This window comes from Solanum verrucosum, unplaced genomic scaffold, assembly GCF_900185275.1.
Source record: "Solanum verrucosum unplaced genomic scaffold, falcon-dt-bn FXZP01000026.1, whole genome shotgun sequence".
NCBI lineage: Eukaryota > Viridiplantae > Streptophyta > Magnoliopsida > Solanales > Solanaceae > Solanum > Solanum verrucosum.
Genome location: NW_026020285.1, coordinates 1,248,560 through 1,309,541, shown reverse-complemented (window position 1 = coordinate 1,309,541; position 60,982 = coordinate 1,248,560). Strand labels below are relative to the sequence as shown.

General features: G+C 34.7%; 1 non-coding gene and 1 pseudogene across 1 annotated transcript; both read right to left on the bottom strand.

Annotated features, from left to right (window-relative positions):
* Positions 1-3,273: 3,273 nt before the first annotated feature.
* On the bottom strand, positions 3,274-5,923 carry LOC125834281 (uncharacterized; annotated as a pseudogene).
* A 31,079-nt stretch (positions 5,924-37,002) lies between these two features.
* On the bottom strand, positions 37,003-37,085 carry TRNAL-UAA (transfer RNA leucine (anticodon UAA)). The gene has a single exon. It is a non-coding gene; the product is annotated as a tRNA-Leu (tRNA).
* Positions 37,086-60,982: the final 23,897 nt, after the last annotated feature.

Below are 60,982 nucleotides of genomic sequence, written 5' to 3'. Positions count from 1 at the left end.
CAGGCACCCTGATCCACGGAAGAGATCCACAGACCGTAGATCAGTCTACGGACCGTAGGTCTCCTCCGTGGATGACTTCTGGAGCATCTGTCAAAAAAAAAAATTGGACATAGTTTGGGTCGTTACCAACTCTACATGAGTTCTTTTGCTGCATATGGTTAGTTTTGGCACTAATGACGTTCCTGTAGGTACGATGGCACCCAAGAAGATGGTCACCTACTCAAAACGGGGCAAGTCCAAATCGGTTGCCCCTAGCTTCCGGTTAATTGATGAGGACACCGAGAACGACTCTGACCCCGCATATGTGCCTCTAAACCCTAGGGCCCCTCGCGCAGCACCCAGGAGCACCCCCCGGAAGGTGATCCCCGACGTAGTCACTGTCTCCCAGTCTGATGAGGAGCACACACTGATCGGGTCACCAACTGGGGCTGCTTCCAGTTCAGAGGGTCCTATGTCCGGCTCCGAGTCTACCCATGCATCAGGCTCCCAATCATCACAATCAGAGTCTGTCCATGCTACAGGGTCCAACGCCAAATCGTCCACAGGGTCGGGAGAGAATGACCAAGCAGCCTCGTCTGATGAGGCAACTAGTTCAGAGGCCATTCCTGCACCAAGGAATGATGAACCCGCTCCGGTAGCAGGGGAGCTGAATAGGTGGTGTGTCGAGGGTCAATGGCAGATCTATCGGGATGCAAAGATGGTGAATGCAAAGATGGTGAATGAATAGGTGGTGTGTCGAGGGTCAATGGCAGATCTATCGCTCAATCTCTCTGGCGAGCTAAGTCGGGTTCGCCTAAAGGGTTGGCTTAAAATTCTTAGCAAGTTGGCAATGAGAGGTCACTTTTGGTGATTTGCCGATAGCTTTCGGCGAGCCAGAGCTAACCCGTCAAAAGTTCCAGTTCAGCAAGGGTTCAGAGGTACAGACAAAGGGCAAAACAAAAGACGATCGGCGAATCGCCGAGTGCTTTTGGCGACATCAAGCTTCTCGCTGAAAGTTATAGTAGCCAACAACACATACAACCTGAAATTAAAGGCGAGATGGGGACATTAGGCGAATCGCCGAGTGGTTCAGCGAACTCGACCTAGCTCGCCATATGGCCCAACGTGCCTATTTTCAACCCAACTTCTCGAATTTGACCCCGCAACCCCTGAAAACAAAATCAAAACATGCACAAGTTAAATTAAGTTAAGACCCATAGCACCTATCCTCCCGAGATACTCAGATTTCTCCCACTTCTGCCAAACTAGAAAAAATGCAAGCAGAACCACAAAAAATTTAAATCAGTTCAACGCACAAGCATACGGGATTTGAAATTAAAATAGGCATTTGCACAATCAGATCTTATCAAAGAGGCTCAACACACGACAATACAATCATATTATTTGCATACGAGAACAAATAAAAATAAGTTCGGGGCTCATAAGACTAACCTTATTTGCCGATTAAAATGATATTTGAAGTGCTAGGTGGTAATGTAATCCAACTCCAATCACAAATCAACGACCAAAATACTTGGAATGTAAAAGTATTGAAAATACTTACTAGGTGTGAATTTGCGAAGTTTGAAATCGAGGAAAAATGAAGAGTTCGAAACTTTAAAACCTTTGGCTATTAATAGCCATCCAGTTAGTGTCCATTCGACGACATTAGTCGCAACCGCTGATCCACTCGGCGAGGCACCGAGTGGTCAGTTACCTCGCCGAGTTTTACAGGACCTTCAGTCAAAGAGAAGGTCCAAACGGCGGTTTACATCAGGATCGCCGACCTAGTTGGCGATTCACCATTAATTTCCTGTGCTCGCCGATTGTTGCAGACTCTAATGGCGGTCTGGATTGGCGTCGCCGACCTCTTCGGAGATTTGCTGACTGGACTTATGATCGCCAACCTGCACTTTTCGATCACTATCCATACCTCAACCTGCAAAATTGAAACACCATTATTTCTAAAACAAAATTAAAGCATAGGTTGCCTCCTAAACAATGCCTTAGTTAACGTCGTGGAACGATGCAAGTCACCACTTAAACCTCATTATTGGGGTTGAACCTAGTGCAACTAGGTGACCCCGATTGTTCATTTAGGTGGGGTTGAGGAAATACATGACCCAAGAGAGTTTCAATTAGCTGGATAGATCTAGAGTGAGAACTGCTCATCTGATTTAGCACTTCTACATTTTCCTTCATCTCCTCTAACATTCTATCATGCTCATTGAGTTTTTGGAGAATGATTAATAGTGTATCATTAATACACCTACTCTCTTTTTTCGTAGACTTTCTCTGCTCTTGAGGGGTATGTATTTGCCCTCTTTTTCTTTCGAAACTTCTAGTTCCTCGACTTTTTGTGCCAAGGTATCCATCTGACTCAACAAAATGACCAAGTGTTGGTTCTTCTCAGCCTCCTTGTTGGTGTTGGCCACAAGATCAAGGAGTTTAGTTGCAGTCTCATAAGAGTATCTTCTAAAATCACCAGGGACAAATTGATCGATTGATCCTTTGTTTCTGGAATTAAGGCTCCTATAGAAGCACTCCAGTAGAACTAGATCGGCAATCTCATGAGTTGGGCATTGTATCAATAGTGTTTTAAACCTCAGCCACGACTCATGAAAAAGTTCTCATTCTAGCTGCTTGAAGGTCAGGATGCTATCCTTGAACCTTATCACTTCTACCGGGAGGTGCAACATTGGTTCACCATCTCCACCATGTATACTCATTATTCTGTCTCAACACACAAACAAGCAAGACAAAACTTAAAATTAAGTAAATAAACTATGACTAAGCGGCGAATCAGATCCTTCACTCCTTACGAACTCGATAACTGAAGACCTCGAAGGTACAAAGTGATGTTTGGCATGTTGTTTGCTTAAGACTGAAGTTAAATTGCTTAGATACGTGTTAACATGTATCTCTTAGGTTAGCTAGTGGGATTATTTTGTTAGATCTCGAATTCAATTATAAAGATATTTATCGTTTATCATAGTAATTGACTTCATTAGTCAGAAATTTTGCTTAAAGTCACCATTTCAATTTTATTTGTGTAACTCTTTCTTGAACTGGAAATTAAATTATATAGAAGTATTACAAAAAAAGGATGGTTTAGTTCAAGTTAAGATCAATAAGAATAAAAAGGTTATTTTTAAGTTGCATTCAGTTTTAAAAAGGAAAAACACAATCATTTACATACCACCAGAACATAATCAACTTTAAAGTCATAAAAGAAGAACTAAATCTAAATTCATGTCCGTAATGTCATTGGTGACATTGGTTTTCTGTAACATCTTATTTAAGGGACAATTTTCTTTTGAGCTCGCAGATCACTTCTTACTCTCTTGTTATTTTTAGAAAGCGCTTCTTGTAATTTTGACACTGGGATGTGCTGCTTTCCCATTTTCTCGATGATGAGTGGTCTTATACCTTCTCTAGAATGCTTACCAATTTCTTCTGATATGAATGCAGAACTCCTCAGTTGTTCTTGAGGTACCCTTGTCTGATTAAGTTGATCGGTCTACCATATACAAAAAATGAATAAATAAGCCAGCTAGTAAGATCAAATACATAAAACATAAGTAGACAACAAGATAGATAATTACAGTTTGTTCTGTCACAAATGAGGAACTGAATTGCCTTAATGCAACATTCTCAATAATAGTGCTTGAAACCTATAATAGAATCACATTTTAGTACTATTACTGTTGATGAGTAGAACTAATTTATGAGATTACTTACTTCTGTTGCATTACTAGGTGTAGAAGAGCCTTCTTTTTCGACTTGCTGATGAATTTGTAAGCTTCAGATTGGTTTTTTCCCATAAGAACTGGCATTTTCTACTATTATGTCCTATGTTTCCACATGATCCGCACTTCTTTTTTCTGCCTTTTCTTGATGCTTTTAATAAGGTAAGCTTTCTAGAATCTGATTCTTTTTGCATTGTCTCATCAATTCCTCTCTTCCTCAGTTTTTTGGGTCTACCTGGTTGTGCCTTATATATAGGGGGAAATGGTGGTTCTATCCCTGTCTTAGGCCATTGATCAAAGTTGACAATTGGCAATATAGATGGGTTATAACTCTTCATGTAATTCTCAACTGTATAGCATTCATGAACATACATTTCAGGCTCATCCTTTTTAACCCATATAGCTGCAATAGCATGACTACAAGGTATTTCTGTTAATTCTCATCTCGTACAAGAACATATTTTCTCCTTAAGATCAACAATGAATAGTCTACGATGAATGTCTTCAATTTGATAGTGAAATTGATCATATTTAGTGGCAATACATTCAACAGCTTTAACCTTATTTTTCTCTAGCTTCAATATGATATTTGGACAAATTCTCAGACAATTCTTCATCATTTTATATGTGTTCTTTTAAAGTCTGGACATCATGTAGATCCTAATTGATTCAATCATTGTCCAACTATGCTTGTCTCTTACATGTAGAAGTACACTACTAAATGACTCACACAGATTATTAATAACATATCACACTTTGGAAATGAAGAGGAAAAAGCCCTTGATCAGTGAATATGGGGCTTATCAGTGAACCATTAAGGGGCTTTTGAATCTAATTTTCCCATTTCTTCCATATGCTTAAAGAATTTAGCTTCTGTAGTTGCCCTGGCAATTTTCCATAGGACATCTTTCAATGCTTGTCCTTTAAAACCTTCTGTCTTGAAATTGTTGTGCAGATGTCTAACACAAAATTTGTGTGCAACATGTTGCATTATATCATCAAATATTGAAATTAAACCTTTTTGCTTATCATAAATGAAAGTCCAAGCAAAAGGATTTTGTGAAATGCCTAGATCCTCGTCAAGAAGTCTAAGAAACCAACTCCATATTTTCTTTAGTTCACCTTCCATTATTGCGAATGCAATAGGATACATGTTGTCGTTTCCATCAATGCCTACTGCTGTCAATAGTTGCCACCCCTGTTGGTTCCCTTTCAAATGGCATCCATCTATTCCTATTATCGGTCGACAACCGGCTAAAAACCCATATTTACAAGATACAAAACACACATAGAGTCTAAAAAATCTCTTTCTACCATTGACCATTGTCTTTGAATTTTTGTCCCAACTTTAAAATACATGTAGTCCCTGGATTACTCTTCCTCAGCTCAGCACAATAATTCCACAACATCTCAAATTGCTCTTCTTTAGTCCCTGTAATTAGATATAATGTCTTACTCTTTGCCATATAAGCTTGATTTCGTGAAATGGTACAATTATGAGACCTCATCACATAAGCTTGAAATTCTTTCACTCCCCAATTTGGATTAATTCTAAACTCTTCCACATACTTCTTAGCTAAAAATCCAGAGTCAATAGTCTTGTTATCTCTTTGATTGTCACAGCAATGGTCAGGACCTATTATCTTAATTATGAAAGACTCATCTTGATTAGCCTTTGATGCGAATATGAATCATTTGCAGCTTCACACCTTACAAGTTGCCCTAGACCTTGTACTTTCATTCTTTTTAAATCTGATATCCTTTTTTTGGATCACAACATGCACCTCAACTGCCCATTTGAATTCTTTGCTATTACTGAAAACCATATGAAGTGCAAACTTAAATTTTGAATCCTCCAAATCCCTAGTTGGATTGAAAACAATGGATCTTTTACGATTTTCATCGTCAGAATCTACATGTAAACTCACCAATTCCTCATTTGATGTAGCCAAGTCATCTTCTTGAGTGCCACTGAGAAACATAGCCAACATATTTGAGGTAACTCAATGATCAACATTCTTTCCTTTGGCTTGATTATCTCTACTTTTTCTAGTAACACCAACCCACTCTACGGTAGAGTTGATGGATTTATCAAAATTCATGTCAGCTTCTTCTAAGGAATAATCAAAATCATGAAATGATTCACATTCTTCAGTTGTCGAATCACTCTCATCATTTTTCTCAATTTCATCCATATCTACCAAGCCTTCTTCATCATGTAGTACTGGGCCACCCTCGTAATCAACCACATCATGGTATCATTGATCCTCATTTGTGTGCTCGACAAATATCTCCACCTCTTTATTCTCAGGAATTTCATAAAAAAATGTTATATATATCTAAATCAGTTGATAAAAGTCTTATACATATCTCAAAATAAGGTCCAAACGTAAACCAAAATTTCACTTTTCTATCATTGACTTTCAACTTTTTCTTACACTGCCTCATCTGAATGATATAATTTTCTTCTCCCTTGAAATAGTCATAATAAGCTATTTGTCCACTAACATAGTCCATCTATGGTTCAAACACCCATCGACCGTTATAGTGTAGTTTAATGGTGTACATATCTAGATTTCCACCTTCATCTGCCATGAGAAAAACAAAAGTAGAAGGTATTAGGATTGTTATAATAAATAGAACCAACAAAAAATATGAATTATCATACAAATCCAAATTAGTTTTGAATTTGAATTATGTTGGTTTCAGTTCTTGAAGAATTGAGTTATATGTATGAGATTTTAGGACTATCCAGTTTAATTATCTGCACATCCCTGAGTCTTCACTTTTACCTATTGTTAAAAAAAATGCTTATGTCATTTTAACAAGTAGACCCAACATGAGAACATATCTATTTTGTAATTAAAATATTTACTCAGTCTCCATAATACTTAATTGCATGCATTGGTTTTTAATGCAACTTTAATATTTTCTAAATATCAATACAATTCCATAATATACACACACGGATACACATTATTTTAAATGATGCACCAAATTATATAGTTAGTATTGATGTCTTAATTCTTATATAATCAAAGATTTTGATTATTTTTTTCATAGTGCGGTATTAAAAATCTAGTCTAATTAAATTCAACAGAGTACTCACATATCGGCGTGAATTGTAGCCCACTCTTGTAACGCAGTTTCATTGTCGAAAAGATTGATATTTTCCTCTTGAACAGGTATAATGAATTGCTTATGTGCCCTAGAAGAAGTTGACAAGTAAAGAAAAACTATCCTAGAAGAAGTTGACAAGTAAAGAGAAATTATCCATCCACCAACAAACACAAAAGTTACTCATCCATGAAATAGACGATTAATTTGCATATCAATGAGAGAAGCAGGGCTGGGATATTGTTATAAATGGGGGATGATTCTATGGAAGATTGTAAATATGTTCGTATGTTTAGGTTTTTTTAATTTTATAAAAGTGTTCCTTATTGTAATACCGTAATTACCCCTGACAGTAATGGTAGATCTATTTATATTTTTAACTGCCGTTAGTAAAAGGACTGAAATAATTCTCTCTGCTTAATTAAAGGTTAAATGGGGAAAGTCGAATATCACAGGGACTAAAATCATAATAAGACCATAACACAGGGACAAAAATAATTATTTTCCCATTAATTAGAGTTACACCTTATAATATGTTGTGAATGCATGAGTTTAACATTTGAAAGGTAAGGCCCATATATTACTTTTGACTGATTTTTTTCCTTTTATAGCACGGCCCAAAAAACTACATTTGGGCTTAAATGAGTGATATTCTAGTCTGATCAGTTAGATTTTAGGACAAATTACTTAACTACACTCCTTTACTTACCTTAATATCTATTTATCCCTACTTATTTCAAAATTTTCAAAAATGCCTTATTTCACTATGTATCCCGCATGTATCCTGTGCACAACGCTATGTATCCCGCTATGTGGAATGTATCAAACACTATGTATCCCATGTACAACGCTATGTATCCCGCATGTATCCCGTGCACAACGCTATGTGTCCCGCTATGTGGAATGTATCAAACCTAATGTATCCCGTACACAACGCTATGTATCCCGCTATGTGGAATGTATCAAACCTAATGTATCCCGTGCACAATGCTATGTATCCCGCAAACATCATTTTTAAGGGATTTTTGGTAAATAGAAAACTAGAAGGGATAGGATGTTATTTAGTACTTATAATATGTGGTTCCTATAATTTATACTAGATTTTAATAGTGTTATTTTAAAAATTAGAATATAACCCAAATTTAATTATACAAAACTTTGTTGAAATATTTTGTTTTCATTTGATATTCATTATAAAACGTCATAATAAAAAAAATTAAATACTCAAAACATTATATAATAAATTAAAATCCATTTGATACATCTTCAACTACAATATAAAAAAAATTAAAGCAATATATCTGTAACTATTAATTCTTCACATTTTATCCAAATTGTCTTAGCTATGAAAAAACAAAATAAAAAAAGAGAATGACTCACCATGGTTCACGTTATAAGTGCATCGTTACAAACAAAAATAGACATGAAACTCAACACTTGTTAAAACATATTTTGTAACGTAAACAATCAGTTACACTAAAATTTTAAAAAAAAGTAAGGTCACCCATGTGAAAGAAAGAAAAAGAAGAAAAGCTTAAAAGGAAAGAAGGACAAATTAAAGACTGTTCACGTGTTATGTGTTATTATTGCAAGTGAAAATAATATAAATATTCATTTAAATAAAATATATAATAAAAGCACTTATTAAAACATTATTGCAACTTAAAGGTCTGTTGAAAATAAAAACACTTATATGGAAGAAAGAAAACAAAAAAAAGCATAAAAATGACAAACCAAGATTATTCATATTTTATGCGTTAACTTTTATTACAAATAAAAATACAAACATGCAATAAAACACACACAAAAAAGGAAACATTTGTTAAAACATTTTTTTGTAACGTAAAAATTTGTTACTCAAAAGTTTTAAAAAAGTTAAATAAAGTCACACCCGTGGAAGAAAAATAATTTAAGAAGAGCTAAAAAAGATAAAATAATATACATTTATATATACGTATTTAAGCATGAATATTGTATTCTTAAATAGACTCGATTATGCTAACACTAATACACCGTATTTTATGAGAACACATATCTATGTTTTTCTTTTATTTCAATTAGTTTCAGTTTTTTTTTTAACAAACTTTATTCCTAAGTCCACCTTAAATAATTTGATTTTTAAAAAAATGAAATATCACAATATATCAACAGTTTCACAAGGAAGGTAAATATTTTGAAACAAATTACGACTAATAATTAAACTATAAAGGGATAAGCTTGCTCTAGACAAAACGTTTATATTATAATTTAATTTCGACAAAAAGTGTCAAAATAAAGCATATAAATATAATATTTAAAAGAGAGGTAAGTTCTATGAATACAAATATGGAAGGATGTTTATGACATTATTGTGTAATCTAGTCATTATTAAATTAATAAAAAAGAATCTTTGACTATTTTATATATAAATGTATTTGAAAAATTCATAATCAATGATTGATTACTAATAATTAAAGAGTTGCAAAATTAAAAATATAATTGACAATAATTATGTTTATTTATTTTATTTAATTCATTATTTATTTATCAATTTTCTGAAATAAATTATAAATCAAAAGTAAACTATCATTTTTTTGAATTTTCCTGTTTCGAGTTGATTCTTTTTATGATTTAAAAAAAAAGTAAAGATAAAGTTACTTACATTAAAAAGAAAAAAAGTAAAATTGTTATAAGTAAAATAATTTATGCAAGTAGAGAAATACTTGTAACAGTTAAATATTAATAAATATGACAGTTTTATTTATTTATTTATTTTTCTAAAATAAATCATAAGTCAAAAATAAAATAAAATGTTTGAATACTTATTTTTTGAGTTGAACCTTTTTATGATTTTTTACAAAATGAAGTTAAAGTTACTTAATTAATTAATTTATTTTTTAAAAAAAAAGAACTAACAAAATACTAAGGATTGTTATTAGTAAATATAATTTATGAAAACAAAGAAAAACATGTAATAGATAAATGCTTGATAAAATGAATACTAAAACTAATGAATACTAACGGATATGACAATTTCATCTATTTATTTATTTTAGTCATGAATCAAAACTAAAACATCATATTTTGAGTTGATTCTTGTTATGATTTTTTAAAAGAATGAATTTAAAGCTACTTAATTTTAAAAAAAGGAAAAAAAGGGAATATAAGAAATGTAATTATGCAAATAAGGAAATACTTATAGCCGGTGAATATTAACATATATGACAATTTCATTTGTTTATTTATTTTCTAAAAATGGCATACATCCAAAGTAAAATATCATATTGAGTTTATCATTTTTATAATTTTAAAAAATGAAGTTAAATTTCATTTGTCTATTTGTTTTCTAAACAAAGTTATAAATCAAAAGTAAAGTATTATTTTTTGAATATTTAAATTTTGAGTTGATCCTTTTTATGATTTTTTTAAAAAAATAATGAAGTTAGAGTTACTTAAATTTAAAAATAAAAATAATAAATATTAAGAAGTTATATTTTATATCATGATAATAAATTTATGCTCTTAAATTTATTCGTTATTATCTCTAATTCTCGGCTAACCTTTTGGTATTTAAATATAAGTTTTTCTTTACATATTATCAGTATTAGAGTCGTATATGTTTACAAACCAATTTTTTTTGTGTTCTCTCTTTGGTTCTCGCTCAACTTGCATTTTTCGATGGGCATCACATGGTAAATCACCATTCAGCTTCTTATAAATAATATTAGGATGGGTCGACTCATCCTTAGAATTCAAAAAAAGAAAAGAAAGACGGAACAAAGACATTTTATTTTCGTGACACATCTACTCGACTTGTAAGTTCTCTGCCAAGAGTTGAAATCTTATTCTAACTTAAGATTCAAGGTTCTTGAGTGCAAGAGAATCATGAATTGAGAGTTTTTTCGACTCTTTGATCTTAGAAAAGGACGGTGATTTTCTTTTCCAGCGATTTCGATAAGTATCATTGATACAAATTCATTTTATTAATTGATTGATTGATATTTTTAGCTAGAGTTAAAATACCATTCTAACCTAAGATTCTTGTGGTTCTTGAGTGCAGGAGAAACAAGAACCGAAGGTTTTTTGTCAATTCGTTGATCTTAAAAATGGACAATGATTTTCTTTCCCGATGATTTTAGTAAGTATTAGGGGTACATATCCATTTTATTAATTAATTGATTGATATTTTTAGCCGAAATTGAAATCTCATTCTAACTTAAGATTCTTGTGATTTTTCAATGTAGGAGAATAAAAAACGAATGGTTTCTGCCCACTCTTTGATCTTAGAAATGGATAACAATTTCTCATCGGTGAAAAGACTAGTGGTTGATACAATAGGGGAAGAGATGAAGGAGGAGAGGGTGGAGATGGATACAAAGAATCCACAAGAAGCAGAGATGGATAAAAAGAATCTGCAAAAGGCAGAGATAGATATGAATTTCTCATTCTCAAGGAAGGTTAATAATGACCTAGTTGTTTAAAGTGAACATGCATGTTACCATGCAAGGACTCACGCCAACCAGATTCTGGCCTTTTCTTTGCACTAGGACTGTTTTCATAGCATTGGTTCAGAGGAAAACTAATGAAGGAAATGTCCGAGAGAACCTTGGCTGAGAAGATGGGGGAGGAGGCAGAGAGAACCACGGTCGAGATGGTGGGGGAAGAGATGAAAGAGGAGGGGACGCAAGTGGATACCAAGAATCCATAAATGACAGAGGTGGATATCGATTTCTCATCAACGGAGGGCACAATGGGGGAATAGACAAAGAAGGATAGGGCGGAGGTGGATATTGATTTCTCGTTGGCGAAGGGCATGGTGACAGAGAAGGTGGATGAAGAGATAAAGGAGGAGGGGGCGAATGTGGATACAAATAATCCGGCGAAGGGGGAACACTCTGGTAATCATTCACCCCATAACTCCAATCGTGCCTAAATTAGGCCGACGGTGGTGAATGATAGATCATCATATACGTACCAAAGTGTTCCTCGTCTACCACCTCGATCAGATTATTTGAATACACATCCGCAATCTTCTCCTTTTTCTCCACTCCATCTTCTCCACCATTGTGTCCTTCGCCGATGAGAAATCAATATCCACCTTTGTCCCCTCCTTCATCATCTCTTCCCCCACCTTGCCCTCTGCCGATGAGAAATTGATATCCACCTTTGCCTTCTGCGGATTCTTGGCATCCACTTGCGTCTCCTCCTTCTTCATTTTGTTCCCCACCATCTCAGCCATGGTTTTCTTTGTCTCCTCCCCCACCTTCTTAGCCAAGGTTCCCTTCGACACCTTCTTCATTAGTTTCCCCTCTGAACCAACGCTATAAAAACAATATTTGTGCAAAGAAAAGACCAAAATTTGGCTGGCGTGATTCCTTGTATGGTAATCCAGATGTTCGCTGTAAATAACCAAGTCATTCTTTTCCTCTATTGCCAATGAAAAATTTCAATGCTCTTTCATTGATAGTTGAGAATCATGAGGAAGAGATAATTAGAAAATCAAAGGCATAAGCAGCGATAAAGGAAATAACATAATAGGATTTTGAAGAAAACTAAAAGAATATCTTCTCGTATGAAGAGTCATGGGTCAATTACCACATCACATATATCTGACAGAAAAATTGCCCCTTTGCTAAGTCGTGACATGTTGAAGAAGTCGTCATCATTTCTTTGTGGAGGTTGAAGAAGTGGTGACATGAAAGAAAACCAGTTTAATTCTATATTTATTTCCAACCAAGTGGTTGTTCGATAATTATATGTTACAATTGTTTCATGTTGGATTAGTTATCTATTATCTGCTCTGCTAGAGATTTGAATTTTCAACCATACTAGTTAGTCAAAATTAATATTTTGTTTAGAATACTTCTACAATATTAAAGATCGCCATATGCTTTGTTATTTTGTTTTATAATGATTCTGCTCGTTTAATCCATAACGTTAACTAACATTATGAGTTTTTTCTCCTAAACATATATAATACAATGATTAATTAATATAACGATGATCTGATATATATATATATATATATATATATATATATATATATAATTATTCCTTCCATGTAATTATAAATATTCATGTAATGGAGTTTTAAATGTTACAAGTGAAACTTTAGAATATTATCCTATGAACTTTTAGTCGTAAAATTCAAAATCCATAATATAACTATTTCTTAAAATATACAAAGCTGAAAAGTGACTAGATATCCCAACCTGAAATTTCTTAATTATACTAAGCTAAAAAGTGACTAGATGTCTCAACATGGAATCCATGAGTTTGACATTTGAAAAGTAAGGCTCGTGTATTTCTTTTGATTGTCTCTTCCAGCACGAAGCGTTTGGATTTTTTTATTATTATTAAAATTTGGACTCATGGTCCATTTATTCATGTCCATAATCCGAAAGAGTTCAAACTTCAAATAATAGCCAAAAAGAAAAAAACAGGTACTATTGTGTACGCCAAATCAACCCAAAATGATTATATTTAGGGTGCTAACAAGACAAATGCCTACATTGTAAGATTTCCTAATTCTAATTTCACTTTCTCTTAGAGCTTGTTTGGCATTGTTGTTGGGAGGCCAAGAGTGCTTTTTTTTTTTTTATATATATATATATATAGAAAAAAACACTTATTTTGAGAAATTAAGTGTTTGACAAATTCTCAAAATTGCCTTTAAATAGAAGCATGAGCAGATTTTTGATGTTGCGAAGAAGCTAAAAATTTCTACTTTAAAAAAAAAAGCAGAAGCAGAAATAGAAAAATAAATTTTTAAGACTAAATTATCCCTTATATATACATATTTATCAATATATCCCTTATTAATTAATTAACATATCTAATAAGTTTGGTTGATTTTTATTCAAGAATTTTATTTTTTATTTTTATATAATAGTTTTCTTATTTTATTTATGTTTTATATTATTATTTATATATTATTGTATATATTACTTCAAGCGAGTAGAACTCCCGAAATTGATCTTAGCGTGAAGGGTATTTTCTGAGCGTCGTTGGTTAGAGGTGTTGTGAAATGGGGATCTTAGAACTATTAAAATAGCTCACTGGTTCCACGCAAGCCGTTGAGGCGGGATTTTTGCCGCCAAGGTGGGGCCACTACAGCGAGGTGAAGACCGTTGTGGTGGGTTCGACGCAACTTAAGCTCGTAAATAAACCCCTAAACGACTTTATTATGCACTTTTCAATTTTTAGACCTAAGGAACGAACCTTAGGCGAATCTTGACAGTTTTCCACCATTCTTGAGGCTAAAGGTAAGCTTTTCACTCCCCGAATCCATTTTTTGATCCGTAGAACGTAATAGAATGGGTGAATATCGACGGGGAAGGGTTTTGATATGGAATTTATGGTGGAAACAACCCTACTTTGGATACTTGGGATCATGAGTTTGATCTAGGTTTCATAGAATTGTTAGTAATACGGGTGATTAACGATTGTTTATTGATTCCCGTGTTATTATGATTGTTTGTAGACCAAGAATAAGAGGAATGAATCTGGAAAGGAAAGGATCAAGTTTTTTAGGTTTCAAGCTTGTTTCGAGGTAGGTGATGGTTGTGATTCTATGATTGTGTGGTGTATGTTTGTTTTTGCTTCATTATGATACATGTATATATAGGAATGTTATACTATTGATCACACTTGTTGTAAATGACATAGATGAATGATGATTGCCATGAAATCATGACTTAAATGTATGGTCTTGAAGATATACTTGTGATTGTAATTGTGGTGTGTTGAATGGATCGGTTGACACGTTCTGACATAACTAACTTGGATTTGTTGCCATGTTTCGACATAAATATGGGATCGGTTGCCATGTTTCGGCATAAACATTGGATCGGGTACCACGTTCCGGTATGCTAACTATTTGGGTTTGGATTTCATGAGAGGACCAATGATTTGATATAAATGTGAAGTTATTCGTTGTTTGTAAATATGTTAATATTGTATATGTTCGATAGATGCATGTGGTTATATTGTTGTAATGGCGTATGTATGTTGCACTTAGTGGGATAGCCGCGTGATCCTACCAGTACACTGTGGTTGTGTACTGATACTGCACTTGCTCTTACCTTGTTGAGTACATGGTATCTTCAAGCGGCTATTGACATACCTCGCTTAGAAGATCAGTGATCGTCATTTGAATTCAAGGGTGAGCCAATTCTTCCGGGCTGCCATGAGCTCTCCTTTCTTCTATGTCCACATTTCGGACTTAGACATTTCTATTAGTTATTAGTACATCAATTTGGGGTTGTATCCCTTCTTGCTTAGACTTAGTTCATTGTTAGATGTTGTGGTACATTGACTTTCATGTTCTAGGCATTACTTCCGCAATGTTAGTTTATTATTGTTAGATTTTTGTTAGAGTTTATGGGAACTCTATTTCTTCCTAAGTATTTTTCCAGCTTTCGTATACTTAATGCCTTAGTTTTTAGATTAGTTGTTTGGTTTGGATTGTAGTAATGGTTCTCCCACCGGAGGGTTAGTGTGGGTGACAATCATGATGGTCGGGGTCGTGACAAAATTGGTATCAGAGCGTAGGTTTGTTGATCTCGATGTACAAAAACGAGTCTAGTAGAGTCTCACGAAACGGTATGCCTTTACTTTTCTTTGAGAGGCTATAGGACTTTAGGAAATTTCTCTACTTTCCTTTGTCTCCTTTCGTGCTATTACTTGATTCCAATTGGTATCTGGCATTTCAAATTGGTATCTAACCTCCTTCACTCTTCTATCTGCAGATGATTAACACTAGATATAATGGCGCCAGACCCATAGCACCCGTCAATGCTCCAGCTGAGGAATCTGCAGCGAGAGGTCGCGATCGAGGCAGGGGTAGAGGAAGAGCTAGGGGTAGAGGTCGAGGAAGGGTAGCGCTTTCTAGAGATGAGGTACTGGTCGGGAAAGCTCCCCAAAATGAGGCCCCTCCTGTCCATCATGAGGAGATAGAAGAGGATATTGAGGTTGAGAATGTTGAGGAGGTTGGACAAAAGGAAGAGGTGCAGGCTGAGACTACCGGTGTTCCTCCCATAGACCTAGTGTTAGCTCAACAGATCATGTCATTCCTGAAAGGGTTGGTTGGTCCTGAAGTGCTTCCTTCTGCTCAAGCAACTCAAGCTCCTACTAATCTCCTTATTGCTAGCACTGTGCCCAAGACGGGTGGAACGGGAGGTAATGATGCTTTCTTTCGTCCTTTGTTGGGTTCTGTTATGACTGATAATGAGCATGAAATGTTGACTAAGTTTTGAAGCTAAAGCCTCCTGTGTTTCTTGGTTCTGAGAATGAAGATGCTTATGAGTTTATCTTAGACTGCTATGAGAGGCTTTATAAGTTGGGAATTGTCCATCAACATGGGGTTGAGTTCGTGACTTTTCAACTTTAAGGTGAGGCTAAGCAGTGGTGGAGAGCTTACATAGAATGCAGATCTTCAACTTTACCTCCACTTACTTGGACCCAATTTCATGCTCTATTCTTGGAGAAATATGTGCCTAGGACTTTGATAGATCGCAAGAAGGATGAGTTCTTGGCTTTGGAACAATGTGGTATGTCTGTGGCTGCTTATGAGGCCAAGTTTCATGCCTTGTCCAGATATGCTACACAATTGGTGACTACTGAGGACAAAATGATCTGTTTATTTATTAGAGGACTAAATTCTGAGTTGCAAGTATTATATGTTCATATGACCTCTGCAGGAAGAAGCTTTAATGAGGTGACAGGCTATGTTAAGAAAGTGAAGGGGGTAAGGCGAGACGGTCAGACTAAGGCATTGGCAAAAAGGGCCAAGAATTCAGGCAACTTTCAAGCTTATTATTCCAGAGGTTCAGGGAGGCCAACGTTTGCAGCCAAGTCAATTCAGTCCGCCATGCCCGCCTCTACAGGTAATTATTCGGGAACTCCACCTCATAATTTGATATATGATAGCCAGGGAGTCGCACCTTCAGCGGGCAGCAGACCATCTTTTGATCGTATGTGTTACAACTGTGAACCTATGCATATGAGGAGATATTGTCCCCACCCACGTGTGTTGGATTCCACGCAGCAGCCATCTAGAGCAGTGGTACCCGCGGGGAATGGCAATAATGGTAGAGGACGTCCAAAAGGTAGACGAGGAGGTAGTTAGCAAGGTTGTGGAGGTAAATAAAATAGTAATGCAGGCAGGCATAATGTGCAACCTGGCAGGAAAGTGGCTCGTCAAGATGATAAAGCTCAGTGTTATGCTTTTCCGAGAAAGAATGAGGCAGAGACGTCTGACACGGTGATCACATGTACTATTCTTCTTTGTGAACGGATGACTAAAGTGTTATTTGATCTGGGTTCTACTTATTCATATATATCCGTGAGATTTGCCTCAGAATTTGATATTGTTTGTGATATACTTGATGCCCCCATCCATGTTTCTATCCCAGTTGGAGAGTCTGTCATAGTCAATCATGTCTATCGTGCTTGTCCTATTTTGTTTATGGGTTTTCAGACTTGGGATGATTTGGTGATTTTGGATATGACTGACTTTGACATAATCTTAGGCATGACTTAGTTTCCCCCATATTATGATGTGCTTAATTGTAATACTAAGGTTGTAACTCTAGAAATTCTGGGAAGGGAAAAACTAAAGAGGGAAAGGGTGTACAAGTCTAAGCAAGCTAAGATTATATCCTTCATTCGGGCTAGTAAACTAGTAGAGCAGGGCTGTTTGGCTTATTTGACTCAAATTAGAGATGTTGAGGTTGAGACTCCATCTATTGAGTCTATTCATGTGGTGTCAGAATTTATAGAAGTTTCTCCTAATGATTTGTCTGGTATGCCTCCAGATAGCGATATAGACTTCTGCATTGATTTAGAACCTGGTACTCGTCCCATTTCCATCCCTCCATATCGCATGGCTCCAGCAAAATTAAGGGAGCTTCAGGCTCAAATCCAAGAGCTTCTTGATAAGGGATTTGTTCGCCTTAGTGCTTCCCCATGGGGTGCCCCAGTTTTGTTTGTTCAGAAAAAGAATGGTAGTATGAGCATGTGTATAGATTACCGGCCATTGAATGGGTCATTATTCGAAACAAGTATCATTTGCATCAAATAGATGATCTTTTTGACCAATTGCTAGGTGCATCAGTTTTCTCTAAGATTGATTTAAGGTCTGACTACCACCAGTTGAAAATTATGCCTGAGGATGTGCTCAGGACGGCGTTTAGAACTTGCTATGGGCACTGTGAATTCCTAGTTATGTCATTTGGTTTGACCAATGTGCCTGCAGCTTTCATGAGTTTGATGAATGGGGTGTTCAAACCATTCCTTGATCCGTTTGTTATAATCTTTATTGATTATATTTTGGTCTATTCAAAAAGTGAGGAAGAGCATGTCGACCATCTTCGTATTGTTTTGGGTGTCTTTGGGAAACAAAAGTTGTATGCTAAATTTTCTAAGTGTGAATTTTGGTTGAATTCGGTGGAATGTTTGGGACATGTAGTTTCAAAAGAAGGGGTAATGGTGGATCCCCAAAGGATTGAAGTGGTTTAGAATTGGGTTCGACCTAGCTCCATGACGGAAGTTAGGAGTTTTGTGGGGCTCGCTGATGAGTCCACGATTTGGACTATTTTAGAGATTTATTTTGATAGATTTAGTGTCCTCAAATGCATATTTTGTCTCAATAACTGATAAAAATCCTTGAGTTTCAAGTATTTAAAGTGAGAGACAAAACATGGACACTATTAGGCAAAAAGAAACAAGACAGCTGAAAAGATGAAGAAAAGACGGCTTGAGGATCGTCTAAACCATTAGGTGAGTAGCCGAATGGCTATGATCTCGCCTAATGTTCCAGTGTACCAATCCTTGAAGGAGAAAATCAAGTCGGCAATAGAAAGGAGCAGTTGGCGTGTCGCCGAACAGTTTCACGATGCATTGCCTTATCGCCCAAAGTTACAGAACCTCAAATTTGCTGAATACCAAGGCAAAAAGACGATGAACCTGACCCAAGGGCAGATCACCGAGTGGATTGGCGATCCCGACGAACTGCGCCGAGTGATCCTTCGCATCACACTTTTTGACAACTATAAATACCTATTTAAATTTTTAGTTTAGTATCAAGTCTTACAATGCAGAAACCAATTTTTAGAATTTTTAGTTTTTAGAACTTAGAGTTTTGGAGACTTTGTTCCTGAGGTTTGAAGATTTGAAGGTTTCCATTTCCAAGAAATTGGAAATGGGTATTAAAGATTCTTCATCTTTGACGTGTGTAAAGGCAATATTTATCGTACCCATATGATGGAAACACTTTTTGGTATCGATTTCTATCTCTTTACTATGTCTAGCTAAAACCCCAATTCTTGGGGTGTGATTATGCGAATATGGTGCTGCGTATTGCTTATAGATAGTTATTTTGTTGTTTAAAGGTGATTTCGTTTAGTAGTTATGTTTGAATTTAATGGGGTTGTAGTTGCAAATACAATTTTATCTTTGTATTTTTGACTTGCTCAAGAGAGAGGTTTAAAACCAAAACTACTGAATTGATAGTCTGTGGTTATTGGGTTGTCGTGGGTTCAGCTCGAGAGAGTGAATCCTAAACCCTCTCCCACACATTCAGTTCGAGAGAGTGAATGAACTAAGGTGAAGGTTGCGCTTCATTACCTTTTATCGGTGTTCGAGAGAAACCGATTTGATTTGGGGTAAATTGTTTGAGAGAAAATTTACCCCCACTAAAGTCTAGCCTAGTTACCGATTTACAGCGATTTACTATAAATAGCATTTAACCCATTGTTTACTTTATCCCATATTTCTATCACATCCCAAGAATCCCATCTCCATCTTTGCATTTTCATTTTTTTAATTGTTAATTTTAGTTGATAATTCATTATAAAAACCCCATTTGATAGTTGACACTTGTGTCACCCTTTAATTTGCTATGTCTTTCTTCGTAAATATCTATAGCTACGATTGACTTGAACACATTTTTACTTTTCTATTGATTCTCAATTACAAACCGCTCCTTTGGGACTTGACCCCAACTCACTAGTTGGGTTATATTACTACTCACGATCATTGGCACTTGAACTTGAAGTAGTGTCTTGATACGTGATATCAAAATGGCGCCGCTACTGGGGAGTGGTGTTAGTTGAGAATTTCTAGTTAAGTTGGACTTTTCTCTTGTTAGTTGTAGTTCTACTTACGTTATCTTTAGTTTAGTTTTGTTTGTTTGTGTTGAAAATAGGAAGTATGAGTGTAAACAGAAGCAATAAAAGCCAAGTAGGTCATCAAGACGACATCAGAAACCACAACGTTGTCAACGAGCCTCATGCTAATGACCCCCATCTCATGGGCGGTATTGGTGTCATTCACTTGCCTTCGGCCGAAGGGAATGCAGTATTTCACATCACGAGCACCATGTTGCAACTCTTGCAACTAAAGGAACTTTTCAGTGGTTTAGCTCATAAGGACACTCATGAGCATATTAGAAACTTCGTGGATATATGCGGACCATTTTCCTTCAAGAATATCTCCCAATAGTTGGTCCGGTTGAGATTGTTCCCATTCTCTTTGATGGGAGAGGCGTGCAAGTGGCTGGCTGAATTTCTACATGAATCAATCACTTCGTGGGATGAGTTGGTTACCGTATTTCAAGTGCAATTTTCCCCCTTCGAAGATGATGACTCTTCGGGATAGCATTTAGAGCTTTAAGCGTCTAGAAGGTGAGCCAATACATGAAACTTAGCTGCGATTCAAGAAGTTGGTGCTTCAATGCCCAACCCATGGCTTGCCTGATAACGTGTTGTTGTAGTTGATGTGCCGCGAAATCGTAGCACATTTGACGCTTCATAATTATGAACTAATATTGGAATTAAGTGATATTTCGGGATTATTTTATGGGTTTGTTAATTGTGTAGGCAGAATATGGGTTTTACAGAAAAAGAAGCAGAATTGATGTCGACAAGTGAAGTTCACGGCCAATGTAACGAACCGTTAACTTCATAACGGTCCGTGGTTGAGTTCGTGAAAGTAAGGCAGAACTGGGCCCTGAAAAGATGAAAAGCAAGAGCAACCAAGTAAAGATCACGGAGGGGTATACGGGCCGTTGTTATTTCCACGCACCGTGATACCTACCGTGAAGTTAAACCAGTATAAAAGCAGGAAAAAGTTAAAAAAAAGTTTGGACAAGTGAAGACCACGAGTGACTACACAGGCTGTGACACTCACTACGGACCGTTATGTCTCTCGTGGTACATTTCAGCGACCAAGTTTGAAGACCCATTCTGGGGAAGGTCCAAGGAAAGACCACGGAGGGATTCACGGTCCATGAATCCCTTGACGGAACGTGATAGTGGTCGTGACAGGGCCCGACAAATCAGTCTTAACTTGATTAGGACTCATTTTAAACATTCTATTTTGAATTACTTTAGGTCGTTTTTGGATTATTTTTTTGATGGGGTATCTGACGTTACACAAGGAGGAACAAAAAGAAACTTGAGTTGGAGATTTCAGATAGAGATTATTGTCTTCGGTGGGACATAGTTCCTTTCGATCTTGAGACTATCAAGTGGTTGTTGATTTACTGATTATTTTTGTAAGTAATTCTTAATATGTTTTCATTTTCTATGATTGATTTTTTGCATAAAAACATGAGTGGCTGAACGTCATGACTGGGTGTGTGGGATCTATGATGATAATCTAGTTGCGATTTCATAAAATGAGTAAAAAGGCAATCTTTGTTTACAACTTGTAGTTTACAGCTTTCATTATCATTTTAGTCTATTGAGTGCACGCTTTAGACATGCCTGTATCTGGTGTTTGTTCGAGAGAAAAGCACCAGTTGGGAAAAAGCTAAACTAAGTTTACGAATTGGAGTTAAGGTCGGATTTCGAGAGAAGGGATCTTTAACACCGGATTAAATTAAGCGAAGTCCAATATCGATAACACTATAAGTTCGAGAGAATTAGAGTGGATATTATCTAATTAGGCTGAGAAGTGTTAGATTTATCTAAGTCGCAAAAAGTCTGTAAACATTGATTTACTTGACACTCAATTTACGGAAGAGCGTTATAATCGCCGTCATAGTGAACACAAAACCTGGTTTCTTTAAATTGATTGAATCACCTTACAACGATATCTTTTGTGAACCGTGTAACTAAGTTTTGACTGGAAGTACTTGCTGATAGAATACTATTCAATTAAACCCAATTTTACTTTCCTTGTTAATTGTTTAGGAAATAATAACGACAATTGAGTAAATGCGATAGTGAAACTTTATCTGTAAAGAAATTCTCTGTGGGATCGACCTCAACTCTAGTTGAGTTCTGTAAATTGACAACGACCGTTTACACTCCTTATTTGGAGTGTAAGTTTGGACGTATCAGTAGTATTTTTATCGAAGTCTTGACTCGGTAAATAAGGGTGTTGCTGACCAACTTTCTCCGAGAGGTTTGATGCAACAACCTTATGTGATAGCAGCTCAGCTCTTCGATGGTATGACTACCATAAACAAGGCGTGGTATACCCGTGAAGACCAAGTCTCCCCTCTCACGTTCAAGCTAGCTAATGAACAGATGGAGAGGGACCAAGAGAGGGACCAAAACATGGCCAAGATCATGACACAACTTGATGTTTTGTATAAAAATGTCATTGGAAGTTGGTACCCATAGTGGTAATGCCATGGGTGTCGGCTGTGCTAATCCGGATGATTCCAAGTTTGAAGTTTTGTATAATGAAGAAGTAAATTTCCTAGACAACCAAATCGGTGGCTATCGTTCAAACTACTCGAGGCAGGGTGGTAACCAAGGTTGGGCTAGAGATGAAGGTTGGAAGGATCGAGATCGTGAATGGAGGGACCGTAATCCAAATTGGAAGGATGGGGAGAAGGATATGTATATGCCTCCCTACGAGCGCCAAAAGACAAATGATTCAGAAGGTGGTAGGTCTGAGGATATGCTCTCTCGTATCCTCAACAAATTTGAAGGGTCAGATAAGAGTTTAAAAGAAATGAAAGAAGATGTGTCTACCCTTAGCCAAACTGTCACCTTTCATTCAGTGTCAATCAAGAAGTTGGAGACCCAAATGGGTTATATATCATCTCACCTCAACCCGAGATAGCAGGGGGGTTTGCCTAGTGATACAATGGCTAACCCCAAGAATGAGGTTTGAAGGTGGACTTGCGTCGTGCCGCGACGTTAACTAAGGCGCTGCTTGGGAGGCAACCCAAGTTTTCTTATTTGTTTATCTGTCTTTATTTGAAATAATGGTATGTTGGTTGTGCAGGTTAAAGTGTGGAAAGTGTTCGGAAATAAGGAAATTGGCGAGAAAATGGTCCAGTCGGCGACCCCGACTCAGATCGCCATTGAACTCAAGACAAATTAAACATGGAGTCTACAACTTTCGGTGAAAATCAGGAAATTATTGGCGAGTCGCCGACCTAGTCAGTGACCCCCCGACATAGTCCGCTATGTGAAATTACAAATCTACTGAAAGTCTTGTAAAATTCAGCAAGATCAGTGTCTACTCGGAGCTTCACCGAGTAAATTGGCGAGTAAGACTAATGTCGCCGAATGAGCGAAAATTGGATGGTTTTTAAGGTCAAAAGGTTATATTTTTTTTACTCCTTAACTTTCTCGTACTTTAGCGCTTCACATACTCACACATGCATATTATTTTCTATATTTTTGCATTCTCTAAGTGCTTAGTCGTCATTACTTTGTGCTCGAAACTTGGATTACATTGCCGCCTAGCGATTCAATCTCAACTTAATCGGTATTAAAGGTTGGTTTCCCGATCCCCGAGTTTATTTTTGACATTTTGGACTCTTATGCACATGATTTTACCTTGTTGTTGTGTGCTAGGCCTCTCTGATAGGATTAGTATGCGTAAATTCCAGTTTTAATTCAAATATCTTGCCCAGAGTGTTGTGGTTGTTGAAATTTCGTAGCTTGGTTCATTGAAATATATTAAAATTATTTGGGTAGTGATTGTATGTTATGGGTATTGTTTTAATTTATGTTGTGCATCCTTTAATTGTGATTTCGGAAGTTGCGACATTGAATTCGAGAAGTTGGGTTGAAAATAGGCACGTTGGACCGTTTGGCGAGCTGGGTCTAGCTCGTCAAACCACTCGGCGATACGCCAAATGTCCCCAGCTCGCCTTTAAGTTCATGTTTTATGTGTTGTTTGGCTTTGTAACTTTCGGCGAGAAGCCTAAGATCGCTGATGTCACTTGGCGATTCAGCGAACGAGTTCTTGATCGCCCTTTTTCTGCACCCTTGCATCTTTTCAGCACTGTACCTTTCAATAAGAAAATCCTTGCTTGCCGAATGATGTCGTCGATTCACCAAAGAGTTCGGTTGGTTTCCCTGCAACTGGTCTTCTGAGTCTTTGTCGAATATTTTCTAACTTTGTTTCGAGGCTTTGCAGACATGGCTAGACCCAAAGTTGCTGGGAGAATCATGCCACCCAAACTGATAAGAGCACGGAATTTCAAATTGAATGAAGGAAGGTTGAATCCTTCCAAGAAGGGAAATCAAGAACTTTCACCTGGAAAGAAAGACAAAGGCCAGTTCTAACAAGAAGACTAATCTACGAGACCCGTCTATTCCTTCATAGGCCCGGGGAATCTATGTAGTTGTGCGGAAATTTTTGGTGGATACACCTGTAGCAACTCCTGATGAGTCTGGTGCTATTGTTCCTTTTGAAGGGACTCCAGGCACTGATGCCCGAGACTAGACAGATGCACGGGGCACTGATGCCCAGACAGATGGAGCGACTGCGTAGAAAGGTACCCTATTTACCTTTCTCTCTGTCATACTTTTATTTTGACTTGTGGATATTATATTTTTATTTGCATTTGAGGACAAATGTTTTTATTTGTGGTAGGGTGAGGCTCACCTTTTGAGTGATTTTCGTAATTCTGGTTTTGTTTATATATTTGGGCTTTAAGCTTAATTTTTGTTATACACTGCTTTTTGTGGTTGCTTGAGCTTGTGGCTCCTTGTTTTTAATTGCAAATGATTTTTGACCCTTCCTAAAATTTTTGCCACCTCTCGTTTGTGTTGAATGTGGTTGTTCTTTTGCAAATTTGAGTATCGGTTTGATCAATACCGATGACTTGAATAGTACTTATAATCGAACAAACATAAATGTATGACTACGACGGGGCCAATTGAAGTTGCATAGACAATATGTGAACTCTTTAGATCTCGTTGTGACTAGCCAAGTATCGAATTTAGTCTCTCGTAATGAACATTGCACACTAGCAAAAGTGTGAAGACTTGTTTGACATTGGTGTCAATGCCTTGTGTGATGAGATTACCGTGAACTATGTGTGATGACACCTAGAATTTGCCCCATTGGGCCGATTGACTAAGTGATGCAAATCTCTTGAGATGATCTTAGGCAACTTTAAAGAGTGTGAACTAATTTGAAATCATACCTCTCTTGTGGCTTACCTTGTGAGTGTGTGAACCTATTTTGAGCACCCCTTGAGCCTTACCCTTTTCTTGGAAGAAAATTGATGAAAGTGTAACCTTTCTTAATACATTACCCATAATCCTCATGACTTGTGAATTGTTTGAATAGCCAACTTAGGCCAAAAACCTAAGTTGGGGGTGTGGTGAAAAGAGACGGTAAATCAAGAAGTGCAAGAAAGTCTCCTTTGACCTATGGTGTTGAGAAAAAATGGAACCCCTCCATATAAAATAAAAGGGAAGAAAAGAATGAAAAAGTTATGGACTAAAGCTATGAGAAGACAAAAAGAAATGGGGTTTCCAACAGTCCATGGAAAGTGAATAATGGGATGACTTAAAAGCATGAATGAAAAATGATGAAGAAAAGGAAAGGAAGTGTTGTTCACACCGCATTTCATGAGGACTATAGCCAATGAGCCGAAATAACCATACCTTTGCACTCAGCCCCATTACAAGCCTTAAAAAACCTTTTTAATCCTAAGTAAGCTGAAGCAAATGTTGATTGGAAAATACGGGCAAACCTATGGGTGAAATCATGCATTGTGTTTATCTTTGTGAGTGTGAAAGTTGATCTTGATTCCAGAAGTTTAAATGATTGAGCCATTGTGTGTGAATATGGAATCATTCTTTATGTGAAGGCATTTGATCACCTTTGTTGGGCTTGAACTTGCATTTGAAGCAAGTATAGTGAGCTTGAGATTCTTTGGTAATGGTGAGTCGCAACTTGAATCTTTGAGTGCACAATTGATCCTTGCACGAGTAAGTTGAGACTTTTTGTGTGCATTCATGATTGAGTCTTGTGTAGCACTATTTGAGACATCCGTTTTGAACTACTGAATTTGAGTTTTACTTGAGGACAAACAAAAGTTTAAGTTAGGGTTGTTGATGAGTCCACAATTTGGACTTTTTTAGGGCTTTATTTTGATAGATTTAGTGTCCTCAAATGCATATTTTGTCTCAATAACTGATGAAAATCCTTGAGTTTCAGGTATTTGGAGTGAGAGACAAAGCATGAACACTATTGGGCAAAAAGGAACAAGGCAGCTGAAAAGACAAAGAAAGTACGCCCTGAGGATCACCTAAACCATTAGGCGAGTCGCCGAATGGCTATGATCTCGCCTAATGTTCTAGTGTGCCAAGCCCTGAAGGAGAAAATCAAGTTGGCGATAGAAAGGAGTAGTCGGCGAGTCGCCGAACAGTTTCGCGATGCAGTGCCTTATCGCCCAAAGTTACAGAACCTTAAATTTGCTGAAGACCAAGGAAGAAAGGCAATGAACCAGACCCAAGGGTGAATCACCGAGTGGATCGGTAATCCCGATTAACTGCGCCGAGTGATCCTTCACAACACACTTTTTGACAACTATAAATACCTATTTAAATTTTAGTTTAGTATCAAGTTTCACAATTCAGAAACCAATTTTTAGAATTTTCAGTTTTTAGAACTTAGAGTTTTGGAGACTTTGTTCATGAGCTTTGAAGATTTGAAGGTTTCCATTTCCAAGAAATTGGAAGTGTGTATTGAAGATTCTTCATCTTTGATGTGTGTAAAGGCAATATTTATCGTACCCATTTAATGGAAACACTTGTTGGTATCGATTTCTACCTCTTTACTATGTCTAGCTAAGACCCCAATTCTTTGGGTGTGATTATGTGAATATGGGTTGAATTTACTACTGGGTATTGCTTATAGATAGCTATTTTGCTGTTTAAAGGTGATTTCGTTCTGTAGTTGTGTTTGAATTTAATGGGGTTGTAGTTGCAAATACAATTTTATCTTTGTGTTTTTGACTTGCTCGGGAGAGAGGTTGTAAAACCAAAACTAATGAATTGATAGTCTGTCGTTATTGGGTTGTCGTGGGTTCAGTTCGGGAGAGTAAATCCTAAACCCTCTCCCATACATTCAGCTTGCGAGAGTGAATGGACTAAGGCGAAGGCTGAGCCTCATTTCCGCTTATCGGTGTTCGAGAGAAACCGATTTAATTCGTTGTAAATTGTTCGAGAGAAAATTTACCCCCAGTAAAGTCTAGCCTAGTCACCAATTTATAGCGATTTACTATAAATAGCATTTACCCGGTTGTTTATTTTATCCCATATTCCTATCACATCCCAAGAATCCTGTCTCCATATTTGCATTTTTGTTTTTTTTAATTGTTAATTTTAAGTGATAATTGATTATAACCCCCCCCCCCCATTTGATAGTTGACACTTGTGTCACCCTTTAATTTGATATGTCTTTCTTCGTAAATATCTATAGCTACAATTGACTTGAACACATTTTTACTTTTCTATTGATTCTCAATTACAAACCGCTCCCTTGGGACTCGACCCCAACTCACTAGTTGGGTTTTATTATTACTCACGATCATTGGCACTTGAACGGGAAGTAGTGTCCTGATACATGAAATCACTCGCTAGCTATTATCGTCGATTTACGAAGACTTTTGCTTCTATCGCCACACACTTGACTAATTTGACCAGAGATGCCATTTGAATGGACTGAAAAGTGTGATGAGAGCTTTCACAAGCTCAAGACTCTCTTGACTACAACGCCTATTCTAGCATTACCGATAGAGGGTAAGGATTTTATTGTTTATTGTGACACTTCACATTCTGGTTTTGGTGTTGTGTTGATGCAGGATAAGAATGTTATAGCTTATGCCTTGCGTCAATTGAAGATGCATGAGAGGAATTATCCAACGCATGATTTAGAGTTGGCAACGGTAGTATTTACTCTTAAGATCTGGCGGCACTACCTCTATGGTGTTAAGTGTGAAGTGTTTACTGATCATCGTAGTTTGCAACATGTATTCACTCAAAAGGATCTGAATTTGAGACAAGCGAAGGTAGGTGGATTACTCAAGGATTATAATGTCACCATTCAATACCATCCGAGTAAGGTTAATGTAGTGGCAAACGCTTTGAGTCAAAAAACGGTGAGTATGGGTAGTTTAGCTTGCTTGAGTGTAACCAAGCGACCTTTGGCTAAGGAAACTCAGACCTTAGAGTCTAAGTTCATGCAGTTGGGCATCTCAGAAAGAGGTGGGGTGTTAGCTAGTATTGAAGTAAGGGTCATATTCATTGAGGAGATCAAGAACAAACAATTTGAGGATGAAAATTTGAATATACTTAGGAAGAAGACTATGATTGGTAAGGCACAAGAGACCACTCTTGATGCGAATGGTGTACTCAATTTTAAAGGAAGGATTTGTGTTCCTCGAATTGATGACTTGATTCAGAAATTGTTGGCAGAATCTCATGGTTCGCGATATTCTATTCATCAAGGTGTGACCAAGATGTACAGAGATCTGAAGCGAATTTATTGGTGGCCGGGCATGAAGAAAGACATAGCGGAGTTTGTGGCTAAGTGTCAAAATTGTCAACAAGTGAAGTATGAACATCAAAGGCCTGCATGTTTGCTTCAAAGAATGCCAATTTCGGAATGGAAGTGGGAAATGATAGCCATAGATTTTGTGGTTGGTCTTCCCAAGACTTTGGGGAAGTTTGATTCTATTTGGGTAGTGGTTGATAGATTGACTAAGTCAGCCCATTTTATTCCGGTAAGAATAGATTATAATGCTGAACAATTGGCTAAAGTTTATGTGAAGGAGATAGTGAGGTTGCATGGGATGCCCCTCTCTATCATCTCAGACTGTGGTACCCAATTCACATCCAAGTTTTGGAGGAAACTGTATGATGAATTGGTCACACAACTCACTTATAGTACCGCTTTTCATCTGCAGACAGATGGGCAGTCGAAGAGGAATATTCAAGTGTTAGAAGACATGTTGAGGTCATGTGTGATTGATTTTGGAGGGCATTGGGATAAGTTCCTACCTTTGTGAGTTCTCCTATAATAATAGTTATCACTCCAGCATTGATATGGCACAGTTTGAGGCATTATATGGGAGGGGATGTTGATCAACCATAGGATGGTTCGAGGTTGGATACATGAAACCATTGGAGGAAGATTTAGTGAAGGATGCCCAAGATAAGGTGAGGAGCATTCAAGCTAAGCTTTTAGCAGCCCAGAGTAGACAAAAGAAGTATGTGAATCATAAGGTAAGAGACATGGCATTTCAAATCGGTGAGAATATTCTTCTTAAGGTATCACTCATGAAAGGGGTAGTGAGATTTGATGAGAAAAGTAAGCTAAGTCTGCGATACATTGGTCCATTTGAGGTTCTTAAATGTGTGGGGCTGGTAGCGTATAGATTGACTTTACCTCCTAAGTTATCAAGAGTTCATCTGTTATTTCATGTGTCCATGTTGAAGAGGTATCATGGTGATGGGGATTATATCATTAAGTGGGACTCAATTGTGTTAGACAAGGACCTCCAATATGAGGAGGAATCGATTGCAATTCTTGATCGTGATGTCCAGAAATTGAGGACCAAGGAGATTCAATCCGTGAAAGTTCAATGGAAGCATCGTCCAGTTGAGGAAGCTACTTGGGAAAGCAAGAAGGACATGCGAGACAAGTATCCCCAATTGTTCGTCGATTCAGATACTACTTCATTTCTTCCTTTGCCTATTTTCCTAAGTTTTGTCACTTGGGGACGAGTGATGGGTAAATTGGTATCTATTGTAACAATCTATTCCCGTCATTATAGAAGGGCCAACGGGGGAAATTTAAGGTCGGAAAACTTTTTCGTAGTATTTGGATTTTCTCAATCTAGTCCAAATTTGGATGAAATCGGAGTCATTAAGGTGTACGAAAATATGGTATGAATCGGGTAAGTTAATTATGATTTTGATTACATGGATGAATAGATAACTTGTTAAGAAATCTGTACGACTTTACGAAATTGAATTCAGGCGAGTAGAACTCCCAAAATTGATCTTAGCGTGAAGGGTATTTTCTGAGCGTCATTGGTTAGAGATGTGTTGTGAAATGGGGGTCTTGGAACTATTAAAATAGCTCACTGGTTCCGTGCAAGCCGTTGGGACGAGATTTTTGCCGCCAAGGTGGGGCCACTGCAGCAGGGTGAGGGCCGCTGTTGTGGGTTCGACACAACTTAAGGTCGTAAATAAACCCCTAAACAACCTTATTATGCACTTTTCAATTTTTAGAGCTAAGGAACGAACTCCAGGCGACTCTTGACAGTTTTACACCATTCTTGAGGCTACAAGTAAGCTTTTCATTCCCCGAATCCATTTTTTGATCTGTAGAATGTAATAGAATGGGTAAATATCGATGGGGAAGGGTTTTGATCTGGAATTTATGGTGGAAACAACCCTATTTTGGATACTTGAGATTATGGGATTGATCTAGGGTTCATAGAATTGTTAGTAATTCGGGTAATTAGCAATTGTTTATTGATTCCCGTGTTATTATTATTGTTTGTAGACCAAGAACTAGCGGAACGAATCCGAAGAGGGAAGGATCAAGTTTCTTAGGGTTTCAAGCTTGTTTTGAGGTAGGTGATGGTTGTGATTCTATGATTGTGTGATGTATGTTTGTTCTTTCTTCATAATGATACATGTATGTATATGAATGTTTTACTATTGATCACACATGTTGTAAATGACATAGATGAATGATGATTGCCATGAAATCATGACTTAAATGTATGATCTTGAAGATATCCTTGTGATTGTGATTGTGGTGTGTTGAATGGATCGATTGCCACGTTCTGGCATAACTAACTTGGATCGGTTGCCACGTTTCGACATAAATATGGGATCGGTTGCCACGTTCTAGCATGAACATTGGATCGGGTACCACGTTTCGGTATGTTAACTATTTGGGTTTGGGTTCCATGAGAGGACCAATGATTTGATATAAATGTGAAGTTGTTCATTGTTCGTAAATGTGTTAATATTGTATATGTTCGATATATCCATGTGATTATATTGTTGTAATGGCTTATGTATGTTGCACTTAGTGGGATAGCCTCGTGATCCTACCAGTACACTGTGGTTGTGTACTGATACTGCACTTGCTCTTTCCTTGTTGAGTACAGGGCATCTTCAAGCGGCTATTGATAGACCTTCTTAGAAGATCAGTGATCGTCGTTCGAATTCAAGGGTGAGCCAATTCTTCCGGGCTTTAATGAGTTCTCCTTTCGTCTATGTCCACATTTCGGACTTAGACATTTCCATTAGTTATTAGTACATTAGTTTGAGGTTGTATCCCTTCTTGTTTAGACTTATTCATTGTTAGATGTTTTGGTATATTGATTTTCAGGTTCTAGGCATTACTTCTGCAATGTTAGTTTATTATTGTTAGATTTTTGTTAGAGTTTATGGGAACTCTATTTCTTTCCTTAGTATTTTTCCTACTTTCGTATACTTAATGCCTTAGTTTTTAGTTTAGTTGTTTGGTTTGGATTGTAGTAATGGTTCTCCCACCGGAGGGTTAGTGTGGGTGTCAATCACGACGGTTGAGGTCGTGACACTTTATGTATTATTTTACAGAATTCGAATTAAAAGTAACAACAATATTTTTGTAGGATTAAAAAAAAAGTAACAATTAAAGATTTAGACCCTCCCAAAAAAGTAACAAATAGCAAAATTTTCTTTTCTTACATATTATTTTATTTTAATTTGATTTTTTTTTTAAACTTTAGAGTATTATAACAAAAAAAAAAATGATAATAGCTAAGATTGAATCCAAAAAAATAGGGGAAAAAAGTTTGAAATATATCCAAACTTTGATCGAAATTGTTGTAACGATATCAAATTTTGGAAAGGACCTTTTTACCCCCGGCACTATTTAATAGTATATTTTAAAGGTATATATGTGTCCACGTGGATATCATAAATATTACATAATTATAAATAGTAATGTGGCCACGCGGACGCATATGCTATTAAATAGTGCAGGGGGCTAAAAAGTCTTCTATAAAGTTTGGTATCATAACAACAATTTCGACCAAAGTTAGAGTATTTTTTTAAACTCTTTTCCCAAAAATAGGTAACAAATAGAAAACAAATTCTTTTTTTTTAAAATATTTGTCTATGTACAATATTGATTGAAAATTTGAATACGTACATTTTAAATAATTGAATTAAAAATGTAATTAATGTTTCTGAAAAGAAAAAAAAACCTAATAGATCGAACTCATATGATGTACCTGGTCGTTTAAATCAGATCTCTATCAATGTTTAAAATAGTTATCTCTATAAAATAATCTTAATATTAAAAGCACATGCATACTTGCCCTTTTTCGTAATTCTAAAAAACACTTTATAAAGAAAATTAGTCAAACACAAATTGCTTATCAAAACACTTTTCAAATGAATTTGCCAAACACAAATTATTTTTTGTTGAAAAACACTTTTCTGAAAAGCTATTCTAAAAAGCGCTTCTAAAAATAAGCAATTTTTAGCAGCAATGTCAAACATGTTCTTAGTGCCCGTTTGAATTGACTTATTTTAGGTGCTTTTAAGCCAAAATAGCTTTTAAGCAATGTTGAAGTGTTTCAGTAAAGTTAAAAAGTGCTTATAAGCACTTATTTTAAAGCCAAAATAACAAAAATAAGTCAAAAGTTATAAGCTAGGAATCCTAGCTTATGACTTTTGGCCTATAAGTCATAAGCCAAAAGTCAATCCAAACAGGCCCTTACTCTTCTTTCTCTCCTCCCCGCCGCTGATGACGCTTCCCGTTTTCGCTCCAAGTTCGAGCTTCCTTTTCCTTTTGTTTTGGATAATCAATTGTCTGCTTCTTCAAAGGAGATGGTGTTTCCAGAAGAGTTTGACTCAAGAAATCATATTTACGGTTAATTTTTGGGCACCTCAATAGGCCGTTACATGTTTTCTTTCCTTTTACTCAAAAACACAAACTTTCATAGGTTATTCTTTTTTGGACAATTATTTAGTAGATAATTTTTATATTTTCTTATAAATTATGATTATTTAGATTCTAATCTAAAGTCTTCTTATGAGTGAATTGAAAATCGAATGACAAAATATTAGATTATGATTTGAAATTTTATAAGTTGTTCGAATTTGAACGACAGTCTAACATTTTGTAAATAAGATTGAGAAACACATGAGCAAACATTAACTTCGGGTCTAATATAATTTGAATAATGAACTTAACTTCGGGTCTAATATTATTTGAGATAATTTTTCAAAATCTATATATCTGCACAACTTTTAAAAATAATAATATAATTTGAATAATGAACTTAGAGAGGGATATTTGTATAAATCGATCATTCCTCGAAAAATGATAAAATGCTTTGCTCTGTCTTTGTCTTAACTGAATGACGTTCTAGCCTAATTGATTCGTTTCAAAAAAGTGTGGTATCAAAAATAAGAAGACATTTGATCCATTTAATTGGTCTAATATAACCCAATTTTAATTATGCAAAACTTTGTTGAAGTATTTTGTTCTTACTTGATATTCATATATTACAACGTCATAATAAAGAAAATTGAATATTCAAAACTTTTTAAAATAAATTAAATTTGATTTGATACATCTTCAACTTCAATATAATAATAATAATAATAAAAAATAAAAAATAAAAAAAAGCAATATTGTCATGATTATCAATTCTTTCCGTTTTATTCAAGCTATTTAAGTAGTTGAAAATAAAATAATAAAGAGGATAACTTTTCATGGTTCACGTTTTAAGTGTATCATTACAAATAAAAATAAACATGTAACTCAATGCTTATTTTAAAATATATTTTGTAACGTGAAAATTATTTACATAAAAGTTTAAAATAATAATATTACAACAATATAGTTGTGATTATCAGTTCTTTTTTTACCCGAGTTATCTTAGCAGTGAAAAAAACAAAATAAAAAAGAAGATGCAATATAATAGTGATTTTTTTTATTTAATCCAAGTTTATCTTAGCAGTGAAAAAAATAAAATAAAAAAGAGGATGACTCACCATGGTTCACGTTTTAAGTTTATCATTACAAACAAAAATAAACACGTAATTCAACACTTGTTATAACATAATTTTATAATGTAAAAATTACTTACACAAAAAATTTAAAACAAATATCACAACAATATAGCTATGGTTATCAATTCTTCCAATTTTACCCAAATTATCTTAGCGGTGGAAAAAATAAAATAAAAAATAGAATGGCTCACCATTGTTCACGTTTTAAGTGTATCAGTACAAACAAAAATAAATACAAATTTAGCACTGGTTAAAACATATTTTGTAACATAAAAATTAGTTACACAAAAAATTCTAAAAAATTAATATTACACCAATATATCCGTGATTATCAATTCTTTCCATTTTACCCAAATTATCTTAGAAGTGAAAAAAAAAAGGGATAACTCATGATTCATGTTTTAAGTGTATCATTACAAACAAAAATAAACATGTAAACTCAGCATTTGTAAAAACATATTTTGTAATGTAAAACTTAGTTACACAAAAATAAAAATAATGCAACATCAATATAGTTGTGATTATAAATTCTTTCTATTTTACCCAATCTTGACAGTGGAAAACACATAATGAAAAATAGAATGACTCACCATAGTTTTCGTTTTAAGTGTATCATTATAAGCAAAAATAAGCACATAACTCAACACTTGTTAAAACATATTTTGTAACGTAATATTCAATTACACACAATTTAAAAAATCAATATTACAACAATATAAATGTGATTATGATCAATTATTCCCATTTTATCCAAATTATCTTAGCAGTTGAAAAAACTTGCAAGTAATAATTAAACTAAAAAGGGATAACCTTATCCTAAACAAAACGTTTATACTATAAAGTAATTTAATTTCATCAAATAAGTATCAAAATAAAACATGTAAATATAATATTTAAAACCTCAAGGGAGGTAAGTTCTATGAATACGAATATGATAGGATGTTTATACCATCATTGACTTATTCAAGTGTTGCAAATTTGAAAATCCAAATGCAGCTTATAAAAGGTAAAACAACCTAACTACCTCATTGTACATGTACTATTACACAAAGCATAGACATCTAGTCACCTGACAAAATTTCTTATTTCAATTTGTTCCCTACAACTTTACAAACATAACATTTCATGACTAAGATTCCTATCCTAATTTCATGCATGTACTCACTACTACTATGTGACATAAACTCAACATTCACCCTCTAGCAATAGAACATCACATTCTTCACCTTCTCTTTCAATGCTGGTAGTGGTCGGACGTTGACAGAACCGTTCGTTGCACGTGTGCTACGTTATATTGTACTTTAAATTGTGAGTTTAAAGTACTAAAGGAGGAGTTATTTAATTATTTTCTCATAAAATTGATACTTTAAATAATTTTCATTTTAGTTTAATTAATGTGCAATAAGCAATATTATCTTCTTTTTTGTTTGAAATATAAAATTTTGTGAACTGTATCACTTTATACTTGCTGCTGCTTCCTTCTTCTCTTCCCCATTTTCTTCTTTTTACTTCCTTTCCTTTGTACTTTTTTTATTTTGTGCATTCTAATTTTCAATAACAATTTTCACATTAACATATATGATCCATTTTGAAACATATATGAAGGTTAAATATATTTTTAACATTTAGGATAAATTACACATAATATCTGTGTGTTTTATTGAAATAATGATCATCCGGTTGAGGAAGATGGAACTATTGCAAAAGTAAAGATATTATATAAATAATGTATATAAATGTGTATACATCTCTAATAATAGTTATACATTATATATATATATATATATATATATATATATATATATATATAATAATAACGATATATTAAATATACCTATGACCATTTTTTTAAAAAAAATTGTTGGCTTTATAGTTACATAACTAACCCCCAAAAAATACAAATTAAGCAATAGCATAAAGGGTTCTACCAACTAGTGTTTTAAAAGGCAAGGGCGGGGCGTGAGGCAAGACATTTTATGTTGTACAGGGCAGGGCATAAGCCTCAAGACACGGAGCAGAAATCTCATGGATCTACGGGGCGTGGTTTCATGTATGTTCAATTTTATAATTTTATTACTAAGAAAAAAAGTAAAAATAAGACTTTTTCAATGATTTTATAAATAAAATTTAATAAATAACCTATAATATATATAAAAAAATATATTATGATTTTTATTTGAGATTAATATTAATAAAATATAATGAAGAAAAAATATGTCTTGTATATCTCCCTCCACTTTAGAAAATAATTGAATTGTATATAACTTTTAAACCATTCAAACTAATATGTGATTTTTCCTAATACAATAGCCAAATAATCTATATAAACCAATAGCAAATTAGTAATGATTTCATCATTGCCACCACATAAAAAAGTATGTAATTAATTATTTGGTATAACTTTGCTCAATTCTAATATAATGACCATTAAAATGTCCTTTTAAAGATAGGTCTAACTTGAAAAAATAATGACTCATTAATATAATATTAGAATTAATAATTCATCAATATAATATCAAAATAACGAATTTAGACATGAGTCTAAAACTTCTTTTTGTGACAGTAAACTTAATTTTTCACAATATTTTATATAAATTTAATTATTTAAGTGTTGATTTGTGCAGACTCAAAGTTTAAGAACATAAATGTTAGTTGAGGTAAAGTAAAAAGACATTCTTATTTATTATGCTTAAATTTATTCCTTCATAATATGTTTTTTGTAATCGGAAAAAATATATGACACGTTTAAACTACAAATTGATAAACATATTGTTTTCTTTCTTAAATTTTATGACTAGTCATTCGTTATCACTTTTAAGATAAAAACGAAAAAATATATATAATATTTTGTTATAAAAATAAAATAATATTGCTGGCTGTGGGGTTCGAACCCACGCGCACTTATGTGCAGAAGATCTTAAGTCTTCCCCCTTAACCACTCGGGCAAACCAGCTTGGGTATTCAACAAACGCTCACATATTTTAATTAACGTATATTTTGCTTAGCCTCTTTTGGATAAAATAAAAATATTCCCTTTTAAAATTCTTTTAGGTCATGGTACTATGTTTTTACTATGCATTTCCAAATAAATATGTTTCTGAAAGAAACTTTTCAAAAAAAGAAAAGGGAGCTTAAGAACACATTTTATTTATAAATTAGATATGGAACTTGTGCTAGCACCGGGCCAATACATGTTATTCTTTCTGTATCAATTTATGTGACACAATTAGAATTTAGAGAATCATCCAAATCTTTTTAATGATTTTTAAATATTCGAAACGGTTAAATATTGTGATTTATAGTTATTTTTACATAATTTTCAAAATATAGATATGTTACTCTCTATGTCCAAATTTATGTGCTGCAGATAGAGTTTCAAGAATCAACCAAATTTTTATATGTTCTTCAAATATTTCAAGTTGTTAATTATTGTGATTTACAATGTTTTTTTACGTCATTTTCAAATATTATATGTTACTTCTTTTGTCCCAATTTATGTGCCACATATAAAATTTCAAGAGTCAATCAATTTTTTTTTATATCTTTTAAAATTGAAATATTTTTAATTTTTTAATTATCGTGATTTATAGAATTTTTTCAACATAATTTTCAAATATTCAAAAGATTAGAAAAAATAAAATAAATTAAAACAAAAAAATTACATAGATGGTCTCAGCTAGAAACGAACACGTTGACCATAATGTGTGTGCTTCTAGCCTTCTTTACATAGTATTAACTAGTAAGTAGAGTACTCACCATCACGACTAAAACTCAATAGCCAAAATTGAAATTTTTCTCTCTCCTTCAATTCCCTCATTGTTTAATTCTTCAATCTTCAACAATTCCATTTCTCTCTCATCAAGGATTTCAGATTTCATTTTTTTTCTTTAAATTTTGGAATTATCTCTAAAAGGATTTACACCAAAATCCCATTGATTCATGTATCATATTTTTGGTATGTATCTTTTGCAATTTTATCTCCTTCTTAGATATTTGATTTGTATTTGGGGATATTTTTAGTTGTATTCTTCTATTTATATTGAATCGTTTTTGCATTCTTTGTATTTGTTTGAATATTTCTATATCTTTGTGTGTTTAATTGCTAAGTAATTTCTCCATTTTCGATTTGAGTTGTAACTAAGGAAAACCTCAAAGATTCCACTCTAATGTCCTTGTCAAAGAGGACTACAAGAGGTATCGCATATATGTAACACCAAAAAAATTTCTAAGCTAAGACTCGAATCATTCTGTAACACCTCGCAACTCTACTCTTAAATATTTGAATCGTTCGTCGTAAATATATGAGCTTGAACTGGGTGATGTCCGACTTGATCATGTATTTTAAGATCCTTTAACAAATGTATCTAGAGTAACTAAAGTGATCTAGAGTCATAAGGGACCTCGAATACCAAGCCAAGTTCAAAGCTTTCCTAATGGCTAAGTTCTCACATGAGTTCATATAAAGGTCAATTTCAAACAATCATTTATCTCAGCATATAATAAATTATGTGGCATATAACCTATCAATCTAAAGAACTGTGATTCTTTTTTCTAACGCTACCAAGTTTGTCTTATTCCAAGTTCAGAGTAAAAAAATATGGTTGTTTTATTGGAATATACCCGGGATGGGAAATTGGGCAAACTCACATGCTCAATCGGCTATCCGCTGAATGAGTTGGCGAATCACCGAATTGTCCCAAAAAACCTTAAGCTTCTGTTTATTTGGGCAATCTAAAGTCCCTATGGGCTATCCGTCGAGTATTTTTGGCAAGAAGACCTCCATATAAAAGATTTGATCGATGAGATTCATTAAAAGATCTGTTTCATTGGTTTTTTTGGTTTTCTTACGTTCCTAGAAGGATATTCTTGAACTTTTACCCTAAATCAACTACCCTAAGTCCATTGTACAACCTAATAACATCATTATACGTATAGCAACTCTTAAAATCTCCAATTTTTATTCTTCTTAAGATCAAGAACTCCAAGAAAAGATTTCTCTAATTTCTCAAGATCTAAAGGCTCCAAGTTCAGATTCTCTTCAAGAATCCTAAGATTTTTAATCTAAGATTCTTCTCCCCACTTCATCTCCAAAAAAACTGCAAGAAAGAAAAAAGCTAGGGTTTCAAATCTTTCAATCAAGTTCTCCTTTATGTTCTTCCAGATATGTAAGGCTATCATAGTCATAGACTGAGTTTTACCTCATTTCCTACATCTACTTTATATCAGTAAAGAATAATCTAAGGTTACATCCTTAGTTTTAATAATTCTTGAGATTAGTTTTGTTGTTGAGTTCTGAATTCTATTTCGTAATTATTAAATTGCTATATCTTGCATTGATATTCTTGAGTTGATTGTTTATGTCTATTTTTCAGCATAAACCTTATTTTTGAGAATCTTTTTAAGCAAACAATGCTCTTAAATTGATTTTTTGAGAAAGCAAAGATGAGTTTTGAGAAGAGTTTTATACATGATTTGAGAAAGAGTATAAGGGAACTAAGTATTCCCAAGTGTATCACTTTTTACATTGAGAAAAGAGAAATTTTAATTTCTAAATGAGTTAATGAGTTCAAAGATATTTCAAGCAGTTACCTCTCTTAAGAGGATATTTTAAGCAATAACCTCAAATTGAGGAATAATATGTTTTATGTATTTGAGCTTGAGTATATATTTATTGGATGAGTTTAGATAGCTCACATTCCTCATAAACCATGTAGCCAACATGGGTGAATGATCCTACTTTTTAGATGACTCTTTATTGCTTTCGAGCAGAGCTTTAGTGGATCCACTTCGTTGAGGTGCTCTATACCCCAACAAGGTATATGACAGTTTTGATAGCGTGGGTGAGAGGTTGTATCATTACGTTACTCATAGTGATGGTTGTCGATTAGAGAATTTGTCAAATAAGAGTAAAAAGTAATTTATTGTACCTTTTTATACATCATTGAGTTAATATCTTTTATTCATGAAGCCTTAAATATTTCATCTCTTATTATTACTGTGTATTGATTTGAGGTTAGGTGATTATTCTTCCAGCCTCATCAATTCAATTATTTATTCATTCAGCTTTATTACATATTCATACATTTAATGTACTAATGTCAATCGACCTGCATCATAGAGATGTTCAGGATCATCAACATGTGATCCGTTGAGATCACTTTGTACTTCTTGCTAGCTTAGGTGCCTTCCTTGCATTTTGGAGGACTCCACTCTTGTCTTTCAGTTTAGTAGTTTTGAGATGTTGTGGATCTTGTCCCAACATCCATGTTGAACTATAGAGGCTTCATAGATAGTTAGTGTTGAACTATTTTGACAAACTATTCATTATTTTCAGACAGTTTTGAGTATACAATTTTGAGATAGTTTAAGTTTTGAGACTTGTGAATTTAAATTTTATTCTAAAGCTTAAATTTACTTGATTTAGTCTTCCACTAAGTAATCAGTCAGACCAAGAGTTCACTTAGGGATCAACAATGGTTCTCGAGTGTCAACCACGTCCAAGGTGTAGACTATGGTGTTACAAGCTTGGTATCAGAGAAAAAAGTTCAAGTGATCTAGGGTGTCAATGAAGCTATGTCAGTAGGATCATATTTATTGTTGTGAGGGCACCACTTCTATAAATGAAGAACTACAGACACCTAACTAAAGTTTTCCTTCTTTCATACTCTAAATCGTGCCATAAACATATTTCATAAGGAACTTATTCAAACTCACGCGTTTCTCAAATCCATTCGACTATCCTTCATACTCAAGGTGGTTTGAAAGCAAAGCCCAGATCCTTATCGATGAGTTACTCTCATCAAAAGTCTTCAAAAAGTCATAAGACTATAGATGGGCTTGGGAGAAGCCTGTGAATGAGCTTAAGTGTTCGGATTCAAAAGAATACACTCTTATTCATATGAATCGTGTGTTTGAGCTAAAACCAAGACGTGCTCTCAGATTTTCTTCTCTAAACATTGTCTCAGGTGATATCCTTTAAGAGGGAAATATGTTTTTGAGTGCTTGGGTAGTATTATCACCCAAAGTATATTGTGATTTATGATATTATGAGCCAGTAGTAGAAGAAGTGCCCAGAGTTAGAAGTATGTATTTGGAAGTGTAGTAACTTAAAGAGACGGGGATAGTTATTGTGTAAAGTATGTAAGTTGTACTCATGTACCTAGTAAGTCATTTATGAGGGGTTTTCCCCTTATGTGTGGGCTAAGGAGTAGTAATTTTGTGTGGATTTCATGATAGAAGGTAGATAAATAGTTACTAGTTAGGATGAGAATATTTACTAGTTAGGATGAGTTAGAGTGTACTTTAATCAGAAAGAAGTTTATGTCAATGTTCTATTGTGTTAGTGAAGACCAAGTATTGGTGTTGAAATGAAAAGCAGAGTATTCATGAGGTTATATATCTAATCTAGGCTTATGATTTTTGAAGGGAGAGCCCCATGACATTCAGAGGGTTATAGAACTAATTAGTCAATGATGTATAGTGTAAGGGTAATGTAACGACCTGTTCCTGTTGTTATAGAAAAGCCAACATGGAAAAATTTTGGGCCGGAAATTTTTTTCGTAGTAACTTGAAATTTCCCAACCTAGTCCAGATTTAGACGAAATTGGAGTCAGTGAGGTCTAGGGAAATCTGGTAATAATTGAGAGATTTAATTAGTATTTTGATCACATGAATAGATAAATAAGATGTTAAAGAACTCGTACGACTTTACAAAATTAAATTCGAGTGAGTAGAACTCCCGAAACTGATCTCAGTGTGAACGGGTAGTTTCTGAGTGTCATGGGTTGAAGGTGTGTTGTGAAATTGGGGTTTGAAACTCTTAAATTGAAACACTGGTTCCGTGCAAGCCGTTGTGGCGAGATTATTTCCGCCATGGCGGGGTCGCTGTGGCGGGATGGGGCCCGCCCTAGGGGGCCAATCGTGAATTAAGTTAGAAATATACCCCAAAAACGTTCTATTCTACTCTTTTTGACTTTGAGAGCTAAAGAACGACCTCAAGTGTTTTCTTGACAAATTTCCACCATTCTTGAGGCTAAAGGTACGATTTTCACTCCCCGAATCCATTTTTCAATCCGTAGAACTTAGTTTTGTGGGTCATTATTGTTGGGGTAGGGTTTTGGAACTGTTTGGATAGTGGGAAAATCCCTAATTTGGATATTGGTATCATGAGTTCGATCTAAGATTGACAATGTTGACTTTAATTCGAGTAATTAGATATCATTTATTGATTCCCGTGTTATATTGATTGTTTGTAGATCAAGAATGAGTAGAAAGAACCCGAAAAGGATTGGACCAAGTTTCTTAGGGAATTCAAGCTTTGTTCGAGGTAGGTGATGGTTGTGATTTCATGTTGTGTAATATATGTTTGTTCTTGCTTCATTATGATACATGTATGTATACTAATGTTGCATTATTGATCACACTAATCATAAATGAGGATAATGAATCACGACTTGATTGTATGATTATAAGAATGTACTTGAGATTGTGCCTTGTTGAATGAATCGGGTGTTGCGTTCCGACACAATAACTGGGATTCGTTGCCACGTACATGCATAAACATTGGAATGAGTGTCACAATCCGACACACTAACTTGGAACGGGTACCACGTACCGGTACATTAAGAGTTTGGGTGTGAGTTCCATGAGAGGACCATTGACTTAACATAACTGTATATCTTGAGAATTGTGAAAATGTACGTTGTTCATAAGTGATATTGATTTTGTCTATGTTCGGTGTATGCATGTTATTATTATTATTGTAAGGGCTTATATATGTTGCACTTAGTGGGATAACCGCGTGATCCTACAGGTACACTTAGTCTTGATTAAGTTGTGTAGTTCTTGGTTAACTAATTAGTACTAATGGTTCTCCCACCGGAGGGTTAGTGTGGTTGCCAATCACGATGGTCTGGGTCGTGAAAAAGTTGGTATTAGAGCCTAGGTTTGTTGATCTCGATGCTAAAATAAGTCTAATAGGGTCTTACGGAATGGTACAGAGACGTCTGCACTTTTCTTTGAGAGGCTATAGGACTTTAAGAAATCTCTCTATTTTCTCTTCTCTCATTTCGTGCTATAACTTGATTCCAATTGGTATCTGACGATTCGAATTGGTATCTAACCTTCTTCACTCTCATATCCGCATATGGTTAATACTAAGTTCAACGACATCAGACCCGTAGCTCCTGTTAATGCTCCAGTTGAGGAATCTGCAGCAAGAGGTCGCGATCGAGGTAGGGGTAGAGGAAGAGCTAGGGGTAGAGGCTGAGGAAGGGCGACGCCTACTAGGGATGGAGCACCAATTGAGAATGCTCCTAGAAATGAGACCCCTCATGCACATCATAAAGAGGTAGAAGAGAATATAAAGGTTGAGAATGAGGAGAATGTTGGACAAGAGGAGAGGTGCAGGCTGCTACATGTATTCCTCCCTTTGAAAAAAACTAGGTTAGCTAATGTTATGAAAGTGGAAAGATGAAATCTTAAACATGCTTCCTACAAATGGAGTATCTTGATTCAATCTCTTCAGACTTATACCTAAACATTCAAGGTGATTCAAGCGTGTTGAAAGCTACTAGATAATGAATAGGTGAAATGTAATATCGATGGTACATCTAGAGAAAATCTTGACAGAGGATCATGAAAATTTTAGAGGGGTATGAATGACAATATATTTGCTAATAAGGCAAAAGATGAGTATTTTACAATGCACCAATACTCAAACAGAAGTTATGACTATACTAAGGCAATGAGATATATAGAAAAAAACTAATATCAACAGGTGATGATTGAGATTGAGTCCTTATTGTTAAGGAGTTCCATGCTTAAAACTTGGGAGGTCTCATGGCTGATAATTGAAGTGGTGGAAGCGATATAGATGAAAATGAGTAACACAAATATCAGAATAACTCATATTACATAGGAAGACAACCATATGCTAATCATCTCAAGAATACACTACTAGATGAAGGAGAAGAAAATACGTAATCTTTCTTGGATCTATGAGTATAGGGAAGGAGACTATTTAATAATGATAAGCTAAATTTCCCTTATTTATGGATCAGATCATGCAAGAGATCAAAAGTTGGGTTGAAAAATGGAAGGAATTCACTACTTATTATGAACAAATTTCATGATGGAGGAGACATGATAAACAAAATATTTAGCTAATCTAGTTTCTTTGATTGAAAGTAGACATTCAAGGAAGACAAAAAACAATGACACAATTTTGAATCTTTATTGAATAGTGCATAAACAAATTAGGCCTAATCTTTCTAGGATTGGTTTGGTAAAAAACAACTTAATTAAACCGGTTCAATAGATATGAATCATACCAATGATGCATCCAACTACATAATAAGACAACCATACAAGAACTCAAGAACAAAAATGTAAACACCAACAAAATAAACAATACTTAATAACAAGTAAAGAAAAATAAAAAGAAGCTACAAGAACCAATTAAGCATGGCAACATGCAGATTAAATCCAAGCCCTAATTTGAATTTTACACTGCTAAGATTGATTAATGTGCAATGTATGATATTTACACCTTAGGATCCTATTTCTATTCTACACAAATAGATCTTTTCCAGTGCAAAATTAAAAGAAATGAAAATATCATTCTCATTGTGGGCCACACAGTTCCAGACAAAAAAATAAAAAGAAGAGAAAATCTCACTTACCATGTGACAACTAGGTTCTGGGGCCATTTTAAAATAACTAAATTTTCTGCTCTATTGCTATTATTATTTTACATTCTACATTTCTTTCGTATTGTTGGATTTTAGGCAATCTTGTCTTGGTGAGATAGACGAGTGTCATCACGTCAATTTTTGAATTGTAACATTTGTGTTCTCTACAAAAAAAGGTATCCTTATATATGTTATTTTAGTTTTTCTATCCTATTAATTTAGATTCATTTATTGTTGATAATGATAAATATTTTTTTGAAGGAAATATTTTTTTGTAATTTAGATTAATTTTTTTACCAGCTTTCTTTGCGGTATATTATGATGATTTTTATAGATCCAAATAAAATCTTGTGTTGTTATTTTTTTAATCTATAAATGTCATAGTGTTGAATCAAAATCAGGAGAAGTAAATAGAACCAAAAATATTCACTACAAAGAAGTAAATTATATTTATTCTAATGACATTTATTGAAATAAAAAAAACATATCTCAATGAAATATTAAACATGATAACTCATTATTATAGAAATTATGGTTCTCCATAATAAAGGAGTTCTAATGGAATTCAGAATAAATTGAATATTGTAAGTAATATTATGTTTGGTCGTTTTTCATTGTACCATATTGACTCTCCAACTAATCCAAATTTCGAGGGACACACTCTAACAATATTTTTTCATATCCAAGGCTCAAACTCGAGACCTCTGATTAAGGATGGATGAATCATATATATCCCTCCACAATTATTGTTGGTACTAATAATAACTTAACTCATTCTCTCTTGCATATTGTGCAATATGTTGGAATAAGTTGTTGAGTCCTACCAACAATATTGTGTTGGAGAAGAAGAAGTTAATATTACTTCATCCTTAACCAGAAGTGTCAAGTTCGAGTCTTGGGTATGAGTTATCTATGTTAGAAAGAGGTTTTCCCTGAATTTGGAACTTTTCATTATCCGAATCTAACTGTGTCCTAATAAGAATATCAGACACCAAGATAAAAATTATCTTGGTGACAACTTATTATTATTATAAAAATATCATTCTTCAAGATAAAAAAGTTCCAATGGAATTTGGAATAAATTATAAATTGTACTTAATATTATTTTCACTCGATCTCAATATATTATATTGAATTCTGGGTTAGTTTCGATTCTGAGTGACAATCTCTAACAAGATTTTCTTCATATCCAAAGCTCAAACCCGAGACCTCTGGTTAAGGATGGATAGATTATATACATCCCACCATAACTCTTGTTGATACGTATAATGACTTAATTTACTTTCTCTATAATATTTGGCAATTTGTTGGATTTGTTTATTTTATTTTACCAACAAGGATTATGGTTGAGTAGAAGTTAGTATTTCTTTATCCTTGACAAGAAGTGTCGGGTTTGAGTTTTGGGCATAAGTTTCCTTGGTTAGAAAGAGGTTTACCCTCAACTTAGGACTTTCCGTTATCCGAGTCTAATTGAGTCCCAACAAAAATATCAGGCATCAATTAAAAAAATCTTTTCTTCTTGTACTTTTGAAAATAAGTTATTTTGCAAAAATAATTTGAGGGCAAACTCAAAGATTGCAGTAAGATTCATAAATCCTCTATCTTTTCATGAATAACCACTCAATCTCCTTAATAAAACATTTACTTTTTTTGGTTTTTTACTCTCTCCAAATAAATTATTGTCTTCATCTTCTTCTTTTTTATGTTCTATTTAAATTCATTTAATGTTGATAACATTTTTTTTATGAAAATGATTATTTGTCAGTTAGGTTAATTTTATGCCTAGTTTTGCTTATGGTATATGATGATGATTTTTATAGCTTCAATCTTAAACTATTTAATGACATGGTATTGAATCAAACAAGTGTGGAGATATAGGACTTTCGAATAGAATAAAATATCCATTTTTTCAAATAAAAAGGGCAAGTTGGGAAGAAATATAGTGTGTGAATAAGTTTAAGCTGTTTTTTCTTTCTTTCTTATGTTTGATATTCATTTTAATCTTATATCATGGATATCTTAAAGCAATATTACTTCTCAAATGTAAGGTAGATGGTACATCTAGAGAAAATCCTCAAGAGGATCAAGGAAATTTTGTAGGAAGGATATGAATGTCAATTTATTTTCTAATAAGGCAAAAAAATGAGTATTTTACAATACACCAATACTCAGATATAAGTTATGACTATACTAAGGCAATGAGATTTATAAAAAAGAACTAATATCCACAAGTGATAATTGAGATTGACTCCTTATTGTTTAGGAATTTCATGCTTAAAACTTGGGAGGTCTCATGGACAATAATTGAAGGGGTGAAAGAGATATGGATGAGGATGAGTATAAGAAATATCTAAATAACTCATATTATAAGAGAAGGCAATCAACATGCTAATCATATAGAGAATACAATACTAGATGAAGGAGAAGAAAATTCGTAGTGTTTCATGGATCTAGGAGTATAGGGAAGGAGACTATTTAATAATGATAAGTTAAAATGCCCTTACGTAAGGATCAGATCATGGAAGAGATGAAAAGCTGGGGTGAAAAAGGGAAGGTGCTCACTGCTTATCAAGAACAAATCTCCTGATGGGAGGAGAACATGATAAACAAAACTTTTAACTAATCTAATTTCTTTTATTTCAAGTATTCATGGAAGATAAAAAATAATGAAGCAATTTTGGATCTTTATTGAAAAGTACATAAACAAATTTGGTGTAATCTATTTAGGATTGGCTTAGTAAAAAAAAACTTAATTGAACTGGTTCAATAGATATGAATCATATCAATGATGCACCCAACTACATAAAAACACAATCATACAAGAACTCAAGAACAAATTGCAGACACCAACACAACAAACAATACATAATAATAAGCATAGGAAAATAACAAGAAGCTACAAGAACCAAATAAGCATGGCAACATGCAGATTATATCCAAGCCCTAATTTTAATTTTACACTGCAAGGGTTGTTTGATATGCAATGTAGGTTATTTACACCGTAGAATGCTACTTCTATTGTACACAATTAGAACTTTTCCACAGCAAAATGAAAATAAATGAAAATATCAATCTCACTATGGGGCACACAGTCTCAGACCAAATAAAAAAAAAAAAAAAAAAAAATCTCACTTATCATGTGACATCAGGTTTTGGGGTTATTTTATAATGACTAAGTTTTCCGCTCTACTGCTATTATTATTTTACTTTCCACATTTCTTCGTAGTGTTGGGCTTTACGCTGACTTGTCTTGGTGGGATAGACGAGTGTCATCATGTCCACTTTTGGGTTGTAATATTTGTGTTCTCTACATAAAAGGTATCCTTATGTATATGTTATTTTCTTTTTTTTCTATCCTATTAATTTAGATTCATTTATTGTTGATAAGGATAAATATATTTTTGAAGGAAATGATTGTTTATAATTTAGATTAATTTTTTTAGTAGCTTTCTTTGTGGTATGTGATGATGATTTTTGTAGATCCATATAAAATCCTGTTTTCTGGTTTTGAATCAAAATCAGGAGTAAATAGTACTTAAAAAAATTCACTACTAAGAAGTAAATTCTATTTATTCTGCTGACATATTTATATTTTCTTTTCAACACATATTTAAAGTTCAAAAATAACATATCTCAATGAAATATTAAACATGATAACTCATTATTATAGAAATTGTGGTTCTTCATAATAAATGAGTTCCAATGGAATTTAGAATAAATTGAAAATTGTAATTAATATTGTATTCACTCAGTTTTCATTATACCATATTGACTCTCCGACTAATTTGAATTCCGAGGGACAACTAACAATATTTTTTCATAATCAAGGCTCAAACTCGAGACCTCTGGTTAAGGATGGATGTTTCATATACATCCTTCCATAACTATTGTTGGTTCTAATAATAACTTAATTCACTCTCTCTTGCATATTCTGCAATATGTTGGATTAAGTTATTGAGTTCTACCAACAATATTGTGTTGGAGAAGAAGTTAATATTACCTCATCCTTAACTAGAAGTGTCAAGTTTGAGTCTTAGGCGTGAGTTATCTTTGTTAGAAAGATTTTTACCCTCAATTTGGAACTTTCCATTATCCGAAACTAATGGTGTCCCAATAAGAATATCGGACACCAAGTAAAGAATCCTTTCTTATTTTAAGTATGAAAATTAGATATTTGCAAAAAATAAATAAATTGAGGGTGAGCTCATAGATTATGAGATTGGACTATCAAATTGCCATCTTTTAGTGAATAACTCCACAATCTTTTCATGAAAACTTTTACTTTTTTTTATTGTTCTCTACATATAAAGTATTGATTTTATATTTATTTTATTTCTTTTATGTGATATTAATTTAGATTTATTTAATGTTTTTAAGATAAATTTTTTTCTGAAGGAGATGATTGTTTGTCAATTAGATTAATTTTATGCCTAATTTTCATTGTGGTGTATGATGATGATTTTATAGCTCCAAATAAAATTTTTGTATTCTTAAATTATGAAATGGCATGGTATTGAATCAAAATTAGGAGTAAATTAGAATAGAAATTTACTAGTATGATGAGAATTATATATATTCTAATGCCATATTTATATTTTCTTATAAAATTTCTTTTGAACACATGTTTCAAAGGTAATAAATAACACATTTCAATGAAATATTAAATGTGAAAATTATTTATTATCATAAAAAATTATCATTCTTCAAGATAAAAGAGTTCTAATAGAATTTGGAATAAATTGTAATTAATATTATTCTCACTCGATTTCAATATATCATATTGAATCCCCGGTTAATTTGGATTCTGAGGGACAGTCTCTAACAAGATTTTATTCATATCCAGTGCTCAAATCCGAGACCTCTGATTAAGGATGGATGGATCATACACATCCCATCACAACTTTTGTTGGTACTTATAATGACTTAATTTACTTTCTCTATAATATTTGGCCATCTGTTGGATCTATTTGTTTTATTCTACCAACAAAGATTGTGATTGAGTAGAAGTTAGAATTTTTTTTATCCTTAACCAGAAGTGTCAGTTTCGAGTTTTAGGCATAAGCTACCTTGGTTAGGAAGTTTACCCTCAACTAGAGACTTTTTGTTATCCGAAACTGATTAAGTCTCAATAAGAATATCGGACATCAATTAAACAAAATATTTTCCTCTTGTACTCATGAAAATCAGTCATTTTGGAAAAAGAATTTGAGGATAAACTCAAAGTTGTGGGATTAGATTCATCTTCTATCTTTTAATGAATAACCACTCAATCTCCTTAATAAAACATTTACTTTTTTTTGTTTTGTACTCGTTACAAATAAATTATTTTCTTTATATTTTCTTTTTATGTTCTATTAATTTAGATTCATATAATGTTGATAACAAAAAAATTTTATGAAAATGATTATTTGCCTGTTAGATTAATTTTTTGCTTAGTTTTCCTTATGGTAAATGATGATGATGATTTTTATAGTTACAAACAAAAATCTCGTGTTCTTAAACTATTAAATGATATGGTACAGAATAAAATAGGTGTGGAGATATAGGAATTTCTAATAGAATAAAATATCCATTTTTAAAATAAAAAGGGCATGTTGGAAAGAAAGATAGTCTGTGAATAAGTCTAAGATATTTTTTCTTTCTTTCTTATATTCGATATTCATTTGAATTATATATCATAGATATGTTAAATCAATATTACTTTTCAAATGTATTATAGATGGTACATCTAAAGAAAATCCTCACAAAGGATCATGGGAATTTTGTAGGAGGGATATGAATGGCAATTTATTTTCTAATAAGGCAAAAGAATGAGTAATTTACAATACACCAATACTCAAACAGAAGTTATAACTATACTAAGGCAATGAGTTATATAGAGGATAACTAATATCAATAGGTGACAATTGAGACTGACTCCTTATTGTTAAGGTATTTGATGCTTAAAACTTGTGAGGTCTCACTGACAATAATTGAAGAGGTAAAAGAGATATGGATGAGGTTGAGTAACTAAAATATCTGAATAACTCAGATTATAAAGGAAGGAAACTGACATGCTAATCATCTTCAGAATACAACACTAGATGGAGGAGAAGGAAATACGTAGTATTTCTTGGATCTAGGAGTTTAGGGAAGGATACTAATTAATAATGATTAGCTAAATTTCCCTTACATAAGGATCAAATCATGCAAGAGATGAAAAGTTGGGTGAAAAATGGAAGGAGTTCACTAATTATCATGAACAAATCCCCTTATGGGAGGAGAATATGATAAACAAAACTTTTAACTAATTTAGTTTGGTTGATTGCAAGTATTCATGGAAGACCAAAAACAACGACACACTTTTGGATCTTTATTGAATAGTACATAAACAAATTTGGCATAATCTTTCTAGGATTGGCTTAGTAAAAACAACTTAATTGAACTGGTTCAATAGATATGAATCATACCAATGATGCACCCAACTACATAAAAACACAACCATACAAGAACCCAAGAACAAAAAAGCAAACACTAACACAACAAACATTACATAATAACAAGCAAAGAGAAATAAGAAGAAGTTGCAAGAACCAAATAAGCATGGCAACATGAAGATTAAATCCAAGCCCTAATTTCAATTTTACACTGCTAGGATTAATTGATTTGCAATGTATGGTATTTTCACTTTAGGACGCTACTTCTATTGTCCACAGATAGATCTTTTCTTGTGCAAAATCAAAAGAAATAAAAATATCATTCTCATTGTGGGTCACACGGTTTTAGACCAAAAAAAAAAACCACTTATCATGCATCACGTAGAGAACAATATCCTAAACTAATCCTAGTTAAAGATGCTAAAAAATATGAATAGTTGAATTAACGGCTAGACAGCATCAAGAAACACAAGAAGAAGGCTAGATGAGCTTCATAATAGAAAATCTCAAATGGAACCTCTAGACGAAACTTTTCAGATCCCAAATAATTTCAATAGATCAAACACTAAAGCATTCTAAACAAAAGCTTGAAAATGAGAGAGTTGCCGGTTAAAGGATTTGTCGAGTTTCAAGATGGAATTTTATTGATTCCATCAATCTCGAAATGTGGAAATTGGTCTATGGGAGTTGTCGGTTTCAAATTTGGAGTCTTTTTGAGGATTTGAGGTGTATGTTGGAAAATTATGAAATTTTAGCATTTGGGTTGACTTTTGTCAACATTTGGAGTTTGGATGCTCAGATGAGAACTCTGAGAGTTTTATTGGATTCAGAGAATGCTTTCAAGCCTAGGTGAGGTCATGGTTGAATTTTTAAAGGTTGCAAGCTTGATTTAGCCTTTCTGAGTGTTATGTTCCTTTCTTGTGACTTTCACAAATCTCAGATCAAAAAGACCTTAGATTCATATTTTGATGGTTCCATTGAGTCCATAACGTTGAGTATAGTCAAATTGCATATTTGGTTTTTGTGTATAGGGTCCCCAATGAATTCTAAGGTTCCATTTGATGATTTTGAGAGTTGATTGTGTTTTTTGGTACATGTTGACCTTGCGATCACAAAGGATCTTCACTTTCATGAAGGTCGTGTTAGCGAAGATCAGTTCACTTTGGGAAGGTTTAAGTGTTCAGACCTTCATGAAAGTGGGGGCTTTATCACGATTGTGACCTTTGATTTAGTGAAGGTGAGTCATGAAAGTGAAGGCCGAGTATTTTTAGGGGTTCGCATAAGCGAACATGGGTTTTCTTAAGCGACATTAGAGAGGATTTTGGCCTGCAATTTCGGGGGTTTACCTAGTTTTCCCCATTTTGAATTTCGGAAAACCCTTGGAGGTGATTTCAAAGAGATTTCTTGTGCCAAATTATTTGGGTAAACCTTTGTGTTCCTAAAACTTTAATTCCCTTTTTATAATTTATGGATTTTTACATTAAAACTTGGGATTTTGATTGGCAATTGACAAGGCTTTTCAAGAACTTGAGTTCTAATGTAAAATGGTGATTATGAACTAATTTTAATTCCTTTTTTGAAATGGTTTTCACCAACGAATTCCAAATGCCTTCATTAACGTTTTCAAGTAAAAACTTTTGGATTCAAACCTCATTTTCTGAATTGAGTTTTTGAGTTGATTTGACCCATTTTTCAAAATCAATGATTTGGCTGTTGTTATTTATAAAATCTTATTGTGTTTACTTGATTGAATTATATTATGTGACTTTTGATATTGTTTGAAAAAAGGAATCCTCATGTCTTGGATTGCCTTTTGATTGAATTGAGACAAGTGATCTTCTAAACCTTGTAAAACTTGTAGAAACTTGTATTTCCCTTCATTATGTGTGTTGTGGAATAATAGGAATAAGGTAATGGGTTCAATTATTCCACTTGATTGATCATAATGAATAAAAAGGGGATTAATAAAAAAATAAACATGTTGATATTTGTGCTTTGTGAATTGCCTTGTTGTGGATCCTAATTTGTTGATGGACGAAATGCTTTGATGGCATCATTGTGAACTTGAAATTGCTTCTATTTATCTTCTCTTCCTTATGGTTTGAAATTATTTATTTGTATTGAATTTTATGCACGAGACATGTGGTAATTGTGCCGAAGGAAATGATTTTGGATAGTGATATTGATATGGATGTTATTACGGGTGTTATTGATGTCGAGGTCGTTACCAATAAGTGTTATTGATATTGAGGTCATTTCCGGTGAGTGTTATTGATGCCGAGATCATTACCGAAGAGTGTTATTGAGCTCAAGGTCATTACCAGCGAGTTCATAGACTATGGGTGCTTCTCTTTAGTCCCAATTGATATTGTACATGATAATCTTGATATTTGTATTCACTGTACATGATTATTATGCTTGATGATCGTGATACTTGTGATTATTATCTGTAATACTTGTGATTGAAATACTTGATAATTATGGATGACATACTTGATACTTGTTAATTAGTTGTTGAATTGTGACAATTGGACTGTATGTGGTAAGTCTTGTGAGTTGTGTATTATAAAACTGTTAAGTTGGACAGATTTCTATGCAGGTTATAGTTGAGGCGATTTGGTTGGGAGAAAAGGAGTACTCATATTGTAGCTTGGTTTTTCCTTGCTTAAGTAGGTTACTGCTGAATACTATGTTTTTTGATACTCACTCCTTGCTTCTACACTTGTGTAGGTTCCGAGCCTGGACTCATATGATCTTTCTTCTTTATCTATTTCCGAGGCTTTCTGGGGATACATTGAGAGGTAGTTGCTTGTCATCCCGGTGGCCCCTTTTGTTCCTTACTTTATGTTTTGTTTTATTCGAGAAACAAGGGCATTGAGACTTGTATTATCTTTCAAATTATGTAATATTATAGTAGTGGTTTGCACACGTGACAACCAGGTTTTAGGGTTATTTTAGAATAACTAAGTTTTTTTCTATATTACTATTATTGTTTTACTTTTCGTATTTCTTTTTTATTGTTGGGTTTAAGGTTGACTTATCTTGGTGGGATAAACGAGTGCCATCACATCTTCTTTTGGATTGTGACAAAAGATATCAGAGTCCTAGGTTCATAGGTTTCACGTGTATACAATCCAAGTCTAAGTAAGGTCTTGAGGATCGGTATAAAGACGTATGTACTTATCTTTGAGAAGCTAGGAATATTGTTAGGGAACTTCCTTTTATTCACTTTTTCTTATCGTGCATGGTTACCTTCGTTAGTGCTTAGTTTTCGCGTGTTATTTTTGCAAATATCGAGGACCCAAGCTTCTATTTCCATTGGTAGAGTAAAGGTTGTCCCCTAGGCAGTTGTTGAGACCCCATCCAATCGTAAGGGTAGGGCCTGAGCTAGAGGTCGTGCTCATGGAGTAGCACCGGGTAGAGGTCATTCCTTTTGAGCGGCATTAGCTAGAGTCTGCGTTAGAAAGGTCCCAATGAACCATATGTTGAGGCTGTTAAGGACCAGGTTTCTCTTCAGTTTACAACTCTTTTGTTCAGGATACCTTTTTAAGGATTTTGGGTGTGTTGTAGAACTTCTCTAAGGGTGGTGTGACCAGTACACCACAAGGTTATCATACTAGAGTTGGGGTGCAGACCCCAGATCAGCAGTAGGGTTCGGTTATTTATGATCAGTTGGGTCAGCCACTAGTGGTTCCTGCACCGATTGTTGGTGCACAGATTGCTCCTGAGGTAATTCTGACAGTAGATGATCAATGGTGTTATAAGAGGTTATAGAAGATGAAACTACCCCAGGGTGGTAAGAGCAAGGATGCTCATGAGCTCTTAACTTTGTGCCAATAGATGCTAGAGGCAGTTGATATAGTTAATGCACGTGGTATTTGTTTTATTTCACTTTAGCTCTATGGACCTACCAGGAAGTAGTGGAGGACTTATATAACCTCTATACCAGTTGGATCTCCTCTGATAGAGTGGGATGTGTTATCTAGTGCTTTTTCAGGACCGTTTCATTCCTTGGGAGCGTAAGGAAGGAGAGCTCTTTGAGATTTGAGGACTTGAGAAAGGGTAGCTTGTCTGTCATAGAGCATGATGCCCATTTTTGTGAGCTATCCAGGCATGATATGACTATTGTTCCAGATGAGGCAAAAAGAGTCCACAGGTTCGTGAGAGGGTTAAATTTCACCAACAAGTCTTATATGTTCAGAGTAGCCAGAAAAGGGGTTTCCTTTCAGTCCATCATGAGTACCTACAAGGAGGCAGAATTGATGGTTAGAAAGAATTTTAGGGACCCCAAGAGTGGGCAGACGTCCCGAGGGTCCTATGGTTCTGGCCGAGGTGACCATGGTAGCTCATAAGGTCCACCACAATAGTCATCCACATTGACGTCTTATTTTGGATATGGAGATCCAGGTCATATGATTTGACAGTGTCATTACAAATTCACTCAGGACCTCATCATACCTATTCAACTACTCTAGCTAGAGATTCAAAGGTCAGTCCAGTAGCGGCAGTATGGATTCTAGAAGGGGTGCTACAGCTCAGCAGGGCGGAGGTCGGGGCACTACTCCAATAGGAGGTGGTCGAGAGGGACAAGTGTTATATTTTTCCACGGAGGCCAAAATTGAGATTTCTAACATTATGAATACGAGTATCATCCTAGTTTTCCATCATCCTGTGTTTGTACTTTTAGATACGAAGTCTACTTTTGCGTATGTGTCTACATACTTTGTATTTCTATTTGATATGATGTCCGATAGCATACTTATTCCTATTTGTATTTCTACACGGGTGGGTGAGTCCTTAGTGGTGGATCGAGTGTATCGATCATTTTTTGTTTCTTTGGTTGGGTATGATACTTGAGTAGACTTCATCATTCTGGGAATGGTAGACTTCGATATTATTTTTGGTATGGATTGGCTCTCTTCGCATTATGTCATTCTTGATTGTTATGCTAAGATTATGACCTTAGTGATGCTAAGTGTTAGTGGTTCTTAACCTAGAAAAGTTATCTCCTTCATTCGAGCTTAGAGATTAGTTAATAGATGGTGTTTGTTTTATTAGGCCTCTATTCGGAATACTATCATGGAGCCACCTCCTATGGATTCTATTCCCGTGGTTTGAGAGTTTTTGGATATATTTCCTTTTGATATTCCATATGTTCCTATAGGTAGGGACATTGAATTTGCTATTGACTTAGAGCTAGGCACCAAGAACATCTCTATCCCTCCTTATCATATATCACCACCAGAGTTGGAGGAGCTGAAGGATCGGTTGCAGAACTTGTTGAGTAAGAGGTTTATCTGCCCAGTGTATCTCTTGCTAAAAGGTATTGTACAAAAGATATGCATATTGATCTTTCTCCAATATCTCTTAGAGCGTTGTTGTATTGTAGGTACCATTATCTTGTTTGTGAAGAAGAACTATGGAACCACGAAGATGCGTATTGATTACCGGTAGTTGAACAAAGTGACAGTGAAGAACAAATACCCTCTTCCTCGTATTAATGACTTATTTGACCAAATTTAAAGAGCATCTTTCATTTCTAAGATTGATTTGAGGTCAAGCTATCATCATTCGAAGATTAGAGCATCAAATATCCCTAAGATATCTTTCGGGACTCGATATGGGCACTATGAGTTTCTTGTGATGTCTTTCAGTTTGACTTATTCCCCTGTATCGTTCATGGAGTTAATGAACAGAGTATTATGACACTATTTGGATTTATGTGATAGTCTTTATTAATGACATATTGGTGTACTCCAAGACTGGGGAGGACCATGATCGACATTTGAGGATTTTCTCCAGAGATTGAGAAAAGAGAAGTTATATGGCAAGTTATCGAAGTGTGAATTTTGGCTTGATTCTATTGCATTTCTAGGACACGTGGTGTCCAAAGAGGTATTCGGGTGTATCCAGGCAAGATTGAGGCAATTAGAGGTTAGATCACACTTACTTCAGTTACTAAGATTCAGAGTTTTGTGGGACTACCGGGAAATTACAAACAATTTGTCCAGAGCTTCTTTACTATTACATCTCTTTTGACCAGATTGACTCGACACTCGACAGAGTGTGAGATTCTAGTGATCTAATGAGTGTGAGGAAAGCTTTCAAAAGCTCAAAACCTTATTGAATTCAGCTCATGTGTTGACTTTACCCGAGGAGGGTATGGACTTTACTATTTACTACAATGATTCTGGAGTCAGGCTGGGGGTGTTTTGATGCAGAAGGGGAAGGTGATCACCTATGCTTCTAGGCAGTTAAAGACCCATGAGAAGAAATACTTTACTCATGATTTAAAGTTGACAGTTGTGGTATTTCTACTTAAGCTATAACGGCATTATGATGGCATTATTTGTATGGGGTGCATTGTGATTTCTTCACTGACTATCAAAGTCTTCAATACATTTTCAGTCAGAGGGATCTGAACTTGAGAAAGCGCAGATGGCTTGAGTTACTAGAGGACTATGATATCACCATATAGTATCATCCAGGGAAGTCCAATATGGTGGATGATGTTTTGATAAGGAAAACTTCTAGTATGGAGAGTCTTGTTGCTATTAGTGTTGAAGAGAGACCATAAGCTAGAGATGCTCAGAGGTTAGCCAACAATCTTGTTCGGTTGTAGATTTCTGAAGAGTGGTGGTTTGATTGCTTTTTTTTAGGCCCAATATTCCTTAGTTTAGCAGATTTGTGAGCATCAATTCGACGATCAGAAGTTGTGTCTCATTCGAGACAGAGTGTTGAGAGGGGAAGCCAAAGAGGTTGTCCTTGATTTTGATAGTGTCTTGAGGATCGGAGGCATGATTTCTGTACCCAAGGTGGGAAAGATAATTATACTGATTCTTTAGGAGGCCCATTGTTCTTGGTATTCCTTTCATCTGGGAGCGACAAATATGTATCATGATCTGAGTCAGCATTACTGGTGGTGTGGCATGCATAAGGATATTGCAGATTTTGTATCTATCTTCTTGAGTTACCAATAGGTCAGAGGTGTATATCAGACGATGCCTATTCCTACATTGAAATGAGAGCGTACTACTATGGATTTTGTTGTGGGTTTGCCTACCACCGTTGGTGGTTATGACTCCATGGGTGGCTGTAGATAGGCTAATCAAGACCACCCATTTCATCCCTTTTTGGGTGTAGTATATGACGAAGAAGTTAGCCCATCTTTATATCAGTCAAATTGTCTACTTCATGGAGTCCCTGTTTCCATTGTTTTCGATCGAGGCTTATTGTTCACTTCTCATTTATGGAAGACTTTACCACACAATTTGGATACTCAGTTAGATATAAGTACTACCTTTCATCCTCTGATTGATGGGAATTCTGAGTGGACGATTCAGGTGTTGGAGATATGCTTCGAGCATGTGTGATCGACTTTGGGAGTAGATGTGATCAGAATATGCCCTTAGTAGAGTTTGCCTACAACACTATTTATCACTATAATATTCATATGGGCCTATTTGAGGCATTGAATGGCAGTCAGTGTATATCTCTGATCAGTTGGTTTAATTTGGCTTAGATGGAATCTTTAGATACATACTTGCTTAGAGAGGCTATGGAGTAGGTTCATATGATTCAGAGTAGACTGTTGGTAGCCAGAGTCGATAGAAAAGTTATGCAGACCAGAGAATTCGAGCCCTAGTATTTATGGAGAGTGACCATGTTTGGCTCCGAGTGTTACCCATGAAGGGTGTGATGAGGTTTGGGAAGAAGGGAAAGCTTAGCCCTAGGTTCATTGTCCCTTTAGAGATTTTGAGCTAAGTAGGAGAGATGACCTATAAGTTGGCCTTTCCTCCTAGCTTATCAGTTATGAATCCTATGTTTCATATCTCCATGCTCCAGAAGTACCTGCCAGATGATTCCTACGTGCTTTCACTTGATTCAATAGTGTTGGGTCCAAACTTTTCCTTTGAGGAGGAACCTATAGCCATATTGGATAGACGGGTATGAAAGCTCAGGACCAAGGAGATTGCTCCAGTGAAGGGACAGTAGAAGGACCGTTCAGTTGATAAGGTCACTTGGGAGACAGAGTCTGACGTGTGTGCAAGATATCCTCAACTTTTGAGGCTCCAGGTACTTTCTTTTACTTTATGTTCGAAGACAAACATGGCTTTTAGTGGTGGATAATGTAATGACCCAATCAGTCATTTTTGGAAATTTTGTAAAATTTACTATTTCAACTATCCCTATATTGACCCCGAGCTATATTTTGAAGTTCTTTTCAAGCTTTGAGTAAAAATTTATGAACTATGTATGTTTTGGGTTTTGAAAGGCTAAAGTTGTTAAAAATTAGTTTTTGGTCTCTTTTAGAGTTTTGAATGTCGGAATGGAATTACATCGATTCCATTAGTCCCGAAATATGTAAATTTGTCTAAAAGAGTTGTCAGTTTCATATTCGGAGTCTTTTTGAGGATTTGAGGTCCAAAGTTGAAACAATGTAAAATTTTGACCTTTGGGTTGACTTTGGTCAACATTCGGAGTTTGGATGCTTGGATTAGAATTCTGAGAGTTCCATTGGATTGGTGGGATGATATTAAGTCTAGGTGAGGTCTAGGTTAAATTTTTAGAGGTCTAAGCTTGATTTTAGCCTTTTTGGGTGTTATGTTCCTTTCACAGATGTCGAGTCAAGGAGACCTCATATTTGTGTTCGATGATTCCACTGAATTCGGAATGTCAAATATAATCAAATTGTATATTTGGTTTGTATTTACGGGGTTCTGAATGAATCCTAAGGGTCTATTTGATGATTTGAAAGTTGGTTGTGTTTTTTGGTGTCTATTGACCTCACGATTGGGAAGGATCTTTGCTTTCGCAAGGGTCGCATTAGCAAAGACAGGTTTTATTTTGTGAAGGATCAAGTGGTCAGACCTTTGCAAAAGTGAAGGTCTATTGAAGATCACGAGCTTCGCGTTAGTGAAGGTCAGCTCACAAAGTGAAGGCTGAGTATTTTTTGGGGTTCGCTTAAGCGACATCAGAGAGGGTTTTGGCCTGCAATTTCGGGGTTTTACCCCATTTTTTCCCATTTTGAGTCTTCAAAAATCCTTGGAGGGAATTTCAATGAGATTTCTTGTGCTAAATCATTTGGGTAAACCTTTGTGACCATAAAACTTCAAGTCTCTTTTCATCATTAATGGATATTAACATCAAAACTTAGGTTTTTGATTGACAAATTGCAAGGTTTTTCAAGAACTTGAGTTCTAAAGTAAAATGGTGATTATGAATTGATTTTAATTCATTTTTCAAAATAGTTTTCTTCAACGAGTTCCAAATGCCTTAGGATGAAAGAAGTACTCGTATTCTAGCTTAGTTTTGCCTTATTTAGTAGGTTTTTTGTTGAGTACCATGTTGTTCGATACTCACCCAGACCCATGTGATCTTTCTTTTTCATCTATTTTCTAAACTTTCTGAGGATACATTGAGAGGTAGATACTTGTAATCTCAGAGGACCCTTTTGTTCCTTACTTTATGTTTTGTTCTATTCGAGAAACAAACGCATAGAAACTTGTATTATCTTTCAAATTCTGCATTATTATACTAGTGGCTTATACACGTGACAACCAAGTTTTGAGGTTATTGTAGAATGACTAAGTTTTCTGCTCTATTGCTATTATTATTTTACTTTTCGTATTTCTTTTGTATTGTTGGGTTTGAGGCTGACCTGCTATTAATTTAAATTCATTTATTGTTAATAATGATAGAAAAAAAAAAGGAAATGATTGTATGTTATTCAAATTGATTTT